The sequence below is a fragment of the Camelus dromedarius genome, chromosome 25, assembly GCF_036321535.1.
Source record: "Camelus dromedarius isolate mCamDro1 chromosome 25, mCamDro1.pat, whole genome shotgun sequence".
In the NCBI taxonomy this organism is placed as follows: Eukaryota; Metazoa; Chordata; class Mammalia; order Artiodactyla; family Camelidae; genus Camelus; species Camelus dromedarius.
Window position 1 is genome coordinate 7,904,847 of NC_087460.1, and position 60,948 is coordinate 7,965,794.

Sequence of the window (60,948 nt, forward strand, 5' to 3'; positions counted from 1 at the left end):
TCTAACAGCACAGGGTTTATTCTAGTTTTCTCCCTTTCCATTTTTCTAACTCCCTTTTCCAACAGTGATGGCTCTTATTATCCTTCACATTAATTCCTTATTTGCTCAGTCCCTCTGTACATCACCAATCTCCCATAGCCACTACTAACCCCGCTCCTACAGAGATGCCCCGTCACTTCACTTGGGCTCTCACACACTGTGCCAGGTTGCCCCCCTGCTTGGACACTATACGCACCGTGCTTGGCCTGTGGCTTCTCACCCCAGGCTGCCCTCAGGTATGGATGCCCTCCTCATCTTGCTCAGGCTCCAGCACCCAACTTCAGGCTACTCTCTATGGAGACCTCTGTATCACCCTGCTTAGACTCTGAGACCTCGTGCCAGCCTGTCCCATGGCACAGACATCCTCCTCACCTGCTTGGCCCCCAGCATCTCATGTTGGTCCTCCCTCGCCCATATGCCCTCCTCACCCTGCTGTGGCTCACACACACCACCCCGTGCCACCCCTCTGTGCGGATGCCTTCTCATCTCCCTGGGCTCCAGCTTGTCATGATGGCCCGTCCCTCCCTTCTCCTTCCCTCCATCCCCTGTGGATGCTTCCCTCACCTTGCTATTTCCTCATGCCCATTTGCTTTCTTTTCCTTTTGTTTTGCCTTTTCTTGTATGTTTTTTTTAAAGAGGAAAAATTAAGAATTCGTACTGTTATTTCCAACTCAATCTGTCCTGTAGGCGGCATCTTCTTTCACCACAGCTTGTGAATCAGAGACAAGGTTCGGTGGGTGTTGATCCTGAACCTGGGCTTGCCGCCACGTTAAGTGGTGCGTGACCCTCCCGCTTTGCTTTGGACGGGCTACCCAAGTGGTACTGACAATACGCGCTTATCTCTGCCTCCTGCTCTCTGTTGATTCAACTTGGAGTGGCTTGGCTCAGTTTCCTATTCATCCTATGATTTTGGAAAAATAATACAAGGATCTTTTATGCAAGTTGGAAGCCAAGATAAATGCAGTGATGCCTCATTAAGGTTTTCTAATGAACTTTTATCAGATGCCAAAATGCACAAAGTGCTGTAGAAAGTGCAGCATTAAACCAAGTCGCCAGCTACAGGGGGTGTGGTGGGAATACGGAGACCAGGAAAACTCAGGAAACATCTGGCACAGAAGCCTGTCTGACTTCATCCCAGTGGGTGGGAGGAGGTTAACGTGGAGATCAGCGGTGGCTCACTTCTGCACTGTGGAAGTGTGGACTTCTGGGAGTCCCTTCTTTTCACCTCTTGTTTTTCAAATTAGAAAACAGCAAATGGAGAGTTCAGGTGATTTGCCTTAAATGCCTGTCTGGTGGAGTAGACACAACCTCAGTTGACCTGGGCAGCACAGGCTGGCTGGGGAGCAGACCCGATGCAGGACAGACTGAGGGGTCAGGGAAGGCTGAGGGAGGTCTCACAGACCCAGGGTGGTGGCAGGAACCACGAGTCCTCGCTACTTGGGTGACCCGGCTGTGCTGCATGCGGGCCATGTCACACTGGGTGTTTCAGCTCTCTGCACTGCTGTTCCTTTGCTTCTTGTAAAACGGGGGTAACAATAATACCACCGTCACAGAGTTCTTGTGAAGATTAAAAGAGTTAACTCATGTACTAGTAGTAGACACTCAGCAAATGTTGGTTCTGATGGTGATGATGGTTTCCGTTTCTGGGTCCTGAGCAGTTTCTAAGTGCACCCTGGCATCTGCTCTGCACTCATCCCTGAAGATCAATGCTCATAATCAGAACTGAATTCCATTCTCTGACCTCTTTTCAAGCACCCATATCATTCTTCCACCTTCCTATGCTGCCTCCATCATTCAAAATAAATGGGAGTATTGGGGGAGGGTACAGCTCAGTGGTAGAGCATGTGCTTAGCATGCACAGGGTCCTGGGTTCAATCCCCAGTACCTCCATTAAAAACAAAAAATGGGAGTAGATGCAGATCGAGCTCTGAAGAACTAATCAGTCAACAAATACTTAGATCAGCAACATGTTAGATGATGAGAGAGCTAACAGTTTTTGTCTTGAGGAGCTTTCAGTCTTAATTGGAGAGTTAAAAATCAAGAAATGCACGAAGGATGATTCAAGAAAATGGCAATGGAGTGCTGATTATATGGCATGAGCAATTAGAGAGTAAATCAATGGATAATATAATGCTGAAGATGTAATAGTAAAATAACAACAGCTAACATTTCCGAGCGCATGCTATGTATTGGATGCTCTTCTAAGTGCTTTGTGGGCATGATTTAATTTAACTTAATTTGCATAGGAGTTCTCAAAGGTGGCTACTATCAGTATCTTCCTTTTCAGAAGAGGAAGCTCAGATAAGTAGCTTGCTCCAGGTTGCACAGGGAAGGGGGGACACAAACAACACAGAGTAATAAAGTCAGAGATGTTTGTCACAATTCTGGGTCTTTTTCCAGAGATCTCCACCAGGTGAAGCAACCGTTGTCAACCTTCAAAAAGACAAACCAGCAACTAACCCACCCACCTACCCATCCACCCTTCATTGCCTTCCCATTGCTCTTTGGAGAAAATATAAAGACAAAGCCACTTAGTGTGGCCTACAAGGCTCTGCATGGCCCCACTAACCTCCCCGGCAACTCTTTCACTTGTCCTTCCTCCCCTACTGGCCTTTTTCTAGTCCCTAAGCTCCTGCTTGCCACAGGGCCTTTGCACATGCTGTTAGCTCTACCTACTCTCCTCTTCTTCCATCTTCACCTGTACGACTTCTGCTCATCCTTCAGATCCCAGCTCAATCAAGCAAACCCTTCTTCAGGAAAGCCTTGGCTGAAAACACTATTAGAGGCCATCATTGCATGCTTCCAAGTAGAGACTTGGTAACACCTATCACAGTATTCTGTTTGGTTATTTGATTGGTATCTATTCCTCCCACTAGATTATAAGCACAGTGGGAGGTGAGACTGAATCTGTTTTTACTCATCATTGTGTTTTCAGCACTAAGCATCATGCCTAGCACTTAATAGGCACTCAGTGAATATTTGTGGAGTGAGTTGAAGGATAAATTAAGGAAGACTCCACAGAGGCTCTAGAATGTGAAGGGGCCTAAAGATAGAAACGAGTCAGAGAGGTGAAGTGAAGCATTCAAGGTGGAGGACCTAGTGAGGCGACTCGTAAGTGATCTTGCAATCTCAGCGAGCTGAAACAAACAAAGCCCCAAGTGGCAGTCAATGCTCGCTGGGTTTGGTTAGCCTTTTCTGTGCTTTTGGAGATACATTCATTGCTAAAAGTGTCTCTGCATATAAAAAACCACTCACCACGCTGTATCAGTGCTCAGAATTGCTCACATCCTTCTCCCCCTGCTACTTCTGAAAAGCATGGACATCTCCCCAACCAAAATATAGAGGCTGGTTTTAGGAATCAGAATATGCTAGTTCTCTAGTTTTCCCACTTCTTAGCCAGTCCCTGGTAGTTGCTGGGTGCGCTACCATGTACCAGGTGCTATTATCCGTGTGGAGATGCGGGAATGAACAAGACTGACTCCCCCCGCCCCAAAGAGTGGCCAATCCAGTCTCCTGTTCAGCATGCACCAAAGTCTAAGGAATAATCCCCATATTCATTCTCTCCCAAAGAAATGGGTTTTCCAGTAAATGGAATATAATTAATGATTTAGTCATAAAATGTACAACCTGGAGATAAGGTCACATGTCTTGAGGGAATTTTCCACTGTGTTAGTTTTAGGTGAACTTTGACAGGCCTGGTTATTATTGGACCATATTCTTTTTCTGCAATTAATAATATATTTCTATAAATATGTCACATGTGATATGTATGTTACATAATCACTCAAAAAGCACGTACAGGGCTGGAATTCAAAGAACTCCTTTTGAGTTAAACGCCCATGCTTTTGTCAACCACACCATACTGCTTTCTTTTGTTGGTTTTCAGCTTGGTTGTGCTTAAGAAATGGACAGTCATTCCCTCACCCTTCCCCCACCGCTCAACTCATCACAGCATGTTGTACTTGCCTGTTTGCTTGACTTTGCCATTAGACTAAGACACAATCTGTTGTTCACCACTGCATCCCCATCATTCTGGGTATCTATTACTGCTTAACAAAACCACCCTAAAGATTGGTGGCTTAAAGTAACAAATCATAGTTCAGTGGGTTGACTGGCTTAGCTACGTGGTCCCTCTTGGGGTCTCTTACACAGTTACAACAGGTGGTGGCTGAGGTTGGTGTCTTCTGAAGGCTCAACAGAGCTGGACATCCAAGATATTTCTCTATCACATATCCGGTTTACGGGCTTGGATGGCTGGAACAGCTAGGATTGGCTGGGCATCTCTCTAGCTCCATGTGGTTTTCTGCGTGGCTACCTTGGCTTCCCCACAGCGTGAGGTACTTCTTGCATAGTGTCTGATTTGCCCCAGAATGAGTGTTCCAAGAGACTTGGGTGGAAGCTGCTGGGCTTTGTTTGGCCTGGGCCAAGGAGTTACTCAGTATCACATCTGCTGTCTTTGGTTGTGAGTCACAGGGCCCGCTGAGAGTCAACATGTGAAGGAACAACATCAGGGCGTGAGTGTTAGGAGCCATTGTTCATGGGAGGCCATCTTTGGCGACTCACTGCCATTGAGGGGAGAGGGCAGCCTGGGGAGGAAAGCTCAGAGGAGGGGATATATGTATACATGGGGAACCTCAGATGCAGACTTGGAGGTAGCCAGGTGATGAAAGGGTAGGGAAGGGAAACGGTAGGAAGAGAAGCCTCCCAGGTGGAAGGAACCCCCTGTATGAAGATTTAGAGATAAGAAAGTGGCAAGCGGATGATAAGTATGGTGCATTCGGGTTCTATCACTTACTTTCTGGGCGACTGGATGATTATTTAACCTTTCTGCATCCCGGTTTCCTCATCTGTGAAATGGAGATGATCATTGCATTATCTAGTAGTGTTATAAAGATTAAGTTATTTAATGCGTGCAGAGCTGTTTAGAACAATATCCGGTATATAGAAAAGACTCAATAAATCGGTTATTGTTCGTATTATACAGGGGAACATGGGTAGTGGAATACGGCTGGAACACAGGACTCCAGAGGGGAAAGGGTGAGATAAGGGTCTGGAATGGTAAGCAGGGGCCAGAGCGTGACTTTGTAAGTTGTCCAAAGGTGTTTGAATTTTATGCTGGAGTAAATGAAGAGATGGTTCACATTTTAAGGAGGGGAGACTTGATCAGATTTGGGATTTAGGAAGATCTCTATACTAAAGGTCTTTGGAGTAGGGAAGTCTTGGGGGAAGAGAAAAACTAGAGACAGAGATCAGTCAGAAGCTGGTGTGGTCCAGGAATGGGGGCATAGTGACCTGGCCTAAGGTTATGGTAACAAAATGCGGAGAGGAGGACCTGCTGAAGGTCGTAGTGCTGGTTAGTGGCAGAGCAGGGACTGGCGCTACTGGCTAATTACACAGGAATTTCCTGCCAGGAAATTAACCTTTTTTACTTGTTTATTTAGGCACCGGTTTAATGTGTACAATTTGATGGAGACAGATAAGTAGCTACAAGTAACTGGGCAGAGATGTCTTAGCTGCGAGGTATGGCTCCCATTTCCATTACTTATGCCTGCAGTTGCTAGTAATGAACAGATGTGCCCCCAGGAATTACTGCTCCGAAGAGGAACTGAGCAAGGAGATCAATTCTCTTTGAAGGAGAGTTTCTTTTCCAGCTGTACCTGAAGAGTCACACCCTATCTTTTATAACTACCTCTTCTGTTCTTCTTTGGATCAGAATGGGAGTGTTTACTTGCTTTTTCTGGTTTATTTGGTGTGTAAAACACTAGGAAGTTCTGATCAGCTACTCTGCTGGGGCATCCTCGGCCTTTCAAGCTGTGTTTCTCAAACATCGTTTGTGGACACAGGTTGGTTATGGAGCCCACAGTTCTCAGAAGGTCTGGGAATAGCTGGGAACAGGGGACCCCAGTGGCAGCAAAGGTGGTTGCTGGGACCTTAGGCAAAGAATGAGCCCAGCGGTGTCTCATCCACTGAATGAGAGGACCCTGAAAGTCTAAGATTATGTTCTAATTGACCCCTAACAAGACCCATTCTAATCTCTTGTCCAAGAACACCCTGTGCTTGTTCCAGACTCCATATGGAGCATTCAAGGCACGGCTCAGGTCCCACATCTGGGGGAGTCTCTCCTGACTATTTAACCCCTGGGTCACCTCCCCACACCTAACCCCCTCCCAGACTTTGAAGACCCGCAGAGGGAGAGCAGGGGTCCTGTAACTCAGCACTGACTCAGCGCTATGCTCCTCTCCCAGCTGATGCTGCTCAGCGTCTCCCAGCTTTACTGGAAGCCCTTTTGGTGTCAGTGGTTCTCCTCGCCTCGTCCCCACAACACCTCTTAGAGTTTCCAGGCAGCCTCTGTGGATGGCCAGACTCAGAAGTCTGGAGGGTGTGTTAGCTCTAATTTGCAGATTGGGAAGCTGAACAGGAAGGGGTTAAGTCCCCTGCCCAAGGTTGTGAACACCAGCGTTTATTCTGGAGCTAACCAGGAATGGTCCCTAGTTAAACATTGCCCTTACATTTGCTGTTTAATCTTTTCAACACCCCTAAGAGGTAGGTCCTATTATCCGCATTTTACTGCTGAGGGAACGAATGGACAGTGTTTTGATAACCCCCACAGCACTCATGTGCCAGACCCACTCAGAACCAGCACCCAGGCCGTCTCGCTCCTGGCTACTTCTCATTTCATCACGTCCCACCTTGTAACACGTGGGTACCACCTGTGTCCCCTGCACATTAGACTCTTACCTTTTCTGAGGGCAGGGGTTAAGCTTTTGTTTTCATTTAAATCTTGGCGACCCTGGGGCCTGATGCCTCATTGATGTTCAGTGAGTGATTATTCACTAAAAGCTTCCGCCCAGTTCAAGTCATCACTGCCTTCCTGTGAAGACCAGGCTGGTCTGCCTGCTTTCAGAGTAGGATCTCATAGCAGCCTCTGCTTCCCTCAAAGTGGTACCAGCAGACACCTGTGTGAAGGGAAACCTTACCTCCTGCTTCCTGGTTTCCTTTGAAAGCCCTATGGGAGGAGGCTGGCGCCGTGGTGCGCAAGCAGCTCCCCTGAGGCGCGCAGGGAGCCTTCTGTCCTGGGCTGGGCCTCCCCTCCCGCTTAGAAATCTAGGTTCAATCCACAGACACGCTTGCAGAGAGTGACCACGAACCTCAACGGTGGTGACAAAAAGCCCCGTCTCTGGCCTGGGGGATCTGGGGTTGGCCCTGTCTCTCCTCCTGGCCAGGTTTGTGATTATTTAACCTCAGGAAGCCTCAGTTTCCTCCCTGTAAAGTGGGGGAGACAGATAATGCCCGCCTCCTGGGGTTTTGGTGAGGATTAAGTGAGAAAATGTGTGCGTGGCTCGCATCACTGAGCACCGTGAACGGCAGCCATGGTTGTTGGCGATTTAAAGGCCTGAGGCAGGCAGGTGAAATTGGTCCCTGGGCGCTTTGCCCATCGCTTTTCACAGTGTCTCGGATCTCTGTGTCCCCTCCTCAGGGGCCTCCCCAGGCCGTACTGTAAAGAGAAGGGATTTATCCTCCAGGCCTTTCCATCTCCCCTCTCCAGCTTCCGGTGCAGCTCCTCCTCCCTTTGCACCTGAAGTCAGGGTCCCTAAGGAAGTGCTCCTGGGGGACACCACGGGACAGCTGCGCAGGACAAAGGAAGGAGCCAGATAAGGGTGAAGCTCTGCATGCCAAGCCTGCATGGGGGTGGAGAGCAGTGAGGAGACTGGACCCGACCTGAGCTTTCAGATGCCCGCTCCCACCTACACTTGGCAGTGGGCAGCCAGGCCTTGGTTCAGGGCCACGGAGAGCATCAATTCCCAGAGACTGCTGGCTCTTGACAGGTGCAGGCAAAGCAGGCTCCAAAGAAGGAAGAGAGAACTGCATTATAATTCACACACAAGGTATGAATAGTAACCGCCTAACGACCAGATTAGTTTACTAGCGTTTCACGACGTACATGCATCTCAAAATAAGACTCTCACCAATGCTCGTGGTCCACCTTCAGGCAGATGGCAGGGATCTTTGCGGCAGGAGGTCTAGGGGTTATGTGGGCCTTGCTGACACAGCTCATGTCCCAGGCTGCCTTTCACTTAGCCAGAGATGGGGGTAGACTTTAATTGGTCTTATAAAGTGCCTAGGCTCATGAACCCCTGCTATAAAGTGCCCGCCACCCCAGCCAAGAAGTTTGCAATGCAAATTGTCTTTCTTACTCTGGAGAAAGGGGCAGGGGGCAGAACCCAAGGATGCTTTGACTGTGCAATGCTGCCATCACAGAGCCGAAGGCTGGGCAGTGAGAGCTTAGCACGCACATTTGTCGAGTGGATGCTTGAGGGAATAAGAGGCAGCCCTCTGGAGGGACAGCATGTCCTGGGTTGTCACGTCTGGTCTTAACTTACTCGTCAGCTCTTGAGAAACTTCTGCTGTGAAACATTTCCTGCCTTCTTTATCCCTCCAAGAGAAATGGCCCTCTTTCTTTTGAATTCCCAGATTATTTACTTCTTTGCTTTAACTTTGCATTACTGTTTTGTAATCATGTGCTTCTATGGCTGTTTCTCATTAGATTGTGAGGGTCTTTATTTTATAAAGCAAAACTTGCTTTATTTTTGTCCTTAACTCCAGGTTAGCCTGGTTCCAGGTAGGACAGTAAATGGTGATTAAACGCATGAATGAATGAACCAGATGACTAACCAGATGTCTGTTGATTTTAATTACAATAGGAATATGTGTGTATGTGTGTGTGTGTACTTAAAATTGCTTATCTTGATGATTGCTTTTACTCAAGGCAGATCTAGTCAAGGAAACAAACCAAACAGTAGATATACATGGAAAAGCAGCAAGTGAACACCAAATGGTCCAGGTTAAATAAGAGACTGGTCAGTTCCTCAGCCTTCCAACTCAGTGGAAGATGGGGTCCCTTGGACAGCAGCTCTTTTGATTGAGTCCAGATGGATGCTGCGTGAGTCGAAGAGAGAGTGAAGGTGGGGAGAGGGTCCTTCTGTTCCACAAGGTCGTGGCACGCCTCCATGACAGATGGTGACAGGGAGAGGGGACTTTATGTTTGTATACGTGTATGTAGTAGTTCTGTTCCTATGTTCATTCTTTTTACAGAGAGGGCTTATAACTTAAATCTGTTAAGCAGTCATTCTTAACCACTAGTGAGTTGAAAGACCTTGAAAATCTCGGAAAGATACGTAACTTCTCCCCTGAAAGATGCAAAGACACATTCATGCACTTCCTGCAGTCTCGGGCGTTCAGGAGCTTCCTTTGTGTAGAGATCTTGGTGTCGCAAGAGTAGTGCAACCCCCTCACACAGTAGGTGCTTAATATGTCCCATTGTGTTGAATCAACCGAGTGAAGAAGGATACTTGCCAAAGAAACAGTCTTGCAAAAGAGGGACAGGAGCCTGATCACGATAACATGATAACATGATTCAAGGTCTTAAAGGAAGTGTACCAAATTAACCAAACCGCCCATGGCCTGCCTTAACTGGCTTACTAATACTTTTGTATTTATAGAAGTATTACCGGAAGTTCAGTTTCCACTGAAGTGCCCCACGGTTAACCCATTAAACCTTATCTGTCCTCTGTTCCTTGCCATGAATGTGTTTATCAGCTTCTTCCTGGGAGGGGGAAAGGATTGAGATCATGGATATATAGCTAGTAAAGCAGTGTCTGGAGTAAGAGGGTTCTCTGCAGATGTGAGCTTAAAACAGAAAACAGAAGAGCAGATCAGATGGTGAAGGTGTTCAGAAGACAGAGGAGAGCGGGAAGGTTATGGGATGAGTGGCGTGGGCAGGGGGCCGGAGACAGGACTGCGAGCACCCCCCTCCCAGCTTGCTCCAGACCAAGTGGCCTTGCCTGCCTGAAGCCCTTAAGGTTACAGGAGGGCTGCAGCCGGGGAAACGAGGTGAAGTCCCTGACCAGCACCCAGTTGTGCCGTAGCTCGGTTTCGTATCTCAGAATGTGCAGGAGTGCAGCGGTGGCACCGAGTCTGAGTCATGGAGGACAAGTGGTGAATGGAGATGTTTGCTAAGAGATGCCAGCCTGGCCCCAGTGGAGTCAACTTGTCAGCTCTTTTCACTTGGGAAAAAGAAATGAAGGGAGGAGCCGCAGCTCCTGCCAAACCTACAAGGCTGAAAAGCAGCTTAGAGCCGCAGGGCAGCACCCTCGGCAGCTGAGCTCAGCCGGGCGGGGCGGCAGGGAGGCCGCCTGGGCCGCTGGGGAAAAGCTGGCAGAGAGCGCAGCCCCTGCTGTGCCTGCACGGCCAGCCCCACCCAGGGCCGAGGGACGCCCCCAGGACGGCCTGACTCTGGAGTAGGGCTGTGGGTGGCCGCGCTGCCTTTCGAAGGCTGGGCAGCATGCAGGCTGCTTGCCTCTCTGGGCCTCAGTTTCCTCATCTGTAAAACAAGGATAATAATGTCTGCATTGGAGAGTTTCTGGAAAGATAGAACATGAGTCAGAAAACACAAGTGCTGCAGAAACTAAAAAACGACACCAGCTGTGATTATCGAGAAAAAGGAAGTAAACTGGGATTAACAGACACACATTACTACACAGAAAATAGATAAACTACCGAAATAGGGACCGCTGGTGATCCTTGAGGACGTCAAAGAGTCTCTTCCATTGTTTTGGTGGGTGGGAGTAAAAATGCAAGATTAAAAAAAAAATTTAGGCTGTGAAAGAGTTTGCTATCTAAGTTGTTATCCTTAAACCAGTCAGGAAGTGGGAATTGGGGTGACACGACGGCTGGGAGCCTGAAACGGGAATCTGAAGGCCTGGGTTCGAGTTTTGATTCCCTGACTAACTAGATTTGGGACCGACACATCCCTTGGTCTCTCTGAACTTCACTCCTCTTATTGGTCAAGCTCATTCCCACCTGGAGCTGCTGTTTACTGATGCTGCATCATGGGCCAGATACATTATGCTAAGTGTTCCCCTCACCCCCAAATATTATTAACTAACAGTTTAACATTGCAAAGCACATGTATATATATATCACATAGACGCAGTATTGTTACTATTTTGTGGGAAGAGAGCCATCCTTTTTTACAGTGGGAAAATAACGTTTCCATGGGTCTCAATTCAGAAGTTCTTTCTCAAGGCATCCAGGACAAGCCTTGGTTCTGGGAAGCTGAGCAGTCATGCCCGGAAGTACCTGGGGCCTTCGTCTTTACCAAGATGAAGGCAGCTTGATCGTCTCCCACTTTCTCTTAAAATAGTCTCCTCAATACTCACCTTTGTCAGTGCCTGTTTACACTGTTCCCTCCCAAAGCCACACCCCTCAGTGTCTTGAATGGGCGTTTCAAGCAGTCGTGTTTTGGGGCAGCACCAGAGACTGAGGACGTGGCTGGCAGGGAAGTGCGGCCCGACAGCACCCTGTTCTCGCTCCGCCTGCCACAGCGTGGCCCTGCCAGTGGGGGCCCCAGGGTGTTGCCCCAGTGCCAGCCCAGAGTCTTTCCACTGGAGTTTCACTCTGGTTTGGGTCTGTGTTTTCCTTGTAATTGGCCATTGGTGCATCTCTGGGATGAGGCTGGAACCAGACTTGGACGTGGCCTGGGGGCTGGAAAGCAGACTGGGGACCTTTCTCATTCCACCCGCTGTGGGACACTAGCCCTTTGGGCCATGTTCCTTGTGGGTCCCACTCCAACACACTGAATAAACTTAGCCACCGAAGGACAGGCAGCACAGGTGGTAACCCACTGATTTTCCAACTCAAGAAAGGAGGACATTGTGCTGCAGACGTGATTTATTGACCTGGGTGAAGCTCTTTTAGTCATTGGTTCCGTTTCATCTGAAACACTACACATACACGGCACATAGTAGGTGCTTTGCACATGTTTACAGAGAGAATACATGGGTATTTCTCCTTAGTCCTTTCGCACTGAAAAGGGAGCTGGCACAAAGTAGGCCTTCAGTCAGTATTTGGCTCTTACCTCTTTCGTCCCTCAAGTGGTTCTTTCTTTGTTTTAACTGAACTATAGTTGATTTACAATGTTGTATTAGTGTCGGCAGAGCGATTCAGTTTTATATAATATGCGTTTTTTTCTCAGATTCTTTCCCATTATAGGTTATTATGAGACTTTTTTCAAAATAAGAAATGAAACAACGAGGACTTACCAAACGGTTTTGATGCCACACACCAAGCGCAAGAGGCGGCTCCAAAGATATAAAGACTTAAATATGGAAACGTCTGGGATGTTTTAAAGGCTTACAGGATCAGTTGTGGCATGAATACTTGAAACTGGGATGATCCCAAACCTAGGTATGTGCAAGGCTCTCTGCCTGATGTCACCTTCCCCGAGAGCGCTTCCCTGGCCACCCTGTGTGTGCACCTGCTCCCCCAACCCCTCCCCTCAACTCTGCTGAAGGTCATATATTCACTTGGTGGTTGTTTTCTCCCTTCGCCAAAACGTAAGATCCATGAGGACAGAAGCTTTGTCTTACTCACGGTGGAGTCCCCACCTTCTGGAAGGGACGTGGAGAGACACTCAACACGTATTTGGTGAACGATTAAGTATCCTAGCCTCAAACCAGGGGGTGAGGAACAAGCAGGTAGGAGCGTGGGGAATCACAGAGTCCTCCAGATTCAGGGTCTAAACCACATTTCCGAAACAGCTGCTTCTGTCTGGAGAGGACACCAAATAATTCTGTCCCAGCAGAACGTTCTCCTGAAATACTCTCCTCAGCCCAGCTCTGTCATCCTTCAGTTTCCTTAGAATTCCACTCTGAGGGGGTTCATTTTTTAGTGTTACGCATCAACCTTTTCACTAGGCTCCTTCTTTTCTTGTAAAATCACCTTCATAGATGTCCAGTTTACATATAATGAAGTGCACCCATGTTAAAGGGTATGGTTCGTGGAGTTTCGACAAATGATACAGCTGTGTAACCACCACCACAGTGGAGGTCTGGAACGTTTTCCTCAGCCCCGAAGTCTGCAGGAAGCTCTCGGCCCCCGCCCTTGGCCCTGGACAATCCCTGATCTGTCTTCTCTCATCATAGATAAGTTCTGCCTGTTCTAGAACTTTGTAACTGGAAGCACACAGCCTGCGCTCTTCTATCCGTGTGCTCGGGCATGAGGTTTTTAAGACTCACCCATGTTGCGGTGTGTACCAGGTCCCTTTTACTGCTAAGTGGAATCGGTAGACATTTCTTTCTTTTTTTTTTTGAAGTTTAATTAATTAATTAATTAATTTTTTGGTGGGGGGAGGTAGTTAGGTTTCTTTAGTATTTATTTATCCTTAGAGGAGTTAGCGGGGATTGAACCCAGGACCTCATGCATGCTAAGCATGTGCTCTACCACTTGAGCTATACCTTCCCCCCAACATTTCTTGTAATAGAAAATCCTCTCCGGAGAGGCCATAGGCCGTCCTTTCAGTCCTTTGACACTTTAATCCAAATGGGTTTTCTGTGTTGAGCAGCATCTGGAGAGTAGAAGGGCATTTGGGGAGCTGGAAGTGAGGGAGAGGCCTGACGAGGGTAAGACGCTGGAGGACAACTTGGCCAGCTTCACCGTTTTCCTTGGGTTTCACGTACAGACTCGGGATGCTGCCTTCCTGCCTTCGGTGCCGGAGATTCACGAGTGAGCGAATGTATATTACCAAGTATCTCCCGGGCGCTAGACCTAGTTTTGTCTGATGCTCATGACAGCCCTGTGAACTAAAATGTTATGAACTTCCTTCAGATGAGGAAATAAACTGTGGAACTGATTATACGATTCAGGCCAGGTCTTCCTCACCCCAAGGGTCAATTCATACAAGCTCATTCCAAGATGAACCCCACTGCTCTCTGACTCCCTGCGCTGGGCTGAGCATAGTCCCAGAGAGACAGAGAGAGAGGTCAGGGCAGATCCACTGGGCGGGTGCAGAGGCAGCTGGAATAGGAGGCTGGCAGCTGCGTTGGGTTCTCATCACTGAACCAGTCTGGGCACTTAATGGGATTCTCTAACCCAGCCCTGGGGTCACGGGTGGCAGCTCTCTGGTTTCAGCGTGGTGGCTCCCGCTCACAACTTTCCTTAAATGAAGACCGAGTATGAGCCCAATCTTAAAGTCAGTCATAGAAAAGGTGGGCAGGTGTGAGCTGTGCCCCTGGCATTTTTCATGGCCTGACATCACGATACAGAGGACAGGCAGGGGACAGCTGTAGCTGGTGGTTGGCCCATTGTGCGGACCACCAGTGCTGGTTCCCCACAGGTAGCATTCTGTGGCCTCGTGTCGTGTGTCCTGTGCACCCGTGTTTACCCTTCGCACCCTCCGCTTCTCGGCTTCCTCCTGCTGGAGGGGGGAGGACAAAACCGAGGCCATTTCAGGAGGAAGGCCTGGGACTCTGGCGGTGCCGGGCGGCCTCTTTTTTGCATTTCACAGACCTCAGCGGCACATGCAACATCATCTCTGTTTCACAGTGTGTCAGTTTCCTGGGGCTGCTAGCCAAGTGTCACAGACCAGAACCACAGAAGTTTATTCTCTCTGGAGGCTAGAAGTCTGAAGTCCAGGGCTGGTTCCTTCTGAGCTCTGAGGGAGAAGCTTCTGGTGGCTGCTGTCCATCCTTGGTGCTCCTTGACTACAGGCAGCATAACTCCAGCCTCTGCCTGTGTCTTCCCGGGCCCCCTGCTCTGGGTCTCTACCTCCTCTGGACCCGTGTGTCTCTCCATGTCCTCTTCTTAGAAGGACACATTGTTGGGTTTAGGGCCTCGGGTGGGGCTGCGCGTCTCACACCTCCCCTCAGGTTGGCGCCCTGCCTCGTGCTTCACTGCCTTTCTGCTTCCAGGATGAGTCTGGGACCCCACACTCCATCTGGCCACTGTCCGCTTGTCAAGGGTCCTCTGCCACTGCCCACACTTGGTGCTCACACTGTATTAATGGGTGGGGCTGTTACAACCCCTGTAACTCCTCCTCCTCCACCTGAAAAGCTGTTACGTGTTATCCTTTAAGCCTTTCCTCCTCAGGGAGGGTGGGCTACCCTGAACACCCTGGCGTTTTGTGCCCAGCCATGGTCCTGTGTGTTCCTTTGACATAATGTGTAATACAATGCATGTTTTTGCTTCATTACACCCATCTCTCCTCCAAACTGAGCTCCTCTGAGGCAGGGTGTTTTTTTATTTTTAAATGGAGGTACTGGGGATTGAACCCAGGACCTTGTGCATGCTAGGCACATGCTGTACTTCTGCGCTACACCCTCCCTCTGGCAGTTTTCTTATGAGTCCCCAGCAGGTTAGACAGATCATCCACAGCTGCTAAATGGCAGGGAAAAAAGTGGAAGTTCCCTTCAGGGGCTGGGGACTGAGCAGCATCTTTCTCGCACTTGTATTATATTCCCTGCAATGCTTGGTGTGTAGTTGGCTCTCAAATGCTTTCCATAGGGTCTAGCGATTGGATAGAGAAGCCACAAGTAGCAGAAACCTGGCCGGAGCTGTGGTTCCCAGACACCAGCAGTTCCATTAGGGTGATGACCTGAGGAGTAAAACTCCCCTGTGCTTTTATCCCCCAACTCAGGTGCTTCTTAAATGGGATTTAATTGAGGTCAGGGAGGGGATACCTTCCATCTTGCTGGTGAAGAAGTGCGAGCAGAGAAAGGGGGAGCCCCCGAATGCCGAGGTGGCCTTGGTAAAGGGTCGGAACCCAGGCCCTGCTCCCAGCCGGCCGTATTCCTGCTTCTGTCCTGCAGTCAAGGGTGAGTGTCCTGGTGGCTATGGTTGGTGGGGGGTGGTGAGGGAGGTGTCGGCAGGGACTGGGTCCTGGGACCCCCAGACTGAGGCAGACCCAGGCCTGTCCTCGTGGAAAGGGCCCCCCTTCCAGCCTTGCAGCTGAATGAAGGTCCTCTCCAGCCTCTCCTTTAGGGGGAACAAGAACCCTTACCGTGAGACTCTCTTCTCTCATTTCCAGTCACGTGAGCATCCCTTCTGTGTCCCTCTGCAATGCTGCCTGTCCCTCAGAGCCAGGTCACACTTAGGAGGCGAACTCGAGGTGAGTCATACCTGGGTCTCTAGACTCCATCTGTGGTCCTTCTCCTACTGATTTCCAAGGGCCTCAGCCTTGTTCTCTGGACCGTCAGCAAAAGAATTATTTCATCTACTGGGTCCCTCCCTGGCTTCTGGACGGGAAGGGGCATCTCAGAATTACTCCGCTATCCCATCCTCCTCTGTCCGCCATGCCCCTGTGCCTCCTTAAACATTGTACCCTGGGTAATTCACCCCAGGCATGGCTGGCTTGGTGCTGGGCTGGTGTATCAAAGGGATGGGAGGAGAAAAGGAGGTTCAGAGGAGGGTAGAGGAGAGAGTGCTGAGAGGACAAGGTGGGAAGTCTCAAGTTAACAGAAAAGTGGAGAATAATGGACATGGTGACCAAAGAACGCTTCAAAACAAGCATTCCCACAAAGCTCTCCTGCACACAGCTCTGGACCCACCAGACAGACCTCAGTCCAGAACAAGGAACAGAAAAAACAAGATGCCTCTTGGGGAGAGGATGGGGGGGGGTGCGGGAAAAATCCCCAAAGTCATGACCCTTCTGTTTTTACTTCCTCCTCCGACTTGACATCTTTTTCTTTTTTTTTTTTGTAGTGTTTGAATTTTTTAAAAACATTTTTATTGAGTTATAGTCATTTTACAATGTTGTGTCAAATTCCAGTGTAGAGCACAATTTTTCAGTTATACATGAACATACATATATTCATTGTCACATTTTCTTTCACTGTGAGCTACCACAAGATCTTGTATATATTTCCCTGTGCTATACAGTATAATCTGACATCTTTTTCTTGATGTCATAAACCTCACCCTAGTCTTGGTGATCCAGACTCCTAAAATACTGGAGTTGGGAAGCCCTTAGAGATGGCCCTCTCCCGCGTGGCAGCCACTGGTCACACAGGACTTTTGAGCACTTGAACTGTGGCTGGTCCAAATCAGCCAGTGCTCTAAGTATAAAGCACACCCTGGACTTTTGAGAACCTAATCTGAAACAAAAGAATGTAAATTAGCTCCTTAATATTTCAGAAATGTTGATTACATGTTGAAAGGATAATGTCTGGGATCTCTTGGGTTCAATAAAATATATTATTAAAATTAATCCCATTTCTTTTTACGTCTTTTAATGTGGCTGCTAGAAAATTTAAATTACACATGTGGCTCTCCTTCGTGGCTTGAATGACATATTTATGGGACAAGGCTGAAGAGTTCAGCTTGCTCCTTTAACAGATTGGAAACTGAGGTCCACAGGGGAGACACGATTCAGCAGATGGCGCACACTGAAAAGCACTGTCACTTCCAGTCCCCAACAGTCACACCCACACCCACACACATACACACTCCTGGGGAGCAGGCAGACTTAAACCCCTGGGCTGCAAGCCTCAAGGGATGTGTTCCAAGACTCAAGACATTGGCTGTGGTTTCCTGGGACTGAAATAAAAACCTAACAAAGGTAAAGGCATTGTCTCCCAAAAGTCACCTTTAAAAAGCCTATTAGACTCTGGAAACTTCAGGTGTTAGGGGACCTGAGGAGAAAGCTGGGGAGCCCTAGGCCTGCCCACCCCCAGATCCATTTACATATAGAGTACCCCAGCTTAGTTGACCAGCTGCCCTAACCAGCACCTCAAGGACACGCAGCGCCCCGCCCCCAAAGCAGCGGGGTGGAGTCTGGCCTGAGGCAGCCACCCCCGGATTGTTTGACCAGTCAATAAAGGCAGGTTTCAGGGGGATTGGCTTGATCGTGGAAGAGGTGTGGGCAGCCCAGGGAGGGGGAACCAGACACCAAAGGCAAATTCCTTTATTTCATAATTTTATCTGGCGTCCGCGTTCTCCTCCACTTGCATTGCCGAGGCTTTAAAAGAGGTGGTTGGGAAAGCAGAGCGATAACGATCTCCCCGCCCCGGGGCAGCGCTAATGGCGCTCATCTGGGGACAGTTCCGAGGAGCGGAGTAGCGGAGCTGACCCTGGGCCCCGGGACGAGGTTCTCCTCGGCCTCTGCCTTGACTGGGGACCCGAGACGGTGGCCAGTTCCTCCTTTCCCGCGCCCGGCTTCCCCTGGGACCCAGGGAGCGACACAGGAGCTTCGAGCGGCCTGGCGCTCGCCCTTGGCCGACCGGGGTGCCCAGCGGGGAGGGCGGATGTGGCTCCCTCCCCGAGGTGACACCTTGCAAGGCGGACACTGAGCGGTCCCCTCTGATTCCTTTTTTCACCCGGTGTCCGGGGACTTCCCAAGCAGCCTGATGGGCCGGGCAGGCCGGGTGGGTCCCCTCCTCCCACCATCGCCACCACCACCTATTCCGAGGGTGACTGTGCTGCTGACGTCAGGCGACTTTTGGCTCATTCCCTGGCACGGGGACTTTATTTTCATAACAGCATGCAGTGCCGTGGAACTGGAATAGGCGTGTCCTCTCCCCCTGACCCTCTCCCGCCCCTTGTCCCTCTGCTCACCCCCTCGCTCCCAGGCTCCCTCCCTCCGGCGACAGCAGCCTTTATAACTGCTCGGCGCCGCGAGGGCTGGATCGCCGCCCGCGGGCTCCCGCAGCACCGAGGGGCTCCCGCGCTGCCTCCGTCGCGTGGGACGCAGCGCCAAGTTCACGCGCCAGAGCGAAGGCACCAGGGTAAGTGAGGCGCGCCGAGCCCCGAGCGCGCCCGGCTTCCGCACTGAAGTCCTCGGGGGGGAGAGCGGGCCCCCGAGGGGCGGGGGGATAAAGAGGAGAGAAATCCTGGTGTGGACTGCAGCTGGCTCTGAGAAAAAACAGTCCCAAGAAAAGAATTCCTTTAGGTTATCCCAACTCAAACTTCCCCCGCTCTGGGCTTCCCGAGCTAAGATAGAGGCAGAGAGCAGAACGACAATCTGGATAGTTTCTGCTCAAACGCACTGAACAAACTCAGAGTAGGTGGAATCCTGGCCAGGCAGGTGAGTTGAGGGGTCAGCGGAGGGGAAGAGAAAAGAGAGAAAGATCTAGAGGAATGGCAGGGACTGAGGTGGGGTGCGGGAGGTGGGGTGCTTGGCAGGAGGAGGGAGGTGGCGACCACTGCTACTTCACTGAGGTACTGCAAAGTGTCCATTTATTTTGTTCTTCCATGACAAGCGTGCCCTTCTGAATTTTGGGAAGTAGATTCTAGAAGCCACCTCTTGACGTGAGTGTGGGTCCTCAGCTCCACAGCATGTCATCCTCTCATGTCCCTTGAGTTGCTCTGGACCCCAGGGTTGAATGTCCAGTAACAGATAGGCAACAACTAGATAGGACCCAGGGAATGGCCCCGAACTGTCCAAGATGGTCCCTTAAACATCCATGGAGGAAGGAAGGGGAAGACAGCTCAGAATCAAGGAATTTGAAGGACTTTCCATGCCCAGCTTCTTTCCAGGCTGATTTTTGCCTCAGAGGGTGTAAATGCCACACCTGTTGAAGGGTTTGGCTGAATCAGCCTCAGCTGTGGGCTCATTCCAGAAAAGGAATACTTGAGCCACTTCAGATACAATGGGCTTGGGCTTGGGGAGGGGCGAGGATGGGGGTCAGAACTCTGCCCCCTAGGTCTGTGTGCTAGGAAAGGGAAGAGGGAAGGAATGCAGAGTGGAGGGGAGGGCGGGAGAGGGTCAGCAGAGGTTATCTCCAGGAGATAGGCGCCACCTGGGGAGTGGAGAGGTGGGTGCTCCCAGGGCTGACGGGAATGAGCGGAACTCAGAAGGGCTAACATTCTTGGGGAGTGCTCTCAGCCTTGAGTCAGGAAGTCCAAGTTCTCATCAGCTCTGCAGGCCCTGTAGCTGTGTGCGGGCCAGAGCTAGGCCTTGAGTCCCTCCTAGTGGGTCTTGGAAAGGCCCCCAGCCCCCTCCCAGGGCTGAGATTCTAGCCCCTCTCCATCTGCGTGGGTCTCTTTGGGAGTCCTCTTTGGAATCTGCGTCTTTGTATTCCACTCCTCATTGGGAATTGATGACGACAGGGTGTAAAGAAGAGTTTTGACTGATTTTATTCTCCTTCTGGGGGCTTGTCTTCAGGTCCACTGCCATTTAAAAATCCACAGATTGAGCTGAGGAAATGATGTATTGGCTTTAAAAACAATGAATTGAATAGTGTTTTTGCTTGAGGAGTCTATAATTTTCTTAGTAGTTTGGTGTGTTTGTTTTGACTTATATTCTTACTTTGATTGCCTTGTGGTCAGAATATATAGTCTGTACATTTTTTATTTTAGACTTTGAGTTTTTTGTGTGTGGTCTAAAATATGCTTTTTGTAAATGTTCCATGATCACATCAATGGAAGAAATCATATAGAAAGGATTGGTAAGCTAGATTCCCGGCCAGAAACATCCCACAGCCTATTTTAATAAATAAAGTTTTATTGGAATTCAGTCAGGCTTATTGCCATGTATTATCTATGGCTGCTTTCAGTTATAAACAAATGGCCTACAAAGCCTAAACTATTTACTATCTGGCCCTTTACAGAAAATGTTTGCTGATCACTGATATAGAGGATCTGAATTACATAATTAATAATAGAGATCTAATAAAATATGAAATAGATCATATTTTGATTAAAGTATTCATAGAACACTTATAAAAATTTACCATTTATTTTTCCTATTTCATCTGTTGAGGACTGATAAAGAAGTATTAAAGTCTGCTGTAACCATAATATTTCTTTTGATTTTTCCTTGTATCTCTAGTAGTTTTTATTTTGTGTATTTTGGTGCTATGTTGTTCAGTGCATAGAAGTTTATGATGGTCATGTCTTCAATGTAGGGTATTCTTTTTTTTTCTTAATTATTATTTTAAAAAAGAGCTTTTTGGTCACTATAATAGCTTTTTGCCTTGACTAAACTTTGTGTGATTTTAATACTTCAACTCTTACTTAAGTTTCTCACCTTGAGCAAGTATTTACACTTGTACCTGAAACCTAATACTTGCTAAATAAACATCATCTGTTAGTATGGCTTTTTTTTTTTTTTTGCTTTTATTTTCATCTTTTCCTTTGTTTTACTTTCAACTTTTTGACTTTTGTTGTTTTAGGTGAGGTTCTAATAGGTATAGTATGGTTCAAATTCAGTCTTTTCATAATAAAAAAGTTTCCATTACATTTATTGTAAGAATAGTTGCTTGCTGTTGTCATCTAATTTTTGGCCATGCAGTCTCCTCTCTCCATCATCTCCCACATTAGATAGTCTATGTTGTATTTTTAGGTACACTTGAGCATAGGGTAGTACAATTCTTAGGGTTTGGAAATACAGGCTTGTAAGGAGAAATGACAAGTTTAGCCTGGGAACGTCAATATGGTACCTTTATATGTTGAAATAAAATACTTAAAAGGTGCCTTTGAGGCTTTGAGATAGTATACCAGGAGAGGACTTCACTTTATCCACCTATTTTCTGGAAATTTCATTTCTTAAAATTCTGGGCCTAAGAGATTTGGAAGTTTTGTTCAAATTCTTTAAGTTAAAAAAAGAAAAGTGATTTCCAGTATTTTATTTTTCTATTTCAGTAATTTATTTTATATTAATTTAAAGTTCACTTGCTTTGTTTAGAATAGAGGAAGATGCTAGTATCCCTCAAAGCAGAGCTACCCAAAAGTGAAGAAATTGGGATGAAGAGTGTGGTTATGCTTGTTTAGATCTGCCCGTGGTGGGAGAACGATTTATTTTCTCCCAGTTACTACATAGAAACTCAACCCAGTGATATTATTCAGATGCTATTCATAAGTGGTTGCCTTGATGCATCACGTTTAGGTCATCAGAATTCAGATGGCTTACCCAGAAGAGGGGATCCTGGAGATTCCCCTGGAGACACTTTCCATCTATAACTAATCCTTCACTTAGTGCAGAGACACTTCTGTGCGACCCCACCCTCGTCTTTAACTTGGCCTGTATAAAAATATGAGGATTAGCATCAGCTCATATTCATCTCCAAAAATTCTTCCTCCCCATTACTCACACTTTCTAATAAATACATTGTTTTGAGTTATATTCAGTAGTCAGTCTTCATCCAAAATGTTTGCTCAGCAACCTCTGTGCAGAGCACATAGTGAAAAAGACACCAACAAATAGAAGATTTGCTCTATTTCCTCGAAAACTTGTTATCTGATAGGCACTGATGTTATCAGTCAGAACTGGTGTCAATCTATAACATGTAACATACATATGGAATAACTTGAGCGTGGATGAATACTTAATTGTAAAAGCTATGAGGAGAACTACAAATTTAGAATGAGATGGGACTAATAATTTAAAAAACCCTCAAGAGAGAGGTAAGTTTTGGACCAAGGTTTTGAAGAAATACGATAAATGGGTTGTGGCTAGGAGCAGGAGGGTCTTCCTGGCAGAGAGAATAATGCGTGAGCAGGAGTGACTTGGTGAAGGTTGGTCTTAGGCTCCAGTATCCTTCCGGATAGAAAATACTCTTGGCAGATTTGTTTGCCTCGCATAGATGTGGGGAAGGGAGTTAGGAAGGCAGGAAGAAGTGGGTGGGTGGGAGGACCATTTGGAGAAAAGCCTGGAAACTCAAACTGAGATCGAATCTGTTTTGATAGACAGAAAGGAGCTGATACGCTTTTTAACTTGAAGATCCCTTCCCAGGCTTCTCTTTTTGCTCCCCTTATAGCATTTAACTCTATTGAGCACTCTTTTTTTTGGGGGGGGGGGGAAGGAGTTTGCTCCTTGGCATCTGGGAAACCAGCCAAGCTTATTTCTGGTTTTGTTTTTATTTTATTTTATTTATTTACTTATTTTAGGGGGGAATGATTAGGTTTATTTATTTATTTTTAATGGAGGTCCTGGGGATTGAACCCAGGACCTCGTGCAGGCTAAGCACATACCCTACCACTGAGCTATGCCCTTCCCCCGCCCTGGGCTTATTTCTTGGATTAAGCCCAGCAATTTCTTTTTAACATCCTTTTCTGACTCCTGCTGGGATGAGACGGTGTTCCCAGGGTTCTGTCCTTGGCCTTCTTGCTCCCGTATGAGCTGCCCGTGTGATCTGGTCTCCTCCAAAGCCTTGGGGTCCCTGCTATGGGCCCATGACCCCCAGCCTGTGCTCACAGCCCAGACCCCTTCTGAGCCTGAGGCTCAGCACGTCCACGTCCCCGTGCAGAGGAGTCAGCACAAGCGGGTGTCATGGAACCTGGCTTTTAAGAGCCATGTGGTCTTGGTAAGTTATTTAATGTCTGTGCCTCCGTTTCCGCCACTGTGAAAAGGGGGCATAACCAGAGGGCTTTTGTGAGGATTAAATGATACTGTGTGTGGTCCAGAGTAAACTCCCAGGAGACTTAGCGCTTGTCAATCCTGGGTTCCTCCATGAGCATGTCCCATATTCATCTTAGATTCAGCGAAGCCAAGCTGGGCATCTCTCACAAGCCTGGATTTCTAAACCCCATTTGCTGCTACCTGCCTAAGAATCTCCCACCTCTCCCTGCCTATTTTTCTAGCCTCATCTGCCTGGTCTCCTTTCTGAAGCCTTTTAAAAAAAACCCATTAGGTAAAGTGGGCCACTGTTTTCTGCATGCCCTCAGCATCTCCTGCACACTCTGTAACCTTACTTGTGTGTCACTGTGACTCTGCTGGTCCTCCCAGGAGCAGAAGCCACACTTTTGGTATGCGAGGTTTGTACACTTAATATAGTACCTGGCACAAAGTAGGCAAATGTTTGTTGATTGACAGGAAGATTGCACGCATGCAAGATTGCTTGCTTCGGAGATTTCTTAGAGATAGTTTAAATAGAGAGAGGCTGGAGTCGGAGAAAAGCTTCAGTGCCTGTAAGAGTGATTTAGAGATGAAACAAAAGATTAAATTCTAACTAGGACTACTCTTAAAGGGGTATGCTTTCTAACTATGTTATATTGGCTGTGTAACTTTATCTCTCCGAGAGTCAGCCTTCTCACCTACAAAATGGGTTGTAGGAATATTAAATGAGGTAATAGATGTCAAAACAAGTAAATAAGAGAATACATATAAAAACATAAACATGCGGCATCAAGCCTGGCTCACAAGAGGGCTCTGTATGTGGTAACAGTCGCCATTAGTTTTAGTTACGCTTATATTGTGACTATTGTTATTACTACTGATTGAATGCGGCAATTCCAGAGTAGAGAGAAAATTAAAATGCTACTCACAGATTTGCCTGGCTGGGCTGCTGGGATGGCTTAGCTTCAACTAGCACTTGAGTTTCTGGATGTCGTTCCCTGGCAGTCATGCTGAGAGGTCAGTAAAGCCCTCTTCTTTTCAGACGACAGAAGAAGATAAATCTCGCAAGGAGGAACGTAAGGTTATCGTTGGGCCAGGTCCAGGGTGGCAGGTAATTCACGCTCAGATCACCTGGGGAGGGAGGGCTGCACACAGCCAGCTGGGCAACCTTCTAGGCCTGGGCATAGGTAACTCGACACCTTCCCCACCTCTCTGGGAAAAGAGGGGTCTCCAAGGCTGGAAAGGAGAAGCTGGGAGACCCCTCCCAAACTGGCATGTGTCCTTGCACATCAATCAGTGGGTCAAGGTCACTCTAGGGCCAGTCCTGCTCCCGGACCCCTGCGGCTCTGTCCTGCGGGTGAGTGTCCCTCTCAGACCCTTCCACCTCACCTCCAGTCCTGGTTTGGGGTTTGGTGAGGAGTCTGTGGCACATAGTCTTTTAATGACAGGAGATGGGGTGAGAAGGAGGATGAAGGGGAGGGAGAAAGAGATTTGGAAATTGTCTACAAGGAGCTCCCCAGTGGGATGAACCTCGGAGCTGGAAATGGGCTCGGACTGCCTGGCTCAGCACCTGGCCCCCTTTTACGGAGGAGAGGATGGAGACTCCAGGAGACAGTACTGCACACAGAGGCCGCTGAAACCCCTCTTTCCTAAAGGCGTGGAGTCAGAGATGGCTTGGAACTGAGCCCAGTGACTCCCTCCCTCCCTCCCTGCCTCCCTCTCTTCTCCCTCTTCCCCCGACTTCTGGCTCTTCTTTTTCCTTCCCTCTCCCTTTCCTCCCTCTTTCGTTGTTTTAACCTTTTGGTCAGGCCCTGACTCATCCGAAAAGGGTTTAAGACATCGCCAAGGGATTTCGGGGTCTCTGTTGTGGGTGTCAGTGGATTACCGGACAGGGTGTGTGGGTCAGCAGCTGTAATAAGTGAAGGGGTTCTCACCCTTATGACTCAAAGTCCATTCTCAGGTCCCAAGCCAGAGGCTACATACACTAAAACCTCATCATCTTCCTCCAGAGCGCAGGGTTTAGTCATCCGGGAATTGGGTGGGAGCAAATGACTGGGTTGCAGTCTCCCTGCTTACTGGGAACACCTCAGGATCCATGCTCTGCCAGGAGACACCTGGAGTTCCTCAGATAGGAGTCCAGACGTGGCCAGAGCTCCTACATCAGACCCACATGAAGAGGACAGGAGCAACGGGGTTGGAACTGAGGATGCAGACGGGGCTCGTGAGGAAGCCTGGTGCCACTCACCCCACCTGTCTTGGGAGCAGCCCCTATTCTACCAGACTAGACTCCACTTCTGTCCGCAGGCTCACTCTTGCATCCTGGCAAGGCGCCCACCAGCCTCAGGCACTGAGCTAGAGGCTGGGGAGAGACATTTAACAGCTCAGTGTCCACCTTCATTGAGCCTTTGAATCTAGCGGGGAACAGACTCACCAACAGGCACTGCAGGGCTGCGTGATCAGTGCTATGGCAGGAAACGTGGAGGCTCTCAGGGAGTTCGTGGGATGCGTCTCTCACTAGACTAGGGCAGCCCGGGAAGCATCCTGGAAGAAGGGACCTCTAAGGGGATGGATCCTGGGGGTCGTGGGGGAGAAAGTCCATGCAGATGGGACAGCATGTTTGAAGTGAGATGGTGGGGTTGTCTGGAGGATACTAAGAAGCACGCATACTGGACCAGGAGGAGGGCATGGGGAGGCATGATGCTGGAGAGGCAGGCAGGGGCTGGGGGTGCAGAGCCTTACGCCTTGTGCAGGTGATGGCTCTTTCTCTGGCTGCAAATAGAGTGACTCGAAGAGGGCAAACCTGGGGATGGAGTGCTCGAGCTTCTGAACTGGTCCAGGCAGAGATGATGGTGGGCTGACTTAGGGCTGGGAGAAGTGGACGTCCTCAGGAGACAATGCACATGTGGAGTTGATAGACCTGGGTGATGGGCCACTTTCCGTAGATCTTAGGTCTTAAGTTGGCTTTTATGCCACTGCCTTGGGTTCACAAACGGGGAGACCCTGGGATGCCTCCTGTCCCACTTCCTCATCTTCTCCACACACCCTCCTTTCCTGCCCGTTCTATGGCAGAAGGGCACACACAGCCAGTCTGTAAATACAGTCATTTCTTTACCAGGTAGGAATTTGAGGGTATGCATAACTCTGAGGAGTGGGAGCAGTTCACAGGGCAGGCTGTGCTTCTCAGCGGATTTAACCCAAGCTCAACACCTAAAGCAGCCCAAGTGCCTGTGTATTCACCCCCATTTCTAACTGGCAGGTCCCCCCCACAGCTTTAAAGGGGTTGTACTGTGTTGTGTTAAGACCTATGATAGAGTTAGAATCTGGGTTTGAATCCTGGCCCTTCCTCTTACTAGCAGTGTGACCCTGGGGCGTCCGCTACCTTGCTGTAATTGTAGGACAGGGAGAGTAATAAACTGAGCTGCAGGTTGAGGTGGTCGTGAGGGTTAGACAAGCCAGGTGCGCACAACCAGGCCTGATCCTGGTGAGAGTGAGTTATGAGACGTTCCCGCCCCTTCAGAGCAAGTCTGAGCGTCCACTGTTGCTTTCCTCCCCGCTTAGTCTTTGTAGGAGCAAGTTCCTTCTGGGCTGGGCCCCAGGTCTCTCCACTCTTGATTCTGGCTACGAATGACGTCCACGTGACCGCTGGCCTCGTGCCGTTTTCTCCTGCTCCAGCCCTTCCGTTCTTCTCCGAGGCTGTCGCTCTAGTTCCTGGCAGTTTCTATTCCCAAATGTTGATTTCTTCCCTTTTCGTCTTCCAACTCTGCTTTCTAGAAGTCCTCAGCTGCTCAGGACCCGGCCACCTTCCTAGTGGGTGACCTCGCAGCTTCTCAGGGCAGACCTGCTTGTTAGGGAGTTGGGTGAGTTATCTTTTCATCCGACAAAATGCAAAGGTTTTAGACCTTGCAGACCCGTTGCGCAGTCCCTGTCGTGCTGGGGAAGGGGTGGGGGAGGGCTAAGAGGGGTGAATTTAAAAGGATTATTCCAAAAAATTATAGTCACTCAGGTAAAAAAATATTTACTAAGCAGTTTTAAAAAAAGATGTTAGTGAGAGATTTGAGAAAGAGGAACCCTAACTGGATATTTGCTATTAAAGGGTTATTGTTAATTTTTAAAGTGGGATTAAGTTAAAAGAAAATTTTATCTTTTAGTATTTATGCATAGAATGATATGATGTCTGGAATTTGCTTAAAAAATACCTAGTCGTGGGAGGGTATATAGCTCAGTGGCAGAGCATGTGCTTGGCACGCACAAGGTCCTGGGTTCAATCCCAGCACCTCTGTGAAAAAAAAAAAAAGTCCAGTGAATAGGTTGGGGACATAGATGAAGCAAAAGTGGCCACGTTATTTTTGAAACCAAATGATGAGTACGTGGGCCCCCACTATTCTCGTCTCTTTATTTTTTAGTGTACTTGAAAATTCCTGTAATAAAAACTTGAGCATTAAAAAAAAGTGTTTTAAAGATACTTCAGGGGCTGTTTCTCCATCTCCCCGGCATGGTTAGGGGCGGCAGGTGAAGTGAAACTGGGGGAAATGGGCTTTCTCTCCTCTCCATCCTCACTGCTTGTTGCTTGTGTTTTTACCTGAAAAACTGGGTTCGCCTCTTGGTGGGTCTCGAGCCAAAAGGCCCAACCAGGCCAAAGAACGGGAGTAAGATTTATTTCGCGCAGCAAGAAAGGGGAACACCAGGCATCTTTCCCAAGTATTATCTCCCCATAGGACAAAATGGGAAGTTTTTTTTTGTTCCTTTTTATTTTTTCCTTTTATTTTATTGTTGTTGTTGTTTATTTTTACAGATTTATTTATTCATTTATTTAACCGGGGTGCTGGGGATTGGACCCAGGACCTCCTGCAAGCTAAGCATCTGCTCTACCACTGAGCTATACCTTCCCCCCAAAACTGGGGGCCTTTTAAGCGAAGGTTCATGCATATTCATGAAGGGGCTTGGGCGGTTGACAGAGTCCAGGCTTTAGTTGATTGAGGTCATGAGCTTTGGGAAAGGTCATCTTCCTCCCTTAGGGTCCAGTTGAACCGGTGGTTGAGTGCTTCAGGCTAACCCATCCCACTGAAGCAGACCTGGGAATCTTTATAATTGATGTATTATCTTCGTGATTGTTACTTCTCTTGTCTGATAACAGACAAGACTGTTCCTGCATTCTTTTGTTCCCTTAAGAACATTAATTACTGATACCTGTTCAAGGACAAGTAAGGTTTAGGCCCTGGGGGGTGGGGGGAGGGGTAAATTAGGAGTTTGGGATTAGCAGATACAAACTACCATGTATGAGTAGAATTGATAAACAACAGGGTCCTACTGTACAGCACTGAGAACTGTATTCAATAGCTTGTGAGAACCTATAATGAAAAAGAATGTATATATGTATAGCTGGATCACTATGCTGTATACCAGAAACTAACACAGCATTGTAAATCAACTACACTTCAATAAAAGCACTCACACACAGACAACAAAAAAGCAAAATGGCTCAGGCCAAAAATGGCTTCTCTTATGTCAAGAAAGCCACGCCTCCTTCTCTTTCTCTGGAGACCCCTACCTTACCTGCTCACAGTGTGAGACCCTGGTCAGTGGGCGCCAGCAGCCCCCAGGACACAAGCCCTGGCTGCACTGCTGCACGGAAGTGAGGGGCCCAGAGGTCCCAGGAGCCCCCAGGACACAAGCGCTGGCTGCACTGCTGCATGGAAGTGAGGGCACCAGAGGTCCCAGTTGGGGGCAGGAGGTCTCTGCCTTACCGTCCCTCTGGGCAGCGCGAGAACCATCCTTTAGGTGAAAACCTCGTCAGTCTCTCAAGATTTAGAGTCATCAGGTTCCTTTATGATAATCAGGTAATTACAACAACTACTTGTCACAAACAGCACTGACTTGAGGGGTGGGGAAGGCACAGGGAGGGGCAGGGAAGGTGAGAGAAATACCTTTCCAGCAGGACACCGCCCTTGTGGTTAATCTGAGAGCGTGAGGTAGGGAGTGAAGAGAGTGCAGGAGCCTGGTCCTTCCGCTGACTGGGCTCTAGCCTTTCTGCATCTTCCGCATCACTAGGGGGTCCCCCTCCCTGTCCCACACTACTGAGGGCAAGGCCATCAGACTTTGTGTCCCTGGATTTCAGGCGTTGCCTGTACTTGAGTCGCATCTGCCTCTCTTTTTGCTCCTGTGTCTCGTCCTGCCCTGCGGAGATGGGACTTAAGCATTCTTTTCTCTGTGCTCTGCATGCGGTAAGGATGCCCAGGGTGTCACCTGCATGGGCTGGAGTGCAGGTGTCAGTCCCTTGGGTGAGGGAAGGCCACGGGAAGGCTGTGGCAGTGGTGGCAGAGGAGGTCCGTCTGTCTGTCTCTTCTACCACAGCAGGGAACACGTCTGACATCTGTTTCCTCCTTCACCGTTGAGCGTCTAGAATAGTGATTGACACGCAGAAGTGCTCAGTAAATACTGGTTGAATGAATGACTCTGTAATACAGAGTCAAGCTTGGAGAAGCAAATCTCATTACATTAGGAAGATAGATTTAAGCTATCAGTGATTTAAGTTACTTATATTATTTAAGTTATTTTATCTGAATACACCACACATATAGTATTCTAACATCTATCAAAAATTCATGTATGTATATGTATGTGTTATAATGCATGTGCGTGTTTGTGTGTATATATATGTGTGTGTGTGTATATATATATATATGTGTGTGTGTGTGTGTATAATTTTTTCCTGATTGCTATTGAATAAAACTGCTGGGACGTGACCATCTCATCGAACTGGAATGATGATTTTGCATCTTTAAGGGAAGCAGGTGTTTAAATTTCGTCCACTTGCCCTGGACAGTCAGCCGGCGATGGTTTATTCTGTGTCCCCCCGTGCTGTGCTTGCCTTGTGGTTTGATCTTGAAGCTGTTTTTTCTGCTATAAGGGAAGAGGCAGGACTCTGGATATTTTGTGCTTTTTCCTGCTCCTCAGTCCCAGCTGCTCTTCTTGCTGACTTCTTTCTGCACATTCCCTCCCAGTTTGGCACTAGAAGCAGCTGAAAGCTTTCACTGATGCTTCTCTATGGAGGGGGTCTCAGTGAGACTTCCCATCTTCTAACCCCCACCCCACCGTATTGTTGTCAATTCAGAACTTTTCCCTGTTGAGTGAGCAATCCTATCAGGAAAAGAAAAACTAAAGCAAAAAATAAAAAAATAAAAAAGTCCATGCACAAATAGCTCACAATAAAACAAAAAGAATAGTGTCATAGAAACTTATAAACAGTAAAAAAAAAAAATTCGGAAAACAAAATTATGGTTTTGTTGAGAAGCTGTTAAAACCACAGCCATTCTGAATTTCGACATCTTATCTGACGTTGACTTTGGAATTTGAGAACCATCTCTTTTGAGGAAATGTACAAAGTCCTTTCTCTTCCTGTTTCTCAACTTATCTTCCCACGTGTGCCCTGCATCTCTAGGAATTCGATTTCATGGGGTTTGGGAAATCAGCTGGGTCTAAAATTGACATGGAGGTTGCAGAAAGAAGGCAGCAGACCTGGGAGCTTAAGGACAGCTAGATAGGGAGTTCTTTCTTTCTTTCTTCCTTCCTTCCTTCCTTCTTTTCTTTCTTGGAAGGTAATTAGGTTTATTTATTTATTTTTAGAGGTTGTACTGGGGATTGAACCCAGGACCTTGTGTATACTAAGCATGTACTTTACCACTTGAGCTATATCCTCCCTCCTCCTTTTTTTATCTTTTGTTTTTGTGTGTGTGTGGGGGGGGGGTAGGTAATTAGGTTTCTTTACGTATTTTTAAATTAATTTTTAATTTAATTTAATTTTTTAGTGGAGGTACTGGGGATTGAACCCAGGACCTTCTGCATGATAAGCACGCGCTCTGTTGCTGAACTACATCCTCCCCCTAAGCAGCTAATTAAGAGCTCGCCAAGCCAGGGAAGACTCCATCCACTGCTTTTTGGGATTAGTAGAGCCATCCTTATAAACCTTAATTAAGGAGGGGAAACCTTCTAATATGTGACAACAGAGTTGAAGAAGAGGACACAGTGGCTGAGAAGGGAAGGCTGGCATCTGCAGAGAAATCTACAGATCAGATAACTTCTCTCATCCACAAGAACGAGAAGCTTACAAATAATGTCTGAGACAGGGCCAAATGTGGGAAAGAACTTGGGACGATAAATGATGATTTAAGGGCTAATGTCAAGGTTAGATACTACCATTGTCACCACTTCCTAAGAAGACACCAGCCCCAAATACCAGGAACCCTGGCAAGTTGTTTGTGACCTAGTTTTTGAGATGAGACTCTGAAACACCTCATCAGAGCCCTAGGCTCTCCAGCTTCAGGGTAAATGTTAATGTAGTTCAGTTGTGGGGAGGGAGGTCTGGAGGTCTGAGATGCGCCTTTCCTTCATCAGCCTTTAGCATTTACCATCATAGTTGGAGGAAAAGTTCGTATCTTGATCTCATGTTGTAAGTTCAGGGGCAAAACCCTGGCTAAATATACAGAGTTGGTTCCGAATCGTTCTTGGTCCTCTGTGCCTGCGTTGGGAGACTCACCTGCACCCCCAACCTTGCTTTCTTGCAGGACCAGAATGGCCACAACCCCTGATGGTTGCCGTTCGAGCCTGGAGTCCAGGTACCACAGGCTCTGTGATAAAAATGCAGCCTGGGGCATCATCCTGGAGGCGCTGGCCGGGGTCGGGGCTGTGACCTCGGTGGCCTTCGTGATCACCCTCCTGGTCCTCATCTGCAAGGTGCAGGACCCCAGCAGGCGCAAGGTGCTCCCCACCCAGCTCCTCTTCCTCCTGGGCGTGCTGGGCATCTTTGGCCTCACCTTCGCCTTCATCATCCGACTCGACGGCGGCACTGGCCCCACGCGCTTCTTCCTATTCGGTGTCTTCTTTTCCCTCTGCTTCTCCTGCCTCCTGGTTCATGCCTTCAGCCTGACGCAGCTGGTCCGGGGGAGGAAGCCCCTCTCCCTGCTGGTGATGCTGGGCCTGGCCGTGGGCTTCAGCCTGGTGCAGGACGTCATTGCTGTCGAGTATGTGGTCCTCACCATGAACAGGACCAACGTCAACATCTTCGCTGAGCTCCCCGCTCCGCGGCGCAACGAGGACTTTGTCATGCTGCTCATCTACGTCCTCTTCCTGATGGCGCTGACCTTCCTCACGGCCTCTTGCATCTTCAGTGGCTCCTTCAGTGGCTGGAAGAGGCACGGGGCCCACATCTACCTCACCACGCTGCTCTCCATGGCCATCTGGGTGGTGTGGATCACCCTGCTCTTGGTCCCTACCCCTGGCCCCCAGTGGGATGACACCATCCTCAGTTCAGCCTTGGTTGCCAGTGGCTGGGTTTTCCTGTTGGCTTATATTTTACCTGAGTTCCGGCTGCTCACAAAGCAACGGGACCCCATGGACTATCCTATGGAGGATGCTTTGTGTCAACCTCAGTTCATGAAGAAGAGCTACGGTGTGGAGAACAGAGCTTACTCTCAAGAGGCAATCACTCAAGGTACAGAGCCTGGCTGGGGGGAGAATCCCCTGTGGAAAGATGGGGGAGAATCCTAGGATATTATAACTGTAAGGAGCACACACGATTATCCAGGGCGCACTCCTCATAGAACAGATAACGTCCCCGAGGCTCGGGTCTTCTTACGATCATCCAGCTGGTCAGCGACAGGCAGAACTAGCAGCTGCCCTCGAGAATCTTTATCTAGTACCTTCTACATAAAACCATGCAGGTTTCTCTGAATCAAAATAAGATGGAGCAAAGGGAAGGAAAAGGAATGGTTAGAGAAGTTCCTAGAGACAAGCGGGTGAGGTGGTATTCTCTGTAAAAGACAACCAGGCAGTCCTTCCAGGAGTGTGGATCCTTTGCAGATCTGAGGGCATAAAGCCCAGCCGTGCAGTGACCACAGAGCTCAGAGCAGGGAGAAGTCTGTTTTATCGTTAATCAGTGGTAATCTTCGTAAAGGTACTGAAGATTTGGATTTAGCCCGAAGAGCTACATTTTACTGCACGTCTCTGGCCCACGGGGCGGGGAGGGGCAATTTTGCTCTTGCCTGGAGTTGTGGGTCACTGGGCTAAACCGATAGCCAGAAGCTGCCTTTGCTGAAACATATCTGTTCATCGGTCTCTAGGGTTTACATCGGTCTCTGGGCCGAATTAGGGGAGGGGAATAGGTTTGGGACAGGAGTGAGGTACCTCCAAGGCCAGGCTCCTGGCTCCAGCTAGCAAGTCCCTCTGCTCTTGAAGCCTGCTGTGCGAAACCTCCTGGTGTCTCTGCCACCGTGGTCCCTCTGCTGTGCACTTGGAAACTTGAGCGGGGGGGGGGGGGCTGGAGGGGATATTACACCCCCACCTCTCCTGTCCACGGCTTCACTCCATCACCTCACGCCCAGACTCCCTAACTCATCCTCCTTCCCTTAATCCTTCTATGGGCCACTGTCAGCTTACTCTCCCTAAAATACTTCTCTGGCCACCACCCCTTCCTGCTCACATATCTCACTGGCTCCCCCGTATCTACTGCCTTTACCGAATCCTCTATCCCCGGTGAGTGTTTTCACAGCCGGAACCCCACCACCACCACTGCGGCCGTGTTCTCAGTCCAAACAAACCAAGTCCCCACATTTCCCTGCCGGTGTGTCTGGGTTCAAGGCGTGTCCATCCTCTGCCTGACATGTCATTCCTCATTCTTGCTCTTGTCCAGAGTCAGATATTCCCGTCTCCCTTGCGCTCCGCCTGCATTTCTGTGGAACTTTGTGATGCTCTTTGATCAGAGTCTGTCTCACTGCACACTCAAGTGTAGCTGCCGTGTGCTCCAAGGGCAGCCTCTGCGCAGGAGTCATTCTGGCTCATCCTTGTGTTCTTCACAATATCTTATATTCAGACAACATTTTAGGTATTTATGGAGTCAATTGGACAGGTAAATTTGGTGGGAAATAATAAACGGATTGCTTTAACTTGTATTCACAATGGGTGTATGTGTTGACTTGTTTGTTCCCGAGTTTTAATCCCTCTGATTTCCCCCAAATACATAGAAAACAAATTCCGTCCCTTCACAAAGAAAACAGTAACATTTCCCCCTCCTTGTTGGGCAGTGAAGGAAGTGAGTACCTCCCCAGTGAGACCCACCCTAGGTGTTCCTCTGGCCAGATCTATGTCTGAAAAGACTGGTTTCAAACTTGCTTTTGAGTGGTCCTAGGATGGGGAGGCCTCTGGAGAGGTTCTGGAAAGCATTTCCCTAGTGATGCTACGTGGATAGTTATTCATGCTTTCGACCAGTTTGGAGCTTGCTCTGGGCCTGCTGCTGGGCCTGAGGACACAGTCTCTTCCTGCGTGAAACTGACCATCTACTCGGGAGACAGAGGATGAAACGGATAATGGGTCACACTTTGATAAATGACTCCACTTGTCGGCGGGAGGTGAGCACAGGTCGGGGCACGAAGGAGGGGCCCTCAAGCTCATTTGCTCCTCTCTGTTTCAGGCACTGAAGAGACAGGCGACACGCTCTACGCCCCTTACTCCACCCACTTCCAGCTGCAGGTAAATGAGCTTCTCCTTTGTCGCCAGCAGTGTTAGCACCCCAGAAGCATTTGTCCTTTGGGAACAGATGGCCGCCAGAGGCCCCCTAGGAGTTACGTGTCTGCTCTCCTGCAGTCTGCCTCGTGGGGGTTAGTGCAGGAGACGGGAGTGCAGGGCAGGGGAGGGTTTAGGAGAAGGGGAAGTAAACGACTCCTGCCCAGGTTGGAATGTGGTGGAAATGGCCAGGAATTGGAGCGGGTTTCACAGTCTGAATGCTTCCTTTTCAGAATCGAAACTCCCCAAAGGATTTCTCCATTCCGCGGGCCCAGACTCGAGCCAGCCCTTACAGTGACTACGAAGGAAGGAAAGATGTCAGTTAACGACACGTCCTGAAGGGAGGGACGAGTGCAGCAAGTCAGCGGAGCCCGATGGGGGTTTGTGGGATGCGGGCTGAGTCCCGAGCCTTCTCAGGAAGCTGTCCAGAGCCTTACAGGAGGCCCGGCCGCCATTCTTCTGTTCTGGAGTTGAAGCGGGCTGCCTGTCTCCAGTTCTCAGCAGCACGTGGGTCTTTCCCTTCACCCCACACTTAGGCTACGTCTCTCAAGGGGGAGTCTCAGGCCACTCGGGGTTATCCTACCGTCCCTGTCATTGTGTGTGTGACCAAGGCTCTGGTCATCTGACCACACACTGGCTCGTTCAGCCTCAGAAGCCAACTCGTCCAACTCAAGGCTGGTTCTGCGAGGATCGCTTGGCTCAGGGCAGAGCTGCACATCTGAGCACACACAGCAGAAGCCTGTCTCTCAGCCCACCCTGCCCACATCTACACTGGAAGCCGACTTACTGGCCTCTCCCTTGCCTGGACAGGAGAGGCTAAAAGTCACCCTAAATTTGCTCATCTCTGTGGTGCAGCCTAACATAGGGTCCCCAGTGCCAATTCGCAGATCACCTCTCTCTTCTGGCACTGTCCCCAGACTTGTGTCAGCCCCCAAACTGCTCCCCCAGGATTCTCCCTCCAGACCTCACCAGCGCAGACACGCCCAGTGTCTCTCTGCCAGGAGGACACGTGCCCTGTCTTGCTCTAAGTTCCCGCCACTGATCCTTCTCCCATCCTCAGCCTCTGTAAATAGATTTACCCAGGTTCATCTCCTGCTTCCTGGAAGTGGGTATTGTCTACAAACCAGGGTGTGTTCCTTGTAAAATAAGTTATTCACTGTTCTTCACTGGAGATGCAATAAAGGTGTGAAGGCAACTTTATTTTTACTGTGGCTGCGGCAGGACGAGGGGTGGGCACTGGACTCATGGGGAGCCTCGGGCTCTTGTCTTCATGTGGGACCTGAAGTTCAAGGTTCAGTGCCACTGGGTGTGAACCTGACCTTTCTCCATGGGTTTCTCCTCCTCCTTATGTTGATGACATGTGTCTTCCCCAGTTTTTGAGGTGAGTGGTAAGGCTGAGGGGGGAGCCAGGAAGGGTCACAGACCTGAGGTTTTGCTCCAGGAAAACAGAGGCGTGGCCACCTTGGAATGGGGTTTGGCAGCCCAGGTCAGGCAGGGAGGAGACCTTAAAGCCCGTTTCACATTTCACCCGAGGTTTAATTGTAGGAGGGGACAGATCCAGATCCCTAATTTGACAGAATTGGTTCATGATCTCTCTCAGAAAAGACATGGTACCTAACAACTATCACTTACTTAATCCCAGAAACATCTCTGTGGGATGGGGCCATAGAAAATTGCTTTTTTGGTGAAGAAGAAGAAGAAGAAGAAGAAAAAAACCATGGAGACTGAATGCCACTTACAAGGTGGTGAGGGAGTTACCGCCTCAGGGCTCTGTTTCTCATCAAAAAGAAAACCCAGTGTGGGGAGGGGTGGGCTGAGGTTGGAGGTGAGTCCATGACACGCTGAATCAGGGACACTTACATTCCACGAAGGTTTGGTAGATTGTTTTCCACATGGCTTTGCACTAACATTAGCCTAGTTTTATACTGAAAAGGGGAATTAAACATAATGATTCAGATCCTTCTAGACTATTCAAGTCTTTCCAAAGAGGCCATAACCCAATGAGGTTTGTTGTGAGGAGAAAACAATACACTTTCTTGTATATCATCCATCACAGGCAGCGCGGGTGCTCAAGAAATATGTTTTTCCTTCCCTCTTCTCTCTCCCTCTCGGTCTCCGGCCTGTCAACCAAACAAAAGGGGCTGAGTGAAAGCCACAGAATTCTCTGGGTTTGCTTTCTGATTAAGCAAAGAATGTCCCAGGTCTTGTAACCCCATGAAAACCATCCTCAAGTCAACTTCTTCAAAAACAAGAGCGGACTTGGAAGTGGCACCCCCATTGCTGGAAGCTGGTTTCTAAGAAGTAATTTGCTGTGTCCTAGAAGGGACTCTCCTGTGGTCTTTGTTTTGATTGTCCTTAATAAATGGTGCTATCCCTACCAAAAAAAAAAAAAAAAAAGTTTGTACAAGTTGACCAGCACCTCACTGAGTTCTTTTCCTTACCAGGTGTTAAAAGGATGTTCCCCATTCAAATAGCACTTGTCATCCCCGCCCCCTTCACTCCCAACTGTTAACCTGGCTTCAGGTCACTGACTTCTGCACGTAATTAAACTCTTTCATTAAAATAGGGACATCTCAACAGGGACTGGAGGTTTTGGCATCTGAGAATCACTGTGCTCCTGGAGAAAGGATTTCCTGTAGCCCTTCCTGTAAGTCTCCCTCTTACACCTGCACCGAAAAAGAATGTGCAGACTTAGCGCAACCTGGTCCTTGAGTGAAGCTGGGATCGATGGCTGGGAACCAAAACGGCACCCCCGTTGAACCAAATGGGTGATAGTGAAACGAAGCTCAACCATCATCTTTCACTGTCAGATGAGGAATAGACCTAGTCTGGTCTCTGCCTCTTACTTTAGCTGCCATACCCCCAGGTTCCACTGGGTGGCGGTGAAGCCTCAGGCATCGACCCTCAGGGACTCAGCAAACATCTCCGGCTGCTCTCCTCCAAGCCCAGGAGGCAGGACTGCACTTACTCGGCGAGCTTGAGGCAAACGCGTCCCACCTTAAAAGTCTTGAAGGGGTGAACTGTTTGTGTCCTCCCTCCCACCATCCTTAAAGAATTCACTCTCCATCTCCTTTGCTGGAGTTTCATTGCCTTGCATCTTATTTTTGTGAGACTCTCTAAGGTATTTCCAGCTCCTTTGCCTGCAATCTGGCGTCTTTACAGATATTAGTCTCATATGCTGTTGTTACTAATGTCGACGAGTATTTATGTGCTGAGAACATTGGCTTTTTGTCAGGAAATGTTTGCCAAAACAAAGACTGCAGCCTGGACCCGGAAATACAGCAGTAAATTCCCTACCCCGCCCCACACATTCTGGGTTTTCTCCCTTCATTTCTTAGACTTGTCATCACTGCTGACAACTGAACAGCGCCCGGCTGATCTTTCCCTCCTTGTCCACTTCCTCCTGTTGCTACGGGATTTGCAGGTTTTACGCGGTCCCACCCCAACCTGAAGCGTGGGGTTATTTCAGAATTGGAGGTGGCAGCATCAGAACAGTCTTCCTCGGGTGTTGATTGCTGAGGTCCCAGATCTGGGAACTTGGCCTCCAGTGGGTAGCCTGCTGCCTTTGGAAATTCTATGGTCCGCCTTTGGTCATTTTCTGGAAGCCTTTCCATTGAGGCAGACTATGCTTTGCCTCCCTTGGCTGTAGGGTTTCCGGGTATGTAGAGGAGTGTGCGGGGTGGTGGATCAGTGCCTGACCCCGATTTCTGCACCCTCCTGATGGCTACCACTTCCTTGACCCTTCAGAGTGGGACACTCCAGTGCCTAGAATGTCCGTGTTTGAGAAGGTCACAGAGCTTCCTTCCTTGGTGTCCACAGGGAATTCGGGCCTAAACAACTTAATACAGCTGGGCTCGGATATCTGGTTCTGTCCTCTTCCTACTGTCAAAACTTGTGTGGTCAGTTTCAGACACTTTATTTTTCCCAAAGCAAGTGCTTGAGGAAAGAATCAAATAAAATGACCATGGTCAGCTTTTTCTCAAGGTGTCCCATCAACCAGAAATGCATGCCAGTCTGAAAACCCTTCCTCCATGGAGTGAAGAAATTGTACTATATAATCTGATACCTAGTTGAGGTTAATCCCAAGTAGGTTTTCACAAAACAGTTCGGTTTGGCCCTGAAGCCTTACACAGGGGCTTCTAATGGTTTCACCTATTGGGATTCTTAGAAAGTGATATAGGTATCTCAAGGCACACGGAGGTAAACGAACCCTGCTGTGTTCTGCCAGACATAACCAGTCTGGGGCTCTGGTCTTTGCACACCCTGCCTGCTCGGGGAACCAGCATCTCCCCACCCTCATCATCCATCTCGCTTACTGCCTCTCTCCTGTCTGGTTCTGCTCCTTCAAGTTAGAGTTCTTAATGTTTCCAATCACCCACTTCTGAGAGGAGTTCTCCATCAAGGCTTCCTTCCGGGTGCCCAGCCCTACACACCTCTCACTGGAGTCTTCCCCCAACTCTCCCCAACTTTCCCCCAGCATTTGCATCTCACCTCCAATGCTTTCTTAGTGAGGCCTCCCACCACCAGGCAGTTTCATGCTGGTTTCCCCTAGTTGCTAGTCTTCAGAGCGCCAGTCTGTTTGCTTTAGAGCAGTTACTTGAAATTACCTTTATTTCTTGTTTTATTTGTTTTTCCTCCCACTATTCTGAGTATTTTAAGAACACAGAAGATTGTTCTGTTTCCTCCTGTATCCCCAGGGCCTAGGACAGTGCCTGCACACAGAGGAGAATTTGTCGCATGTTGCACTTTTGGGGAGAAAGGTAATTGTTTTCTTTGGCCCAGGCTAATCAGGATTGTGGTATCTCGAGCACCGGAGCACCGCTGTCAGATTCCCTCTGGGCAGCTCTGGCGTCTTCAGTGCCATGTATCTTTAAATAACTGTGATGAATTTCAGCTGATCAACCATCGTGTGTGTGTGTGTGTGTGTGTGTGTGTGTGTGTGTGTGTGTGTGTGTGTGTGTGTGTGTGTGTGTGTGTGTGTGTGTGTGTGTGTGTGTGTGTGTGTGTGTGTGTGTGTGTGTGTGTGTGTGTGTGTGTGTGTGTGTGTGTTCCATATGAGAGCACTTAAATCCAACGTGATAAAAGCTATTCCCAAGCCTGAGGCTTGGAGGAAAGAAAGGAAATTCTTTGCTTTTCGAGCTGAGTGCCTGTCATCACGTCCAAGTTTCATCTCCCTGAGGCTTTTCTTTGTCAAGCTTGGGAAAGCGGTTTCCTAGGAGAGCTACACAAGAACAAACTTCAAATATGAAAAAAGAGAAAAGCATCCCCCAAGGCAAAAATCACAGAAGCATTTTAGATTGACCCCCACCCCCTGCCAAAGATCAATGGCAGACTTTTTTTTTTTTTTTCCAAGTACATTAGTTTTCTAAACTGACTTGACCCAAATGGATGAGCAAGGACCTTTCAGACTGTTTAAACCAAACTAGAAATAGATGAGAGTGCTGGCAGAGAGGCCCGGGAAGGATTTATCTTCCTAAATTTCAAGGCAGCAAGCTGCTTCTGTGGCAACATTTTCTCTTAGGAACACTGGGTGTGTGTGTCCTGGATTGGGACTGGGTGGGAGCTGGCGAGGGCCCACTGGGGTGCAGCAGACGTGGCGTAGGGGCGGGTGAGCTTTACAGTGGACAAAGGGCGGGAAGGCGCAGATTGGCAGCTGAGGTGCTCTCAGGGACAGGGCTGACTCTTTAAATCTTTCCATTGAGTATGTGTGCCGTATCAGGCCAATCGCTTTCTGCCTTCCTGGGCCAAACTGGAAAACCCTGGACAGTCTTTGCTATTAACCAGAGCAAACAGGAAGCCTTCTCTGATCAACAGAGCAGCACTTCCCAAACTCACACTATTTTAGGAGTTGCATGGGAACTTGTTAAAAATGCAGAGTCCCAGGGTCCTCTCCTGGAGGTTCTGTTTTAGTCGATGTGGGTCCAGGTATGAAAAGCTGTATTGGAACAAGTAGCCCAGCTGATTCTTCTGACTGGGCAGGTTTGGGAAAGGCATTGGCCACATTTGTTCCTCATTTTCAAATCCACCTGTCTTCCAGGCCAGCCGCAGCAGCTGCCTTCCCAACCTTTGAGCTCAAGTCCATAGGAGGCATCTCAGTCTGTCCTCTTGGGTTTTTCATCCAGACCTACCGGTAGGGTTCTGCAAACAGTCCTCTCGCTCTGGAGGGATCTTGGTGGAGAAGTCCAAGTATTAAAGGTGCAACTAGATATGGAGGCAAAGGCAGCAGGAGAGAACACCCTTAGGGATGCAGCAGCCTTCTCCACCGCCAGGCAGCCTTGGGTCCCTCTCCGCATACCCCTGGTACCCTCACATCTCCCCCTGCAGCTCCTCCCTCTACCTCCAAGCTCATTCCCGAATCTCTCTCTCTGTCTTTGCTGGAACTTCACAGCCTTATAAATTCATCTGTGTGTTTCTACTTCCAATTTAACTGGTTCAAAACTACTCATTTGCTGTCCTCTCCACCTCCAGATCTGTTTCTCCTCCTGATCCCCCCATCTGGGTTTATCTGTTTTACAAAGTATCAATGTCATCCTCTGAGTTACCCAGGCCAGGGTCCTGACTTCTTCCATTTCCTCACTCCTTACATCTAAGCCTAAATAGCTGTTTAAAACAGTGGTTTGCAAGCCTGGCTGCAAAACAGAATCATCTGGAAAGATTTTAAAACATACCCCTGCCTGGGCGCCACTCCCAGAAATTCTGATTTAATTGGTCTGTGGTGAGGTCAGGCTATGGAGGGCTTTAAAAACTTCCCAACTGATTCTAACATGCAGCCAGCATCCCCTCCCCATCCCCTGTTCCACCCTTCCGCACAAGGCAAATCTGATCTGAGGGAGTCGGAGGTGGGGTGCCAGGGTGAGGAGCGGGAGGCTCTCACATTGGGCACAAAATTCAAGGAAGGGCCAAAACCCTCCGTCATCAAGATAAATTACAATATTAAAAAAAATCAAAATTAGTGTAAAAAGTCCATGATAAACAACACATTGAAATTTTATCAAAACAGGCTGTTGCGGTTTGTCTTACGAGCCTGCGTGGTTTCGCAAGAGGGACACTTGGTTTCAATCAGGCTGCGGTTCCCGGGCTGGTGTGGCTGTCAAGTCCCTCCCGTGGGTTTATACTGTTGACAGAGGCGTGTAAACAGATTGCGCAAGGAAGGGCTATAGATTTTTTTTTTTTTTTTTTGACGGGAGAGCTTTTGTTAACTTTTTCCATTGGGTTCAAAGCACGGGAGGCTGTGTGATGAGCATGAACAGGGGTCCACACCGTGGCGCCGCCTCGGCGCCCAGTGCGGCTTGGCGCAGCGCGGGTGACCCGCCGCTGCTTCCGTGCCCTTCACACCCCCGTCCAGAGTCCTTTCGGGATGTAGGCCCTGTGTGAATCCCAGCTCTCCGGCCTCGTCTCCTCTTTCCTCTCCGTGCGTTGATGCTCTGACAATAATGCGTGCCTTGCGTTTCTTCAGTGCGCCTTGGTTTCCCCAGCAGCCACGCCTTCACACGGGCACGTTTTCAGCCTTGCGAATCTGGGGCATTGCAGTCAGCTGCGTAGTTGTTGTTGTTGCACTGCACCAGGACGCCAGGCTGAGACGGTGAGTGGGGCTGCCATTCAGCCCTGCTCCACTTCCAAGCCCCGAGCCCTCAGCGTGATGCTGCATCCCCGGGGGGGGGGGGGGGGGGGTGCCGGCACATTTTCTAATTCACCCGCCCAGAGGAGACATGTTTTTGTAACTTAGACAAAGACTCCCTGTTAGTGGCCGTTCTGAGTATCATTCCCAACATCTCTTGCCCCATGAATTCCTGCCTCCCATACAAGACCGAGCTCAAGCTTTGACCCCCCGCTGTGAAGTCTTTCTTGCCCTTAGCCTCCCAGACAGAGTGACTCTGTTACCAGCTCACCCTTTGCCTGCTTTTATGATGGCAGCTAACTCAGTGAAGTATAATTATGTGATCAACTGCGGAGCCACAGGGCAGGCGGAGCAGTCTGGCATCCATCAGTCAGGAACAGGGTGGTTCTTTAATCAAAGGGTGCCTTTGAGGAGCAACAAATGGTAAGGTTAAACGTTCAGATGGCTACTTCCTTGTTTTATTTCAGGGTACCAAACAGTTGAGTGGCCATGTCAGTCGGGCTGGGCGGGTCTAGCTGAGGTAACCACCTCAAATCTGGAAAGTTCTGCTTCTTGCTTACACAGCGTATTCGGCATGGAACCTAGATGGCTGGGTAACCACCACTTGAAGCACTGCGTGCCACCACGGTGGAGGGAAAAAGCTCCTGAGAGGCTTGCACCAACAATTAATTGCTTCTGCCTGGAACCGACTTTGGAAGTGACATCATTTCTGCTCCAAATTATTGGCCAGAATTAGTGTCATGGTCCCACCCAACCTCAAAAGGGACAGAAAGTGCAATCCTGCCATGTGCCTAGAAGGCAGGAGGGTTTGAAAACATTTGGCAAATAGCATCTATGACTACCAGAGTTGACACTTTCCATAAAATTGACTGATTTTTCTTATTCCCTAAATAGCCCCTTCTACCAGTTGTTTTGGTGTTCAGAAAGATGAGTTATCAACAGCAGAACACGGCAATGACAGCTGTATCTAAAACCCCCAAACGTAGTCTTTTTCTGGAAATCTGTCAGTGACATCTCTGCCCATAAATAAGGATTCTTTTGGGGTATGTGTCTTTTATTTTATAGACATAGTTAAGATTATATTGTAAAAAACGGTGGAATGATAGTGGCCCCAGTGCAGTTTTAGATGAAATTCTTAGGATCTTAGTAAAAATAGAAAAAAAAAATTGCATATATATATATATATATAAAATAAATTGCCTAATCCATCCAATAGATGACATGAAATTGACAGTGGATGTGAAAACCATTTGTAAATTGTAAAATGCTAACATGTAAGTTCTATTTAAAAATAAATTATTACTAGCCCAAAGGACCAGTCATCCCAAAGGTCTTTGTGTTCTAAGATCTTTCCCTGCTGTTGGTATCTTCTCATTTCTTTCCTGCAGATTTTCGTTTGCTTTTAAAACAAACCTCTAATAGAAACAGAACCACGGAAATTCTTTTAATCTGAATCAGTTCTATATTCAAAACAGAAATGGAAAAGCTCAGTTTTTCCAGAAGCGAATTGCCCTGGGTATGACGCCACTGAATCAGATGTTGAGGAATTTAAAAATGAGTTGCAGACAAAGTCTATACAATTTCTTCTACATACAAATAAAGTACAGGGGAAACTACAACAAAACACTCCCTTTGTAGCATATATTTTAAAAAGCCCACCTGCCTTCCCCCACCAATATATGCAAATCCTTAAACTCTTAAAAAACAGAAGAATAAGAGGTAAATTACACAAGAAAAAGGAATTTTCAAAGCACAGTGTGATCCTTTGGTGCATCTATACCATATAAAGAACATGCTACTGAGTTAAAAAAAAAAAAAAAGTCAGTTCCATAAATTGAAATACATTTGCAATATTATAACTTGTATATTTTCTTTATCTGTGTTTTACATCTTTTTAAATGGATAGCTTCCTCTGTATCTGCTTTAAGCATATATTTCATTAACAGTTAGTGGATAATAATAGATGCAGTTGAAATTCCTACCAGTTTAGTTTTTCTTGAACCTTATGATGATACAGAATTTGTGACTCAAGAACTTGTGACTATAATCATGTGAAATTCCTGTTGAAATGAAAAATTATGTCTGACCCCCAATGAAAGAATTCCGTGTAAAATACAGTGTGAATAAATCTCACAGCAAATGTCAAACGTTTAGATGTGAATGGGTTTCTCCAAGAACATACAAAAGTCAATAAAATCCTCTTAATTTTCACATTAAAAAAAAAAGTCTGCCTGGAGGATTCTTTCCCAAACCCAGACTTGATTTAACCACATCCTAAATATGATTCAAGTTTTAATAGTTCCACTGTCTTTGTAAAAATCCAGAAAGACAGCCAATGGTATTATCAAAGCACACTTAGGAGTTCTTTGAGTGGTGGATGAGTTCAGTACCAGAGTCACTACTGAACTCACCTCTCTGATCTGACAGTTTGACCATCCTAGTCATACAACCCCTTTGATTTTCCTGAGACATTCTTTTTTTTTTTCCCTGAGACATTCCTGAAGGCAGTCTGAGAAGGGCATTCTAATAATGTTTTAAGCAACAGTGCATCTTTGATGCCTCCTGAGGTAATCACTTTGAAGTCCTTTGATTAAATAAATTCTGATATATGTTAAAATGCTCACAGAGAAAAAAAATGTGACAATGAATATATATATATGTTCATGTAAACTGAAAAATTGTGCTCTACACTGGAATTTGACACAACATTGTAAAATAATTATAAATCAATAAAAAATGTTTTAAAAATCTAAAAAAAAAAAAATGCAAACTTTATTTAACTAATTTATCTTTGGAGAGTTGCAAACATGATCTCCCACAGGAGACCAGCAGTTTAAAACTGGATAAGCCATTAACACATTTTAAACAACTCCAAGAAAAAGTCTTTTCTTTACTCAGCTCTCAAGCTTGACTTCTCAGAAGTCAAGGTCTTCACTCCCATTTCATGTTGATTGAGAAGCACTTCCTTCAAATGCGAAATACAGAGGCTTTTTTACCACGGAAGCGAAAAAAGATTTTCTGGTTTATTTCTTGTGAATCATGTGCTTTCAAGATAGATGAGTTGGCTTATTCTGAGAAAGATGCTATAGAAGCATCTTGTTTACCATCTGATTTTGAAGAGACTCATTCTGCCATAAGTTAAGTTAGACTTGGTGTGTGCCAACCCTGTGTCACCACATCATCAGAGAAAGTTTCTGGGAAAAGGTAGATTCGGAACTGGTTATAGAAGGAGGAAAAGACTAAGGAGGCATGAATCTGGCCAATATAAAGTCAATATAATCCTCAGAAAAGGGAACCTTTATTTGAAAGAAGAAAGAAGGAATAATGGGTAGAGACAATGAGGAAACTTTAGCTTGACCAGACCACAGGTCGAAATAAGGCTTAAGTAGAAGACCCTTTAAGCTTATGGGCAGATCATGAAATTTAATGTGGAGGGAAACAAACCTTTGATGCTCTTTGAAACAGGAAAAAAAAAAAAAAAAAAAAAAAACAACAAACCCAAACATCAAGATGCAGGATATATTCGCTCTACCTGGACAGGTATTTAATTAGCACCATGTTCTAACTGAGCAAACCAGCCACGCTCCACCAGGAAGGTATTTTACAATGAAGTGTTTCACTGATACCCTTTCTTTTGGTAAATAAATAAAATCACATAAATAAAATCAGAAGAGGATGATCTAAATTACTCCAAAGAATAGACACATTTCACATTATGTAACCCATTATGTATAAGTGAATGAGTTTAGATCTTCAAATGGTACTTGTTGAATTGAGTAATTGAGTGCAACATGCTAATCATAAAGGGTTTTATCTATTCTTGTAAGCGGTTCTTCGTGGATCCCCGTGGCCGAGGGGGGTTGTGGGGCGAGGGCAGGAGATGACAGGGTCCTCCCAATAGCTGACAACGTTCCAGCTCCATGAAACGGACCGAGGGGCTGTACTGGGTTCCCAGAGGGTGTTTTTGCTTCCTTCTGCCACGTGCCACCTTACAAATGAAGTCCACTCCTGAAACAGCCTGAGGGAGACACTTGCAGCCTCACAACCCCCCAAATCTAACTAATACGTGGTCTAAAATTTCGTCAAACTGTGCTGTAAATCTCAGAGGCAATTTGGTGCAAAGTAGTTCAATTTTACCTTTACTAACTTTAGGAAAAACATACTGGGAAACAACATTAGCCATCCTACGCGACATTAATGGGTTTATTGAAATTTGTCACCTGACACAACAGAAACATCTCTCACCTGCAAAACTAAACAAAACAAAATTATGTCGAAAGTGTCATTGTATCACTTTGGGGATGAAAACTAGGAGGATCAGTAACAGTGCTTTTCTTCCAGAGCAGGTGTAAGGTTGCACGTCTTGCTGCCCTCTCAAATTAGGTTCTTTTTTATTTTTATTATTTTTTTAAAATTGAAGTATAGTTGATTTATGATGTTGTGTTAATTTCTAGTGTACAGCATGGTGATTCATTTATACATATATTTCCTTTTCATATTTTTTCATTATAGGCCATTACAAAGTATTGAATATAGTTCTTTATTAAAACTATACAGAACCCAAATGAGGTTTTTTATGTGGTTGATTGAATAGTTTGCCACCTAATCGATAGGTCAGAGTTTTAATGTTTAAACATTTTCTGTCCATTTCTTATGACCAATAAGGGCAGGAGGTCAAACTCTTGGGTGACTTACCTCGGTGCTGGTTTGCGCTGAGAACAGTGCTCAGGGTACAGATTTCAAAAAGGAGCTGCTCATCTGAGTGAGGCAGAAAAATACAGGGAAATGTTGGAATGTTGTGTAGAGGGTGAGCCCTTGAACGGTAGCTGGAGACTGGATTCTAGTCGGTTCTGCCCCTGACAAGCCATATGATCCTGGGCAATTAAGTCGCTTTCCTCTTCTTAAAAGGAGATGTGGCAGAGGAATAAGAGAATTAACACCGTGTTGAAACTGCCTCCCTCACCCTTCAGCCTGGGTTTGCCATCTCATTAGCCCCATATGTGGAGAGTTAAATGTTACAGAAATGTTGCTTTTGCCCAAACAGCTCATTAAGTTCCCTGAAGTTCCCCTCCCACGGGACTGGGTTAATGATGGCTGTTACTGCTTGTGTGTAAGTTCACCTTCAGCCTAGAAACCTTGCCAATAAGCAGAGATAAGGATGGCAAAGTAAAAATAACTGCTAACGACTTGAAGTTTTACAAGAGCCTTGTGATCTGGCCCCTGCGAGCAAGCAGAAGAACAAAGAAATGCTGCTCTTCCCTTGAAGGCCACGTGGCTCCGAGAAGCCTGCCATCTGCCTTTATCCTTTAATCTTGAACCCTCCTGCTTCCCTTTTTCCCTGAGCATAAAAGAAGTCTGAATTCTTACTCCGAGTTAAGATGGTTCTTTACAACATTAGTCCTCTCTTCTCGGTTTGCTGGCTTTCTGAATAAAGTCACCCTTCCTTGCCTCAACACTTTGTCTCTGGACTTACTGGCCTGTCGTGGGGTGAGGAGTATGAGCTTGGACTTGGCAACAGAGGGAGCAGTGTTCCTGAAGTTCTCTGCGGTGTGTTATCTCCCCCACAAGACACAAAAGCTCCATCAAAGCAGGGCTGTGTGCCTTGTCTGCCTACTGCTGAGTCGGAGAACAGTTCCTGGTACCTTGCAGGTGCTCAGAAGAGTCCCATCCATGCTGTACACTGGTCACTAAAAAGGTGTTTTTTCAATGTATGGAGTCTTGGCAAAAGTGCTTTCACATAGCAGGCGCCCAACACTCACTGGTCTGAATTACCACATTTGGTTCTCAGGGGTGCACGCCTTACTTGTTAATACAGAAACATAGGTGTGGAGAGGAGTGGCCTGCGAGTCTGAAGACTTGCTCCGCTGCTAACTACTGTGCGACCTGGGGCAAGTCATTCCATTTCTCCAAGCTTCCCTTTTCTGGTCTGCGAGGTGGAAGGCTGAATTAGACCCTTAGAGCCCTTTGGGTGATACGCCTCTGACTCTGGTCCTGTATGCCAGGGTCTTACAGACCCTGGGTCTTACGGACAGATGAATCCGTTGGAAAGGATGTGGGGCTGCGTGAGGGGTGAGGGCAAAGTAATTAGGGCCGAGGCATCAGGACATTAGAAGCAACAAGACAGGTGGACTCTGCCTTCCATGTGCACAACCTGACACCCTTTGTGAGCATCACCTTGGGTGGCCCTTTCTTTGGTGTTATTGGTTCATCAAAGCAGGTCCCCGACCTCAGTCACATCTGCCGCCCTGCTCGCTGTCATGAGGGTGCTAACCCTGTGGGAGAAACCTGCCAGACTGAAGGTCCCTGAAATGCCCAATTGTGGGGGTCCTGAAGGTTCTGTTATACATTTTATTGCAAGTTCTGGGTCCATGATATTTAGGGGCCCTTAAGCAAAAATGACTAGAGGAGTGATCCAGTAGTAAGGTGCCACTGACACTTCTACTTCGTCACATTAGCATGACCCTAATTTCATCAAACCAAGGTCTTTAGGTCCTGTTAGTAAGAGGTGCCAACTTGTCCTAGCATTGTTAGGGAAGAGAATCTTTCAGTTATGTGAATGAAGAAAGAGACACATAGTCACGATAGGGTGGTCAGCAAGAATGTAATTATGCTTAAAAGGGCGGTCTCCTGATGAAGGGTCCAGATGGCTGGAGAGGACCAGGAAGCAGGGAAGGAACGATGAGATGATGCTTTGTTGGCAGGTGGGCTCCCCAGGTCCACATCAGGATGGTTTTCTGGGTTTTCACTGCTCATGTTTCCTGTGGATTGTATAATTCTGCATCTTGCTGGGAGCTTAGTTTAGCCCGTGGGATGAAATACTCCTGGGGGGGATCAACAGTCTGGAAAGGAAGAAATGTCATCATCAACTTTCTGAGCCAACAGAGGGGCTGATACTTCCTAGAACTATGTCTGAGATATTATCATTTCACCATCATTTAATCCTTTGTTAAGGAAAAAAAAAAAGTTGAGCCTACCCATAATGGAAATACATTACTATCTTCCCTCTTAGCCATTAGCAAGAATCCTTTTGCAAGATTACTGGAAATTGAAAGTAATCCAAGAAATTCTTGGCAGGGAGAGTAAAGATTTTCTCATTGTGGAAATGCCTTCTGGAGGATTAATTACAGCAAATGATATAGGTATGTCTTGGTCTGTGTGCCATTCCAGGAACAGGCAAAGTCTCAGATAACAGATCAGAGGGATTCACCTAGTTCGAGTTGCCTAGCACGTTCAGTAAACAAAGAATCTGAGCATGGCTTTCCCTCTTGGGTCTTAGTAACTTAGTAAAATTAAAAAAAAATTTTTTTTAAAATGGAATTACTGGGAATTGAACCCAGGACTTCGCTCATGTTAAGCATATGCTCTATCACTGAGCTCTATCCCCACCTCCAGATTTGTGGGTCTTTAAGCCATTAGGGCACAAATGCAAGTCACCTCTAGTTCTCCTCGGCAGTGTCCCTCTGTTTTTGCCAGCAAGGATTAAAACTGGTACACCCATCTGGGTGTCCAGATGATGGTGACAGACCTCGCCCTGTTCTGGAGGCAGCCTGGATTGCCTGAGCTAGACAGTGACTCAGAGAGGCAGCCAGTATGGCCCAGGGGATAACATCTAGACAACTGAGACTAAAAACAGATCCGAGACTCACACGTGTTTTCAGTTCCCCGTTGTCCCCAAGGCAAGAAGTGGTGAGCTTGCTCCTCTTCACCCTACACAGACCCTTCAAGCTGCCTTTTCTTTCAGGGACTTTGACCTGCATCAGAATATACTGTTGGTGCCACGGGGGACTGGGAGGGGCTCGGGTAGAGGCAAAGGCAGGATTTCCCTTTATCGCACTGCCCCAGGCTGAATGGAATCTGGATGGCTCAAGCTCCATGTGCCTGTAGGGATGACCCTGTCTCTCCTCTCTGAGGTCAGGAAAGCCATTGGAAATGAAGCCTGGCAGTTCTCCAAAGGAAGGAGCTCTTGGTGTGTCCCTCCCTGGAGCGCAGAAACAAGCACGTTTACCTGCAGCTGAGTGAGGGTACCATATGGAGTTAATGCTACATCCTCCTCAGCTCCATCACTGTCTCGGGCTGAAAGCCAAAGGAGGGAGGGGCTGGGTTAGTGTCGGAGATTCAGCTGGAAACGGCACGTGAGGAATACATGACTCAGTGGCTTGCAAAGAGACTCCCGACCCTTTAAAAAGAAATTTTCCACTAAGGCTGCTTAAAAAAAAAAATCTATGGTTTAAAAAAGAGTCTTTTGAAAGCTTCTGAGGAAGGTTGCATACGGATAGCGTGTGTGTTCAGGAGAAGCACATCTGTTTTAGTAACTGAAGAAGCTGAAAGTTCACCATCACTTTCTAGAGAAAAAGCATCAAGGCCTTTGCTCCTACAGGACCTCAGGCACCGCACTGTCTTTAACAGTAAAATAAAAGGCGTTAATTAGATCATCTCTAAAGTCCCTTTAGGCTTGATACTCTGCAAGCTTTGGTTCAATTGTAAAACTGGACATAATTTAAAAATCCCTCAAGACCGCTTTATACTGTCGTAGAATAATCCCACGTGGTTGTTTACTGTCTGTCTCCTCAAGAAGACTGTAAGCTCTGTGAAGACAAGAGCTGTCTGTCTCTAAGGCCCTTGTTTGATACAAATTTGTGATTTGCTGGTCTTGGGGGCAGCGGTGCTGAGCGCGGGGAAGGGGGAGCCGCGCTGCTCTGCCCGCTTACTTGTTATCTCTGTAACCTGGGGCCAAGTCCTTAATCTTCTGTTGCCTTTGTTTCCTCATGAGAATGAAAGAGGGATGGTGATGCTCATGAGTCAATCTGTTTCACTGGGTTGCTTTGAAGATTAAATCTATTAATATCTCTACTGCCCTTGGAATCGGGCACGATGTATAGAAAACACCACAGAGCTGTCCTTCATCTGTTATTACTGGTGGTGGAGTCAGCGGTATAGTTATCATCGATGCTTTGACATCCTCTTCCTAGTGGGATTTTTTAGAGGGACTGGATTTTGTGAAAATAAAATCTTGACTTCCTAGCAGAATGAGCTAAATCTTTTTTTAACTTTGTTTCTTGTGGCATAAGACTCCTTCACACACAGGCTCTTGGTAACTAACATTCCTCCAACATTCTCATCAGACCAGATCACAAATTAGAAAAGCCTAAATCTCCAGCTTGAGTTATTGTTCATGAATTTACCAAAAAGCTGAGTGTTCCCCTCCCCCCCGCATTAATCCTGCCACTACCTCCTGGTATGAAATCTGAGTTAAGTAAGACCTTACATGTATCCACAGCAGAGGCAGGGCCATAACAACCACCATTTAAATCCAAGGAGCCTGAGCTCCTAGAGGAGGAGGACTTGGTTTGATCTCAAGGTTGGGAAGAAGCGGAGATGAGCCTCAAAGCCAGGGTGTGTTGTGCAACCTTTCTGCTTCCCTGCGCTGCCCAGGGATCTCCTGATCCTGCACGTTGATGGATAGCATTACCCCAGCCTTGTCTGTCCTCACACCGAGCACATCCTGCCTCGACTCACTGTCTTCCTCTCCACTTTATGCCAGTTCTCCCTCTGTGACCTGTAGCTCTTCAGGGTGACAAAGGAGAGATATTATAGCTTGTCCTTGTGAAAGAACAACAACAACAAAAAATGACACTGCCTGGGACCATTTAAATTGGGTTTCTCCCAGTCAGGTGGGCACCCTGAAGAAAAAAAAATGCTGAGAATTGTCAAAAAGGGCTATGTTTGGCAAAAGTTGTTATTTACTGTAAGGAAAAAGGTCTGAAGGGCCTGTGTTTGCAAGAATTTTTTTCTCTTGTTTCACATCATTTTATAGTCATCGACCTACTTGACATTGCGTAGTCTCATTATTTCTGTCTTAGTTCCTTCAAAAAGAATCATGCTAGGTTGGTCTATACCCATTTAAACGCTGGATAGAAAAAATGCCCACAATAACATGGTAGTTTAAAATATACATGGGTTTTGCACTCAGCAAACTTGATATCACAACATTCTAATTAATCTAAAAGAGGTAAAGTAGGCAATGATTAGAACAGGAGCTTTCCCTTCATAGAAAAAAGATTCACGATGGCCAGCCTATACTTAAGATCTTTGCAAATTATGTCACATTCAAAATTCTCAGTTAACAAAGCAACTGATTTTAAAAGTTCAATCAATCCACAGTTTTTTTAGGAACACATTTATAACACATGGCAAAGGATATTTATACTCTTTTGTTTGGTGTCTTGTAGGCACATGCCTGATTGCATTTTCTTTCTCCATCAAGATGTTTTTATATCTTGAAACTAAGTGCATAAGCCAACTTGGAGAGATAAAGCCTAACCTTTCAAAAGACTTCCCAGGAAATGGAGTCCTTGATCCCCTTTGCTGATCTATTTCTGTGTGTATCAACTCTTATTTTCATATTTAATCTAAATACTTCGTGCTTTGGCGCGTCTTTAGTTGGAAACAGAAAACAGCAGGACCACAGCCTCTTGGAGAGAGGTCTTCATACTTGTGAAATTCCCTGCTAATCCCCTCTTGTCTTACTCTTATTTCAGCTGAATACTTCTGATCTCACAACCCAGTGGTAAATCAAACAATTATGTGACTGGAGTCACAGCTATAAATCGGAATAATCATGTGACAAAGCCACGTCTCATGGACCAGAACAAAATGCTGTGCTTTAGTATGGAATTTAGAGAAAGCCTGAGTGTCTATGAGAAAGGCACAGGAAGCTTAAGGAACACCATCTCAGTTTCATCGTCTTAACCTTCCCATGTAGGTCCGCTGTTATGACCCCGTAATCATCTTTGTGGGTTTCCACTGAGCCTCTGCAAGTTCTCACTTCTTCTTACTTCTCATTAGTGGATCGCAGAGCTGAAGTGGGTATTCTTGCGGGAGCCTGACCGGTGCTGAATACAACGGCCAGATTGCTCACACTGACCACACGTCTGTTGACGCAGTACTGTGAGTGTTTCTTGAGCAAACAAAGACAGTGGTGAGCTGCTGTCCCACTGTCAGCTCATGACCTTCAGGAATGCTGAGGATTTTCCAGGTTATGGTTATTATACTGTACTTGTGTGGCTCTTACCTATTTTGTTTCTCTTGATACATCTTTCCTAGCTAGGTGTACTCCTGTACTTTTTCTTGACTTTTAATCATTTAAAAAAATTTTGACATTTGTATTTATTCCAAAATCCAATAAATTTTGATTCCATGCTCTAAAGCTTACATTTCTGGTTATTCTGCCTGGTTTTGGAGAGCAATCTCTATGTTCTTTTCTACACTTTTTTTCCCCCCACAAAATATCAGGCTATATTGACAATGACTGTCACTGTCAGAAATGAACTTTCCCGCTCAGAAATGGGTTTTCTAATTGTTTTCTGAAAGTGTCATCACTTCTTCTTCACAGAAGGCTGCTAATTGGATTTTGGTAGTTCTTACCTCCAGAGAACTTGAATTATTTAGGGGAAAGTGGGTTAAAAAAAAAAAAGAAGTAGGTTTTCTAACAAAGCTCCAGTAATAAGGATAGGAATAAGGAAATACTGTGTTCTTGAAAGCCCTTGCTCTTCTGCTAAGACACTCCTTAGGATATTTTAAACACTTGTCAAAAAACAAAACCCCCCGAAAACCCTAAAAATAAAGCTACAAATTATCAAACTGTAAAAAAAAAAAAAATCAGTGGCCTAATCTTTTTAGGGTATGGGATATTGATCATTGTAAGTCCCAGCGTGTTCTGGGTTTTATGAAACTCTAAGAACGTCTCTCTCTCTCGCTCTCTCTGACTTTTGTTTCCTAGAAACATATAACAGCAATAAAGCAAACAGAAGAAATTTTATCCTATCTTTTGGTGAGAACTATGAGAAGTAGTTTCAAGAAAGATTGACTCTGCAATTCTGCCATGAACCTCAGTGATCTGATGATGTATCATTAAAAGCAATGAAAAACTCTTATACAAAGGATGCACAGTGTCAATTGAATTAATGGCTGCCCCTCTCTGAACAGGATTTAATTTGAATGTGTAATTAGCCATAGATTACAGCTCAGAAAAGTGTATGACTTAAAAGGAAAGGTTCTATTAATTTTTTTGAGCCTGGTGAACATAATGTGTGCTATACAATATATAAAATAACATCATCTTTGCACATTAGAAATAAATTGTGAGAAATCAGATGCCTATAAAGACACAAAAATTGATGTAAAACTATGATGTTGGGTTATGAATAATAGGCCAGATGTTTCAGAAAGGAATTAATGAATTTTGTCATATTTCCAGGTAATTGGAATTAGCCACTAATTCCCCCGGGTTATTGGGGTCCAAGCGTCCTTGTTCCCATGCATAATCTATTTTATTCCTTAACAATGTATAGGCAGGTGGCTTGGCCTTACATAAGGATACAAATCTGACCCAGAACTTCTTATGAAAATGTCACATAAGCAAGTTCTTTATTTCTGTTAATGATTACCCATCCAAGCCTTTGCTCAGAATTCTGACTTAATGGCTCTTCCTTTCACTATTTGTAAACTTGAAGGCTTTCAAGGACTGAATAGTTGGAGAAGTGGAAATCCAGACGTTATTGGGCTTTGTGACTTTAATGAGGTGACGAATCCTACGAATCAGTTTAGAGTGGTGTTTGGGCAAATTAGCTTTGAGACTTAAATTTTCAAAATACAAGTCACTGTCGCCAGGGTTGACTTTGCACTTGATGGCCAAGACATCTGGACTTAGCTTGATGTGCCATGCAATGGCGGAGTCCAAGCCTAGTTTGGGGCTGGTGAACTCATTTTATAGTGGGTGCCTTTCTTTATCCAGCAGGAGCACTCAGAGCCACACCCTCTTTATTTAGGGCCTTTGACTCCTTTCTGTCTTGGCCTCTCCCCACAAATCTCTGTGATTTGGAAGAGCTGATTTTTAAAGAAAGTTTAACCTTGACTTTGAGTGTCTTCATCTACATACTTGAGTATCTCTTCGCTCACCTAAGTTCTGACCATCCCCCTTTTGTCCCCTCTTGGTTCATCCTCTTGCCCTGATTTTGCTCCTGTTTCTCTCACAGGAGAGCCTCCCTGCATCCCCCGGGAAGTACCTCTTGAGAGCTCCTGGTTCTCCACTCTGAAGCTGTGTTGGTAAGTTGGCACCGGGCAGGCATCGCCTTGCAGAGGGCAGTCCTGCTTACGCAATCTGTAGAGGATGCCCAGCTCCGGGATGACATACAGCAGCAGGAACACCCACGCGTTGGTGACCAGGGCAATGCAGATGACGGGGTCGTCCCACTGGGGCTGCCGCTGGAGCTGCGAGTTGCCTCTTATGAGCATGGAGATCCACACCACCCAGATAATAATGGAGATGAGCACTGTGACGAAGATGAGCCGTCCATGCTGCTTCCAGTTCTCACAGGGGCCACAGAAGGTGGCCTTGGAGACAGAGAACGTGAGGGCCATTAGGAAGAGGACGTAAATCAGGAGGACCACAAAGTCCACGTTGAGCTGATAGGGTGTCATAAACAGAAACCCCATACTTCTGGTCATGATGAGAGTCACGTACTCAGTGGCAATGATTGTCTGCAACAGGCTGACACCAATGGCAATGCACAGAATTGTGGTCCAAGAGAAGGAGACTCCACACCGGACCAGCTTCACCAGGTTGGAGGCATGAGCCAAGAGGCATGAGAAACAGACTGCAAAGAGGACCCCGAAGAGCAAGTAGCGTACGGGGGCCGTCTGCTGATTGAACTGGGTGATGAAGGCAAAAGCAAGGCTAAAAAGCCCCAGCACCCCCAGGAGGAAGAGGAACTGGGTGGGTAGGACGTTCCATTGGCTGCAGTCTTGAACCCTTCGCATGAGGAGGAGAAATGTCAGGAGTAGGATGATTGTAACCGCTATGCCAATTGCTGCCAGGGACTGCAGAACAATGACCCACGCTCCCTCGGTGTCACAGAGGAAGTAATGGTCCCCTGTGGACTCCTGGCACTCCTCATACATGGTGACTTGTAGGTGGACCTCACAGGAACAGTCTTCTGTTCGCCCGCAAAAAAAAAAAAAAAAAAAAAAAAAAAGATAAGACCAACATGACTTTACATCCACCCACAAGGATGCCTGCTGGGTAGTCCTGTGCAGGACACTCTGATGTCTCTGAAGACATCTGAAAATACTGAATGAAATAGCTCAAAACTATCAAACCCTTAAAACTAGCCCAGCTCCATCCTGCTGGGCAAATGAAAACAGTCTTTGCTTGGGGACTCTGGATAATTCACCCATTTCCTCGTTACAATTTCCACCAAGGCTTTTTGAATCCTAAGGCTGAATCTTTTTCATGACATTTGCATGATTGCTGGGTCTCTAGGTGTATCAGGCTCCCGGACAAGGGTTGTCAACATTAATGGACCATTTGATCATTCAAGACATGGTGCATGGCTTGCAGAGACAGGCAGATGATTTTTCCCAGTCATTTTAATGAATGTTCCTTCTTTTAATTCAGGTCAATCCAGTGCAAACCATTCCTGTTAGATACCCACTGTTGGCCCGTCAAAGAACTTTACAAAATTGTCTCTGCCTTCAATTAACTTTTTGGACAGTTTAGCACCAAACTTTATGTCTTGACTGGTGTTGTCTAGGAAAAAAAAAATCACACCTATCCATTCAGAAAAAAGTACCTTACAGTTGAATGCCCCTAGCTCTATGCCCCTCGGTCATTTCCAAGCTGGCTGGCTGGAGTGATCGAGGCTGACAGCTGAGAACCTGGCCCCTTCATTCCGACTTACCTCCTCGGTGTCCACGCCGGGAGCTGAGACTGTAGTGGCTGCGAGGTTGTGACTCCAATGAGTAAGACAGAGACAACCTCAGCGTCTTTAATCTCTCCCCAGGTGGGCGGAAGGATGGAGGCCCTCACTCACGTTCCTGCAGTGCCTATAAAAAGAACAGGAAGGACAGAAAGACACACCTACCCCAGTTTCCCAACAGCTTTCCTACGTTTCTTTTGCTGAGAACAATTATTTTTCATTTTACTGCTAACCAGCAGCACCTTGGCCTCAAGGCGATCCTAAAGGGGGGTGAATTTAGGAAAGATTGCTTCTCTCCCACAGGCTCCCATGTGATCAGAGGCTGCAGGAGGCCCTCCACTGGCCTCACGGGAGGACACTTCATTCTTCTTCTGAACTCCCTCAAAAGCCTTCTCCGGAGTCTTCCCTACAACTTGGTTTGGATCATAAGATCCAAAAGAGCCTCCATTCCAAAGGAATGAGGGCTTTCCTGGGCCATAAAGGAGGGTTATATGCATTTAAAGGGCCAGGGGTTGGCAGCATGGTGAGTAAGGGGAAATCCATCTCTTTCCTCTGCCACTTTCTTTTTGTCTCCTTTGGAAGTCCCTCCTCAGACTTTGGCCACCCATCAGGTGTGAACCCCCACCTGGACCAGTTCTTCCTGGTGGTGCTGAAGCCTCTGGTATAATTCCCGCTCTCCTCACCCCCCACCCCCCATCAGAATGCACTTTTTCTGGTTCCTGTTGCATCGAGGCATTCCCAGTGCCGAAGATGGAAGAACTGGCAACACAAAGTTCCCGCTGGTACTGGTATAACACAGCCCTCTCCTCCAGCGGTGGCACTGACGGAGCACGCAGCAGTAGCCCGTCTGTACCGGCCGCAGGCCGCCCCCAGCCCCCTTCAAATTTACTTACCCCTTGGTCCTCTTCCTGGATATTGGCATTTGGACAGAGGACTTCTGAAGACCCTTAATCAGTACCTGCTGGCCTGGTTCCAGGTCCCTCTGTGATCTGGCCTCTTCCACGTCCAGCCATGCTTCTTTCAGGACTCCTGGCCCTGTGTTTTATTCAGGTTGGTTTTCCTGCTGCCTCATGTGGAGACAAGCTCCCATCTGCTCGCCTTCTCTTAGATGTGGCCTCGGCCCTGAGTTTTTTGTTTTATTCCCATGGATCCTGTTTCTTACCCAAGTACTTGCCCTCCCTCTGTGGTTGAATTCACCTTACCTCCTCTGTGAGGTTCCTGCTTTCTCTGATCCCTCTGGCTCCCACTGACCACTCCTCCCGGGAAATCTACCACTCCTAGGGTCTGCACTGTTCCACACAAATGATGGAAATAGTATTTTCTGCCATTTTATTTGCATTGCTCAATTTATTCATGAATATAAGCAACACATGGATGTAAAATAATAAATAATAAGTGTATCAATAATTTTATTTGCGATTGTCTTACCCCTTGATTAGATTTGTAGTTGGTTGGGGGTCAGGGTCCACCTTTTTGGTCCCCATGGCACGTGGACCTGAGTGGAGCACCTGCTAGGTGATGGATGGGCTGATTAATTGAAGGATTCTAATGATAGAATTTCAGGCCATGTGAAGGTGCTTTTTAGCAGCGTGGTTTTCCAACAAATGCTTTTTAATGGAAACCACCTGCAAAGAAATCAGAATCTTAACAAACCCTGGGCAAATGCATTCTGAAGTTGTGTTCTGTCATTAGAGACTCCTGAACTTTGAAAAGCCATTTTTTTTCCCCCTTCTGGATAAGACTGTTCTAGGGAGAAGAGTCCTCCCCTTTCCTTGCTTTGGGCATAATCACCATCTGTCTGGAGCTGTAAAAGCTCATCTAAAGTTTACATGAAGGGTAGAGAGATTTTCCAGATGATGAAATGTGACATCCAGGAGAATTCACTCAGAGACCCTAGTGAGTGGTGAAACTGCTGTTAGTTGACGAACAGGAGGAATTTCCCATTTAATTCTTCCAAGAGGACTATTTTGGTGACCCCGTCCCTCCTCCCACCCCTTCTGATGACCTTCAGTCATGGTCATTCTTCACTGTTTTGAGGTTTTAGTTCCTGGCGTGCTGGTCTTCTAAGGAGATTCCTCCTGACCTCCTGATGGCTTGAGGCAGGTGAATTAATGGGTTAATGACCACAGAGCCCTTTGAGCACCTTAGATAAAAGAACTGTCTCAGGTACTAATTATTGTTATTTTAAAACCTGTGGTTATAGAATGAGCCTGTCTGCTCTAGGCCTTAAGGAAATGCGAGCTCCCATTGCCCGCACACATGCAAATTACTCACACCTCCTGCCTTTTGTCTTTTGTGTGGCGACAACATCACACCAAACAGCTCAGATACTTTGATGAATCAAAGTATGTTAATTCTGACAAATCCATTAAAAGTGGAGATAAAACAGTCAAGAGGCCAAATGTCTTTCGCCAAACATGTATTTGAGTTGTTTTCTTCTCCCAGAAACAGAGCCGGAGAAAATGTTAGAGGTGACCTAGTCTGACCCTTTTATTAATGATTAATAATAAGGAAGCCAGCATTATAAGACGAGGAAGTTAACAATAAGGAAGCAGAGGACCAGAGAGATGAAGGGATGTACCCCAGGTGTGGGATGTTAAGGGAGAGGGCCTGTGTTGCCTGACTCCTGATCCCATTCTTGCTGCTTCCCTGACACTTCCCAACTCGTGGGGACAGACCCGAAGAGAGACAAGCCCTTAGACAAGACACGTGGGTCATGACCGGAAATAAAAAAGGATGGATTAGGAGAGCGCATCACATACCCTTCATCCTGCAGCTGTGCTGGCAACTGTATGAGGACCGGCTCTATGAGATGGGGTGTGTTGGCCAGGAACATCATTGGCTCTCTTGCTCATTGGCCTCTCCAGGGCTGGCTTCATGCGGGAGCCACAAGTGCGGTGGGTCAGGGCCCAACATGCAGAAGCGTCCTGTGCTTGGGGTCTAATGTGCTGCCGTCACCATCTGGAAGTTCTTAATAATTTAATCTTTGAATCTGTGTTTTCTAAGTGAAGTCAGATGGGACGGTGGAGCAGGTACCGGGGGCTTGGAGCCTCGGCTCATGCACGACCCTGACTCCCGTCCATTGTCTCTGTGTCTCATGGCCTCCCTGTCTTCCTGGGACAGGTTCTCAGGCACTCCCTCCATACCACCCTTTGGTGCCCCGGGTCACCTGCTTTCTCCATTTCTGCCCCTGTCCCAGCTGGGCTCCCCTGTCTGACATGGGTTGGGGTGGTGGGCCCTTGGAAAGGGAGGATTGACTTATGTCCATCAAGGTCCTGCGTTTTCATTATGCAGCTGGCTCTGGGCATCTCCTTCAATTTTCTGTTATGTGATGGCTAACTTGATCAATTTCCTATCAGGATGTTAAGACTGTGCAGTTTAATTGTATATTATTACCATGTGTAGCTAGTTGTGAAGAACCGCAATATTTTATTTGGGTTAGCAAATTGTCAAGATTCTCAACTGAGGATGATTTATGAATATTCAGGTACTGGGGGCTTGGAGCCTCGGCTCATGGAAAGGAAGTTATCTGACTGTTTTCCAGTTTGTGGCTATTATAACCTTAAAATTTTTTTTTCCATTTTAAAACATTTATTTATTTATTTATTATTGAAGTAGAATTGATTTACAATGTTTTGTTAGTTTTTGGTGTACAGTGTAGTGATTCAGTTATACAGATACATATATTCTTTGTCATTATAGGTTCTTATAAGCTATTGAGTATAGTTCCCTGTGCTATATAGTAGGACCTTGTTGTTATTATATCATTTTAATTGAACTAATAATATACATTGCTCTTATATGGATTTTTTTTTATCATTATTAGAAGAGAACAGATGATGGGAAATATACAGAAATATGTTCAAGTTCAGCTG

The 60,948-nt window shown here is 47.1% G+C and overlaps 2 protein-coding genes across 3 annotated transcripts; one reads left to right on the plus strand and one right to left on the minus strand.

Moving 5' to 3' along the window:
* Positions 1 to 18,150: 18,150 nt before the first annotated feature.
* On the plus strand, positions 18,151 to 35,899 carry GPRC5A (G protein-coupled receptor class C group 5 member A). Its single transcript, XM_010986240.3, has 4 exons — positions 18,151 to 18,596; positions 31,708 to 32,633; positions 34,608 to 34,666; positions 34,933 to 35,899. Exons 2-4 carry the CDS (start codon positions 31,715 to 31,717, stop codon positions 35,023 to 35,025), a joined length of 1,071 nt encoding a protein of 356 aa, XP_010984542.2. The 5' UTR covers positions 18,151 to 18,596; positions 31,708 to 31,714; the 3' UTR covers positions 35,026 to 35,899.
* A 13,000-nt stretch (positions 35,900 to 48,899) lies between these two features.
* GPRC5D (G protein-coupled receptor class C group 5 member D) lies at positions 48,900 to 57,102 on the minus strand. 2 transcript variants are annotated; one of them, XM_010986241.3, is made up of 4 exons: positions 57,056 to 57,102; positions 55,382 to 56,311; positions 50,323 to 50,390; positions 48,900 to 49,156 (listed from the first exon to the last, which is right to left on the minus strand). In XM_010986241.3, the coding sequence occupies exons 2-4, from the start codon at positions 56,274 to 56,276 to the stop codon at positions 49,067 to 49,069; spliced, it is 1,053 nt and encodes a 350-aa protein (XP_010984543.1). In that variant the 5' UTR covers positions 56,277 to 56,311; positions 57,056 to 57,102; the 3' UTR covers positions 48,900 to 49,066. The 2 variants fall into 2 exon arrangements, with proteins under 2 accessions (XP_010984543.1, XP_010984544.1); XM_010986242.3 differs by lacking the exon at positions 50,323 to 50,390.
* Positions 57,103 to 60,948: the final 3,846 nt, after the last annotated feature.

What these genes read in the sequence shown, in the direction of transcription:
- GPRC5A (XM_010986240.3), top strand. Translation starts at nt 31,715, where the DNA reads ATGGCCACAACCCCTGATGGTTGCCGTTCGAGCCTGGAGTCCAGGTAC. An exon ending in TCAAGAGGCAATCACTCAAG is followed by an intron (nt 32,634 to 34,607) that starts GTACAGAGCCTG and finishes TCTCTGTTTCAG; the next exon opens with GCACTGAAGAGACAGGCGAC. An exon ending in CCACCCACTTCCAGCTGCAG is followed by an intron (nt 34,667 to 34,932) that starts GTAAATGAGCTT and finishes CTTCCTTTTCAG; the next exon opens with AATCGAAACTCCCCAAAGGA.
- GPRC5D (XM_010986241.3), bottom strand. Translation starts at nt 56,276, where the DNA reads ATGTATGAGGAGTGCCAGGAGTCCACAGGGGACCATTACTTCCTCTGT. An exon ending in GAACCAGGAGCTCTCAAGAG is followed by an intron (nt 50,391 to 55,381) that starts GTACTTCCCGGG and finishes TTTGGCTTTCAG; the next exon opens with CCCGAGACAGTGATGGAGCT. An exon ending in GTACCCTCACTCAGCTGCAG is followed by an intron (nt 49,157 to 50,322) that starts GTAAACGTGCTT and finishes CTTCCTTTCCAG; the next exon opens with ACTGTTGATCCCCCCCAGGA.